Source organism: Oreochromis aureus, linkage group 3, assembly GCF_013358895.1.
Source record: "Oreochromis aureus strain Israel breed Guangdong linkage group 3, ZZ_aureus, whole genome shotgun sequence".
Taxonomy (NCBI): Eukaryota; Metazoa; Chordata; class Actinopteri; order Cichliformes; family Cichlidae; genus Oreochromis; species Oreochromis aureus.
The window spans coordinates 105,569,927-105,632,762 of record NC_052944.1 but is presented as its reverse complement, the minus strand read 5'-3'; the positions used below and the strand labels follow the sequence as shown (position 1 = coordinate 105,632,762).

The 62,836-nt window shown below is 41.8% G+C and overlaps 2 protein-coding genes across 4 annotated transcripts; one reads left to right on the top strand and one right to left on the bottom strand.

Moving 5' to 3' along the window:
* The first annotated feature begins 21,969 nt into the window (after positions 1-21,969).
* Positions 21,970-34,542, top strand: LOC120438622 (scavenger receptor cysteine-rich type 1 protein M130-like). Of its 3 annotated transcripts, none has more exons than XM_039609040.1 (9): positions 21,970-22,210; positions 22,540-22,575; positions 22,662-22,946; positions 23,972-23,992; positions 24,072-24,368; positions 24,480-24,785; positions 25,594-25,920; positions 32,182-32,236; positions 34,350-34,542. In XM_039609040.1, the coding sequence occupies exons 1-9, from the start codon at positions 22,132-22,134 to the stop codon at positions 34,393-34,395; spliced, it is 1,452 nt and encodes a 483-aa protein (XP_039464974.1). In that variant the 5' UTR covers positions 21,970-22,131; the 3' UTR covers positions 34,396-34,542. The 3 variants fall into 3 exon arrangements, with proteins under 3 accessions (XP_039464974.1, XP_039464975.1, XP_039464976.1); XM_039609041.1 differs by lacking the exon at positions 32,182-32,236 and adding an exon at positions 31,104-31,183; XM_039609042.1 differs by lacking the exon at positions 32,182-32,236.
* A 6,121-nt stretch (positions 34,543-40,663) lies between these two features.
* Positions 40,664-60,041, bottom strand: LOC116313536 (protein NLRC3-like). Its single transcript, XM_039608989.1, is given in 15 exon segments — positions 40,664-42,494; positions 42,823-42,869; positions 43,012-43,185; positions 43,895-44,068; positions 44,156-45,959; positions 46,192-46,393; positions 46,545-46,605; positions 48,236-48,343; positions 48,788-48,895; positions 49,052-49,171; positions 49,706-49,777; positions 58,192-58,275; positions 59,109-59,233; positions 59,435-59,576; positions 59,916-60,041. Coding segments are annotated over 11 exon segments (3,387 nt in total). The 5' UTR covers positions 49,753-49,777; positions 58,192-58,275; positions 59,109-59,233; positions 59,435-59,576; positions 59,916-60,041; the 3' UTR covers positions 40,664-41,952.
* Positions 60,042-62,836: the final 2,795 nt, after the last annotated feature.

The following is a 62,836-nucleotide window of genomic DNA, read 5'->3' as shown; positions in this document are numbered from 1 at the left end:
CCACATCTGGAGACACAAACACACAGAGAAAAACATGAAGCTCCACATCTGGAAACACAAACACACAGAGAGAAACATGAACCTCCACATCTGGAGACACAAACAGAGAGAAACATGAACCTCCACATCTGGAGACACAAACACAGAGAGAAACATGAAGCTCCACATCTGGAGACACAAACACACAGACAGAAACATGAAGCTCCAAATCTGGAGACACAAACACACAGACAGAAACATGAACCTCCACATCTGGAGACACAAACACACAGAGAGAAACATGAAGCTCCACATCTGGAGACACAAACACACAGAGAGAAACATGAAGCTCCACATCTGGAGACACAAACAGAGAGAAACATGAACCTCCACATCTGGAGACACAAACACAGAGAGAAACATGAAGCTCCACATCTGGAGACACAAACACACAGACAGAAACATGAAGCTCCAAATCTGGAGACACAAACACACAGACAGAAACATGAACCTCCACATCTGGAGACACAAACACACAGAGAGAAACATGAAGCTCCACATCTGGAGACACAAACACACAGAGAGAAACATGAAGCTCCACATCTGGAGACACAAACACAGAGAGAAACATGAACCTCCACATCTGGAGACACAAACACACAGACAGAAACATGAACCTCCACATCTGGAACACAAACACACAGACAGAAACATGAACCTCCACATCTGGAGACACAAACACACAGAGAGAAACATGAAGCTCCACATCTGGAGACACAAACACACAGAGAGAAACATGAAGCTCCACATCTGGAGACACAAACACACAGAGAAAAAAACATGAAGCTCCACATCTGGAAACACAAACACACAGAGAAACATGAACCTCCACATCTGGAGACACAAACAGAGAGAAACATGAACCTCCACATCTGGAGACACAAACACAGAGAGAAACATGAAGCTCCACATCTGGAGACACAAACACACAGAGAAAAACATGAAGCTCCAAATCTGGAGACACAAACACACAGACAGAAACATGAACCTCCACATCTGGAGACACAAACACACAGAGAGAAACATGAAGCTCCACATCTGGAGACACAAACACACAGAGAGAAACATGAAGCTCCACATCTGGAGACACAAACACACAGAGAGAAACATGAAGCTCCACATCTGGAGACACAAACACAGACGGAAACATGAACCTCCACATCTGGAGACACAAACACAGAGAGAAACATGAACCTCCACATCTGGAGACACAAACACACAGAGAGAAACATGGACCTCCACATCTGGAGACACAAACACACAGAGAGAAACATGAACCTCCACATCTGGAGACACAAACACAGAGAGAAACATGAACCTCCACATCTGGAGACACAAACACACAGAGAGGAACATGGACCTCCACATCTGGAGACACAAACACACAGAGAGAAACATGAACCTCCACCTCTGGAGACACAAACACACAGAGAGAAATATGAACCTCCACATCTGGAGACACAAACACAGAGAGAAACATGAAGCTCCACATCTGGAGACACAAACACACAGACAAAAACATGAACCTCCACCTCTGGAGGCAAACAGGACACACAGGATGACATGTATGCCTATGTAACTATATACACTCTACATCTATCTGCACTGAACATGTGTGCTGTAACTTTCACGTAGACTCTTAAACATGTTTTTAATCATCCTGGGTTATTAAGTGACACCAAGAAAAGAAGCCAAATCTGGAACCATTTTGATGTTGTTGACAACACAAAGGCAGAGTGTAGAGGATATCATATAGAGCCGGCTCCACTAACAACCTGCACAGGCTCCTGAGAACTGTGTGGTGGATTTTTGTGTGATATGTATAACTATGTAACTATATACACTATATATCTATCTGCACTGAACATATATACTCTAATTTTCACTGTAACTTTCATGTAGAGTCTTAAGCACAAGACATTTTGCTTCACCAAGGTTTATTAAGGTTTTACAGTAACAGGGCAGTTAATGCTGTTGAGAGTTCACCTGAATAACTCACTCTCCAGCTCCGGTAACTAACCTTCCCTAATACACACTTAACGTCTTTCATGCAGCACAACCAAAACAGTAACATTGTAACAGAGATCCTGAACACATCACGATAAAATACCACACACACACACTTTGAACCTACACTGAAGTGTTTTAAGAACCTATGTAGTTATAAGATTATATATTAATAATTAGGATTAATGTGTGACCTTTGACCATGTTGTGACCTATTGTCAGAAGGCAAAGCAAAGGGTTAACCGAAGGGTGTCCCTTTGGGCAGGGCCCTCAGCCAGAGCCCTGCCCGTACCCTCGCCTGTACCTGACCCCTGCAGCTGTGTTTGGGCGCGTGGGAAAGTTACCCAGCAGCAGGGGGCGGGGATACTGGTCCCTATATATTAGGGGACCAGAGGACGCCCCCAGCACTTTTTCCCCTCTGCTGTTGCTCTCTGTCCGGCTCTGTGTTGCTCTGCTGTTTGTGCTTAAGGCTGTACACCCCGGGGTTTTGCTTTGCTTGCTTTCTGCTATGTAATTCTCTTGCTAAATGTCTGTATGTATTTTTCCTGCTGTTCATACGATTCAGTGTATTAAACTCTGTTCTAAGAATTCTACTCTTTCGCAGAGCATCTTTTTGAGTGTCTTGGTTTCAGTTGGATCTAAAAGGGTTGGATCTCCACATTGTTGGTGGGAGAAGGTTATCAGGATGGCTTCAAAATTTGCGACCACAACTGTCCATCCATCAGTGCAATGGGAAGATCAAACAGTCAGTTGAGTGTGATATTAATGAAGGTGCCAGTGTGTCTGCAACTGTTGCTGCTGCTGCATCTACAGCAGGATGCAGTACACCACCACATCCACCTGAACCAACCCAGAGCCCAAAGCAAAAAATATTTTAAATAGTTAAAATTTGAATTGTAAATAGACTATAAAATACAAAAAACAAGTAATTTTTTTTACATTTTATGTGGAGTGAATAAATAAAAGCATATTTACATAATAAACATATAAAGAAAAAACCCAATTTTTACATTAGTCATTCATTTTATGCATAATTTCATATGGGTGTTGATAATAAATTAGTTAAAGCTACAAGAAAACAGAAGAGCCCCAAGAATGAGGTAACTAAGATGACTATGATGATGATGAGCACTATGACATGACATGGGGGGAAAATACACAGACGACCTGACAAAGAGTGAATGAAACACACACTAAATACACACAGGAGGTGATCAGGGCAAGTGGAAACAACACATCTCCAAATATAATATAAGAAATTAAAATAGAGTCAAAAAGCTGGATCACAGCTCTTCCCAAACAAGTAGGAATGAAGGCAAAGTAGCTACACTTGAGCATTTTAGAGGGAAAAGAAACATTTAAATTCAAAGAACAAAAATATCTGTCTGGGAAAAGAAAACAGAAATAACAGCTGTGTGATGCAGAACTGATCAAGTTATCGAATCACTAGAACAGCTGATTAACATCCACATATGTGGACATCACATTTTGGGTTGTCTGGACCATTATAGACATTATACTGTCACTGTTCGATCAACATTTAAAACAAATGTCCTCATATGTGGATCTCATTTTTACTGCACAACAAAAGAAGCAAATTGCACTTTATATGTTTAAGGAATAAACTGAGAACGAGAAAGTAAGAGATGTAGGAAGTCACACACACACTGGAGAGAGTGATTAGACAGTTTGTGAAAGAGGAAACATGTAAGTGAGAGGAAAAGGAAGTTAAAAAGGAGAATTCAGAAACAAGAGAAAGAAAAGGGAGAGTAAGAAGAGGTCGAGCTCACAGGAGGAGAAAAAGTGGAGCAAATGAAAACAGTTACTTACTAACTGATGTTTGCACACACTCGCAATAACGACTCTCCTGACATGAAGGAAAACAGATAACTGCTCACAGATGAAGGAGCTCACCAACTGAAGGGTACAACACAGATCAGCAGGCTAAGAGCCTGTGGAGGAGAGCAACACCGGCAGTACGCAGGCCTGGGTCAGCGATGGGGCCTGCACAAAGGTGGAGTGGAGGAGTCAGGCGGAGGACGACGTCTAAGGGTCGGCAGGCGTAGGAGGGGAACAACTATCACCTAACTATCCATCATATCTGCAGTGGACCACATGAAGCAGCTGCATCAGTGATCCTCCCAACAAACTCCTAAGATTAAAGCCCAGAGCTCCAGCCCTGCTGTTACTGTATTTCATTACTCTGTATTTATATGTTTATGACAACAATGACAATAAAGTTCACTCCTAATCCTAAAAGAAGACAAATAACAGGAATTAGGCCACATGTAAGCATTAACAGGAGATCATTAAAGACATATTCATTATTAACACTCTTACATTAGAATATTATTGAAGGTTTAGTCAAAGTTTAATAGATAAAGGGTGCAGACACGACTCTTATTGACACTAACAAAATACACAGACTGGATCAGAACCCCAGTTACACCTGGGACAGATTGGTTTATATGGCTGTACTAACTTTATTTAAAGAAGCTAAGAAAATGGCCCCAATGAGCATCACATTATTGAAGGGATGAGACCTACACAGAGGGATTTACATAAACGTTACATCATTTAGGGATTATGTGTTGTGGTGCCGAATGGCTTGATGGTAAAAACAGTCTTTGAGTCTTGTAGTCCGAGCAGACCGACTCCTGTAACGTCTGCCAGATGGTAACAAGGAGAACAGCTGATGTGCTGAGTGGCTGTAAATGGTAAATGGCCTGTATTTATATAGCGCTTTACTAGTCCCTAAGGACCCCAAAGCGCTTTACATATCTAGTCATCCACCCATTCACACACACATTCACACACTGGTGATGGTTGTGGTCCTTGATGATGCTGTGTGCTTTGCAGAGACACTGCTGGAGATAAACATCCTGAGTGGCAGGAAGCCTCATGCCAGTGATGCTCTGTGATTTCCTGCTGCTGCAGAGCAGCTTCTGTTCCAAACTGTATGCAGCTCGTCAGCAAGCTCTCGGTCTTAGATTGTAGAAATTTGATGTTGGCGTTCATGTCAAACTTTGCAGCTATGTAACATGGAGGGAGGAGCAGATGTGACCTTTGACCAGCCACTCAAGGCACTTCATGATGACGGATGTCAGTGTAGCTGAGATATAATATACTGAGTGTGAACATTTTCAAAACTGTATAGTATATAGTTTTTTTTATTGTGTAAATTTGATTTTTGTAAAACTAAGGTTCCACATGTCACTGTTGAAGTGGGGCATTAATCAGTGTGACACCACTTTAAACATGCTGCATGTGTGGGGGTTCCAGCCAGAGCTGCATGGACTGGTGAGGCACACTTTCTGTAGCTCCTGTGCCTGTACTAAATTATACGTTTAAATTTGGTGTATTTTTCTTTAATAAGTATTAGTTGTTTTGGCTAAAAGCTCCCAAAATGTTTTTGATTACTTTGAACGAGGAAAATAGTAATTGGAACTGCCTTTAATCTATTACACCATCCATTTATGTGTTCCTTACTTGTGCTAAACAGAGATGAGGAGAGGCCTGCTGTTGCTGTGTGACACTGATTTTGCTGCTGCACTTTGTCTTTTAGAAATAAATCCAGTTTCCAGCCAGTCTGTGTCTGTCGTCACAACGCAGTCAACCGTTTGAAATCTGCTACATCAGCACAACAGGGCGGTAGTATTTCAGACAGGAGACCACTGATTTCTTAGGAACGGGAATGATGGTGGATGTTTTGAGGGATGTGGGGACCACTGACTGCTTCAGGGAGAGGTTGAAGATGTTGGTGAACACCCCTGCCAGCTGGTCGGCGCATGCTCTGAGAACCCGGCCTGGGATGCCGTCTGGTCCCGGAGCTTTGTGAGGATCGACCTTTTTGAAAGACCATCTCACAGCTTCTGTTTTAAGAGTTAAAGTTACAGCCTCGCTGTGCTCCTGAGGATAGAGGAGCGGCTCCTCGTTGTCTGCGACAAAATGAGCACAGAAGTTGTTGAGCTCGTCTGCGAGAGACGCTGTGGGCTGAACACTGCCTGTGTTTTCCATCTTGTAGTCAGTGATGCAGCGTGGTTCATTCCACAGTCGCCTGGCGTCAAAGCTGTGGTAGCTGGACTCCACTTTGTCCCTGTAGTCCTTTGTGGCCCCTTTTCAGAGGTCATACCTGGCTGCTGTATATGCATCAGAATGCCCTGAGTTAAAGGCAGAGGTCTGCACTTTGAGCTTAGCAGGAATGTCCTTATCTACCAGGGTTTCTGATTTGGATATTTGCAGACGGTGGTTTTAGTGATGATATCGTCCATGCATTTTCCAATATATCCAATGACAGAGTTCATTGATGTTGCCATCAGCTGCATCCTCAAATATCTGTCGGACCTCCTCACTCTCACTGTCTCATTTAAAGTTTTGCTGACTCAGAGCTCCTGTCTGTGCTGATATATTACGGTGAAAACCAGAAGGATTTCAATTACATGTATTTTTTCAAATTACGGAAAATGGGGTGTAAGGCAAATTGTCTGCCTCAGAGTCAACCACCCAAATATGTAACAAGGTCCAATTAGTGAACTTCGTATGATTGTCTGTAAACTGAAATTCATGCATGTCTGTAAAAATGTGTATGATTAGTCTAAAACAGCTACTTTAGCTTTTCAATGGCTCCTTTACTGTAAGAACAAAGGCTGTCATGCTGTAGTGTATTCAGCTCAAGGTTAAACAGCACGAAATCATGACACCAGTCATCTCAAGGCATTTATATTGTAATGATAAATTATAATAATAAAACATTAACAAAGCATAGTTTATCTGACCCTCTTTTAGCAAGAACTTTGGAGTGAGGGAGAGGAGGAACTCCCTTTGAACAGGAGGAAACATCCAGCAGAACGAGGCACAGGGGAGAGTGGTCGTCTGTGACCAGTTGGGGTGAGGAGAAGGAGACAGGACAAAACACATAATAACTTATACGTTATTGAGCTCCATGGGGAGAAATTACTCTCTCTGCATTTAACTCAGTGTAACAGTGGGCAGCAGAAAAATCAGGCGCCCGGGGAGCAGTGTGCAGGGACGGTACCTCAGGAGTACCTCAGGGTGGCCGTTCAGTGGGAGCGTCCACACTACCTACTGACCTATCCCTGCCCCCGACCATGCTGTGGAAGAGAGAGATTGATCATAACTAATAACTAAAAATTACTCCTGGAAACTGGAGGCCAGGCTTCCCATTCTAATTTAAATATTCTGGTTAGTCTGAGGTTTGAGAGCAAAGTGTTGTAATGGAGAGAGATTTAATAAAGAGCTCATGACAGAGATATACTCTGTCATCTAGTCCCTGTCAGTATTCATGCTTGATGGCTTTTCAGGGAGTTTTTAGGACATCCTGATAATAATGAATTACAGTAGTCCAGCCTGGAAGTAATAAATGCATGAACTCATTTTTCACTCACTGTGAGACAGGATATTTCTAATTTTAGAGATAAAAACATGGGTGCAAAAATGGGAGAAAGCAGTTTTCAATATGTGCATTGAAGGACAGATCCTGGTTAAAAATCCAGACTAAGTATCTGGTTAGATACCATATATGTCTAAGGTTTTTTAGCACAGAGTACAATAAACTCAGTCTTATCTAAATTTAGGAGCAAAAGGTTAGAGGTCATCCAGGTCTTTGTTTTCTGGAGGCATTCCTGCAGGTTGACTGACTGGTGTGTTTTGTCTGGTTTCATGGGTGGATACATGGAGGAGGGTGTCATCTGCATGGCGGAGGTATGTTGTGCCTATTGTGGTGTTACCTAAAGGACGCATGTGTAATGTAAACAGAACTGGTCAACAGCAGGTGTATTGGCTGCATTTTTAGATAAATAGTTGTATATGTTTACAAAATGTACAATTTATATTTGCATTTCAAGTTATAAAAATTGACTCAACATGTCTGTGGGGTTTTTTTTACAGTAAAAAAAATACTACTAGGATTTTAAGTACTTTGTGTCATTTCAGATCAGTAATAGTACTATTAATAGTAATAGTAGTACTAGTGCAGTATGTCAGTGAAAAAAACAACTAAATTCAGTTGAGCTGAAAAGAATGATACCAAACAAGGCAAGGGGAAAAAATAAAATGAAACATATCCTTTGGTTTGTGTGAGTCACTTGGTGCCAGTACTCTCCAGAACACTGGTTCTAGTACCCATGCTGTACTCCACCATCACCTCATGCACTGGCTACAGCTGCTTTGATGTAACAGAGGTGATGTTTTACATTTCTACCACATGAAGAACTGATTATTTAAGACCTTGTATGTGAGGAGCAGGATTTTGAATTCAATTCTGGATTTAACAGGAAGCCAGTGAAGGGAAGCCAAAACAGGAGAAACATGCTCTCTCTTTCTAGTCCCTGTCAGGACTCTTGCTGCAGCATTTTGGATTAAATGAAGGCTTTTCAGGGAGTTTTAGGGTTTTTAGGGAGCTGGTTCTCTAAAAAGAGCCGCAATTCCCATCATTGCACAGCTGTAAAAGAAAAGGTATTAGTAACCAGGGAACTAATAGCAGATTTCTATGCAAGAAGTTTACCATCCGATTCTGTGAGAAACAAAGAACAAGGAACAACAAAGGGTTTGTTAAAACAATGAAGCATTTCAGTTTTGTCTGACACAGGAGTGGAGTCTATAATTAGGAGATATCTCTGAGCTGGCAGAGGGAGACTTCTGCCAAAGTTTGCCAAAAACTCCTAGATTCATTTAGACTGTCAGTGGTTAAAGTAAAAAAAAAAAAATAGTCACATTTGGCTTTCCTGATGGAGGCAGTAAACCAATTACAGCTGATGAAAACATAGCCAATCAGCATCAGAGCTAGACTTTCTTGCAGCTGCCCAGGCCTGGTTTCTCTCATGTAGAAGACCGGCCAGTTCAGAACTGAACCAGTGGTTTTCCCGACCTTTCACTCTGACCTGGCAAAAATGGCCATGTTTGTTCACAAGGTAGATAAAACTCCCCCGGAAATATTCCCATGGTAAATTGACATTGTCAATCACTTGAAATTAAAACTGAATAAATTATAAACAAAAGCTTGCTCATTGAAAAGCTTTACATTTTTTTTGTGGCGATGTGGGGCTTGGAGCATGAGATTTTAGTGTTTTTCAAAGCAACTATGCAGTGATCACTCAGGTCGTTGGCAAAAACTGCCAGTGTGGAAAACTTATGTGGCATATTGGTTTGGAAAAAAGGTCAAGGAGAGACGATTTATATGGGGAAATGGGATTAAGACTTGTAGGTCTTGAATAATTTGAGTTAGATTTTTAAAAAAGCAAAAAAAAAAAAAAAAAAGCAGCGTGCCTTAAGATCACCAGACACAGAAGAAAGCCAGTCCCAGTTAAAATCACCTACCAGAGTGATTTCATTAAAATGTAGTTCAGATAAAAGTTGACCCAGAGACGAAAATGCACTGTGGGAAGCAGACGGAGGCTGATAGCAGCCAACAACAGTCAAAGACTGATTTCCAAACAGATTATTAATTAAGGCCAATATTTCAAATTGCTAAGATTCAGATCTAGAGAATAAGACTTGAGCAGCAAGACGCCACCACCACCTTTTCTGGGATGGTCTCAGCTGTAAATGTTAAATCCATCAATTGCCATGTCTTTATCCAGTATAAATTTGGATAGCCAAGTCTCAGAAACAACAGTTATATCAGCACCGGTGGAACAGCCCAGGTTTCAATCATATACATGTTAGGAAGCACACTCATATGAGGGACATGTAACCTATGAAATATCAGTTATGTGTTAATAACTTAATAAATTAAGCATTTGCATTTTAACAGTGCAGAAATTCAATTAAAGAAACTAATCGTTTGTTTCCTCATAACAGCACAGATATGCGATTGGTTCAATCTATTTTGCATCAACAAACCAATTATCGAGGTGCTGAAAACAGAAACATTCAAATCTGCATGACTCACAGACTTCTCATGCTCACCTTCCATTCATGACATACTTGCAAAGGTCAAATCTTTATTAGTGTTACATGAGCTTTGGTCACATAAAATGGAAACTTTTTACAGTGTAAACAGCAAGACTGACTCTGACACTGAGTGTGAACAGTCTCACTGATTCATACGGTGAGATGGTGAAGTGGTCTGAAGTATACCAAAGAGTTTGTTTCAGCTGAAACATGACGTCATGAAGTCGTATAAATGGACAGGAAGTATTACTGTTTCCATGGCATGACATAATGGAAAAGGCCAATCAAATATACAAATCCTGAGAAGGCTCTGGCAGTGGCCATTCTCAGAAACTGACGTATATAAACACAGTTTAAAAGCTGTCACAGTATTTTACAGAGGGAACAGTGGGGTGATGAGTAGAGTGCATTCACAGTTTGTCTTCTTTTCTTTAGTGCACCTAAGGTGGGGCCAGGTTTCACAGTGGGTTCACCCGAAACTTTGCTGATTGTGATCCACACCCGCTTTCACACCTTGGCTGTGATTAGCTAGAGGATCAATAGGGGGTCAACACCTTCTTGGCTTGAAATCTGGGACTCTCCATCATTTGGTCTTCGAACTGAAGACATTTTTTAAAGATGAAACATCTTCAAGAACCTTAAAGAAGTTCAGGAGGTTTTCTTTTCTTGTTTCTTTTACTGTAGAAACAGATTCCAATCACTGCAGTCTGAGTGGTTTTCTTCAAACTGATTCTTCTTCTGCTGAGCGCTGCAGGTCAGTCAATGTTTCTACACCTACCTGTCCTCATGATGACCTCTGACCTTTAATGACCTCCTGTTACATGTGTGTCTGAGCTGCTGCTATCTGCACTAACTGTTCCCTGCAGGTAAGCTTCACACACAGTATTATGTGTCTTCTGAAAGTCACTGGTGCAGGTAATACTTACACCTGCACTGTATTCGCTATTTGGTCTTGAATGGCGCTCCATGTAGGGTTTCATGCCTCAATCCTGAATTTTAGAATTTGATTGTCTGCTAACCAAACAGTCCAGGTAAAGAGTAAAGACACCTGAGAAACCCTTCAGACCTCAAACCACCAGAAGTTATTTGATGAGTTAAGTACAGAGCTTTACCCTGAGTGTAAAGAATGGTTCATATCAGCTCAGTCAACATCTAACAGCTTGTAGGAACAAATCACTAAGTAAGGCATAGGTGTAAGTGGGTGTGACTGGGTTTGGTTACAGTGTTTGCACTGAAATCAAGTGCAAGTGGAAATCAATAACAGAGACAGAAGAGCAGAAAACATTTAAAAGGTGAAAAAGAATAAATCTCAGAGAGAAGACCAGCTCAAATTTAAATGAGGAATGGTTATGAGCCAGTTAATGAAGTTTATGATGGTACCTGATGATGGTAGTTCACACTGAGTCTCCAGACAACCCATAATGCACCACTGTCTGTAGGAGGTTGTGTTTCTCTGCTGCTTTCTCCAGTCAAACATGGCATCTCATGTGGCTTATAACTGTTTCATCCTTAAGTCTGTCTCTTGTTTCAGATCAGTGGTGCTCTTATATCAGGGCTGATGTAATTCACCATCAACAACCTGTTCTGATATCATCACTGTCTTCCTTCTCTCACCCCAACCAGTCGCAGCAGATGGCCCCGCCCCTCAGGCTTTAGTCAGCATCTTTCCTCTATACCTCAGGTTAGACAGCTCTCCCAGTGTAACCTGAGCTTCTGCTGTTGCAGGTATCATCAGTGGCTCTAAGAGTTTGAGTACAGCTACAGAGCAGTAAAGCTGCAGCTCTGGGCACATACAGAGGTCAGTGCATACAGCAGGGATCACCTGTACCTGTACCTCCTGCTTTGAACTCAGGTGGGAGTCTGAGAAAGATTGATTTGATTCTTATGGGATGGTTTCCTTGGATAAGTGAGCCACCTGCTGGCACATCCACATGACTGAAGCATGAGAAGTTCAAACTAAAGGATCAAACAGAAACCGAGTGTTTGCTTTAACAGATTGAACACACTGAGGTCAGAGGTCAAAGGTGGAGAGCTGAAGGAGCTTTCGCTTCATTCTCTCACTCTCACTAAGACTCTGTAACGGTGCTCCATGTCACATGACCAGCACTATTCTCACTCTGTAATATTCTTTACTTCACGTTCTGCTTCCTGTCAGAGCTTGATGGTGTCAGGCTGAAGGGAGGAGCCAGTTTACCTCAGCGTGTCTGTATCAGCAGTGTGGAATTACAGGGATTATTTTACATAACCATCATCTTATCATTGCATTAATTATCATTTCATCAAAGCGTTTATTGAAGCTGCTGGCATTATGTTATAATTTATATTATAGGGGTTATCATAATCAAATATTAACATGTTTATTACAGGTGCAGTTATAACTACTTTAAAATGATTGAGTTAAATATATATGTATCATAACTCATATGCTGAGTATATTGTTACAGTAAAATAGTAGCTGAGCAAAGGCCTGAATGTATTCAGCTTCTTGTGGTATTTGAGTTTGCTTAGTTACAGGTGACGGAAGGATGTCCAGTCCATGGTGACCTCAAAGGCCTTAGGTCATCACCATATTCGGAAGAGTATGCCACAAGGAGGAACCTCTATGTTGCATTTAATTCTTAAAATACATGAATGTTCTGTACATGCAAATTATGTGCTTGTAAACGCAAGAAGGGGCGTTACAATACCCTGATGTTATAAAAGCAATCTAGAGTGTATTTTGGGTAGAGATGTACAACTGTTTTGCAGTTTACACCTCTCACGCGCTGCGTGCATTAAAATCAATTGTTTGAACGACCTCTTCTGGACTATCATTGTTTTACTCTCATCCTCAATTTCAAACCCGTAACATTTGGTGCATTGGCCGAGGTTGAGGGAGAAAAGTTGGAGAATGAGACTGAGAGGGTCCAAGGTGCTCAAACAGGCAGACACGAGTCAGTGGTCGAAGTGAGTGGACATAAGCCGGCTTATTCAAAGGTAAGGCACTACCTGTTGAATTATTTCCAAACAGTGCTGAATTGGTTCTGACAAAATTGAAAGTCTACTCACTGAAAATTACTGGTAAAGGTCTGTTTTGATTTTGGTGAAAATCTCATGAGAATTGAAGTTGAAGTAATGATAATGTAAGGTTAAGTGACAGTACTGATTAAAGGAAATGCAGTTGGACTGCTAAGGAAAGAGAATTTAAAGTAGTTGGACTACTGAATAGGAATAGGTAAAAGTAACGGAAATAGGAAAAGGACAAGTTAAAGTAGTTGGACTACTGAATTTAGGATATAGGTCATTTGAAATCTGTATATGGTCATACAGTTATAATTGAATATAAAGCTGGGCTTGGACATCAATACAGTCGGTTTTGTGGTTTTATAGGATGTCTTTAAAATACAAGTAAATTTCTGTAGAACGGAACTGTGGGAAGTTCTAAGAAAGTGCATTGTTCGGAGGTGACGCTCCCAATTTCCTGGGGACGCTCAGGATTTTCCGTTGGACGGGATAGTCCGATTGGCAATCGTGGACAACTGAGGACGGTCCAAAATAGCTACTGATTGGATCAGTTGACCGTTTGGAACGGTGTTTGCACTTTTTTTGGGCAGTAAAGCTTGGAGCTTGGGCGTTGGACGCTTTTAAATTTACTTAGGATATTTAGGGATTAGAGCAGATACAGTTTGGAACTGAGACTGTCATTGATGATCAAAAACTTGGAGTTTGTCCCTTGGAGGGTTAATTCAAATTTTGTCTAAATTATGTAGGTTGTGCAATTTAAGGCCTTGTAAATATTATTTAATTTATCAGACGTCTCTGTGTTATAATTTCTATGTTTGTATATAGGCTCTGTCTGCCACGGGCACTGCAGCAGGCTGGTTATTTTGAGAGTGTGTCTGTGTCTATGTAAATGAGATGCCTGTGACTTATTTAGAGTGACATTTCCTGTTTACTAATGAGTGGCTAATGACTGACTGCAGAGCCTGGGTGAAGGACGACTTATATTGGTGTTTTAAGGAAGAATTGCTTTTATTTCTACTTTGTTGGCATTACGGTTGTTAAATACGATGACTACTTTATGATACATGTCTGTCTCATTTTGCATGTGTGCGATTGGCTTTCAAATGTAGTTTTGTAATGTAACCTGTACACTCCATGGAGGAAACAGACCATGGAGTTTTGGAAGAAGATAGCAGAGATATGACTGGCTTTACGTTTAGTCTTGTGTTGACTCCAATAACGGATGGTCAGACAGGGCTGGTTGAAACGGAGGTGCGTGTTTGCTGTGAAATAGGGGCCACTGACCATGACTCAAAACACAAAGGCTGTGAGATTAAAAATTACTGTGAGTAACGGTTTGACTTTTGACTAGGGAAATAATATGCTTACTTTTGGGTCTATGAAGATATTTGACCTTGAGTGATGTTATGAGAGGTTGAGTTTATTTTTCTGTTTAAAAACACATAAGTATATGCACTTAGTACACCTACTCAAGAAATGATTGTGTGACTGATGCTACAAAACTGACCTAAAGAATGGTGATGTGTGTGGAGAAGTGTTAGTTGTCCTGATGTGTGAAAGAGCGCTATTAAAATGTGTGTGAGTGAAATGAAGGCATATTGCTTTTAGATAAAGATTTAGTAGAATTACTGATTATTTGTAGACTGTGAAATTAAAAGGAAGTCTCTGCAGAAGCTGTAGAAACAGGAAACCGTGTGTGTGTGTCTGGGACAGGAAATGCATGCCCATAAAAGGGAAGCTCACGGTGACAAGTGTGCACCCAGAGTAGAGAGAGAGATTTAACTCTGGGCAGATGAAGCAAAAGGGAGGTTTTAAGATAAAATGAATATGATACTAATTATATGCTTTAGTGTGCCAATACAGGTGGACTCTCTCAACTTTGCAACCTTGACTTCAGCAGCAGAAAAGTAGATTAAAAGAATTGGGAGAAAATAAGCCAGTCTTTGGCTCGAAATTGTGCAGCTTGAGCTCTCACTTTGTCCTTGACCCCGAGAAGAAACGCAAAGGACAGTCAATTTCCTGATGAAGACCGATAGAACATCGTGGACGTGAAGAAGTAACGGAAGCTAAAAGACAGTGCAGGCGAAAGCAGTAACACTGACAACGACTGATGAGTCCAGCAGCATAAAAGAAAGCACGAGATGCAATATGCATGCTGGTGAAGAACAGCGTGATATGTCTGCTTGAAGGCACTGACTGTCATATTTGCCAAGCTTGGAGCAATCTTGGAAGAAAAGACTGAAAAGATGAATGGAGAAGAAAACAGAGCAAATGAAAATAAGACTGAAGGAAGAGGAAATACTGAAAGATCAAAACAGAGAAGAAACACACTGTGTTTGCTGGGGCTCTGAAGCCCGAACAGGACACTGTGAATGGAAAAGGACCAGTGAGAGATGAAGTTGGACGAGTTTGACTGCGAGAAGATAGGAGATGATTGGATTGAAATTGAACCTTGAACTCGTGATAGTTTAGGGATGTCCACCACATCACAACAAAGAGGTAAACAATACAAAAGGTAAAGATAATCAAAATAACTGACAATTATATTAATGAATAGAAAACACACATATACAAATTGTTACATGTGAGATTATTTTTGAAACGAATCAGAAGTGAGATAGTTTGAATGTAGAGCTCAGTGAAAAGATGCATTAATTAAATATGAATACATGAAAATGCAATGAATACATAAGGATGCAATGAAGAAGCAGCTTACACTCATGCAATGAAGAAACTGCTTACACTTAATTAAGATGATCACCTGGCATGCAATGAAGAAAACAGCTTACACTGCATTTACATGACCACATAACGCAAGGAAAAACACGCTTACATACATGGCATAATTGGTATTTTTGAATAGAAAAGAGAAATGGGTCGTTTAGGCGTCCGTGATAATAATGAAAATGTTTTAGTTTGTTATTTTCAGGAGTAAAGCAGACCCGGACCAATTCTCCAGATGCAGGAGTCGGACGAAAGTACAGGTTAACATGAATGGATATGTTAAGGCAAGTTTCTGGTTGAATTGTTTACAGTGTCCAGGAACCTGACAGCAAGCCCTAACTGGTGGTGGAAGACCAGCAGGGCTGTGATTTAAGGTGGGGAAGTAAAGTTTGGGTTAGTGATTGGGGGACGGAGATAACTGACTCTTTAACTGGAGAATGGGAAAGTGTCTGTGAGACTGTGAAGCCATATATGCAAAATAGCACACACAAACATACGCAATGAAGATCGGCTTGCTACTTGTATGAGTGATAGAATGGTGTGAATGTTGAATAAACTGATTAAACTAGTTTAAAAAGGTGACTTAGGAGTGCTCTTGCACTGATTGATCAAAACAAGGGATTAGTATAGGAAGAAATTGACAATAATTAAATAATGTGATGAAGTGTAATCATGTATTTCGTTCGCCAAGTTAAATTGTTGAGATATGGCTGAGTATGCAAAAAGTTTGAGAGCTCGTGTGAATGTGGACAGAGGAGCTTGCTGTGTGTGTGTGATTGAGGCCTTAAAGGAGGGGTAGATTGTTCAGAGGTGCAAATTTGGTTAGGAGGTTTTAAATTAGTGTTGACATATTGTGAGAACGTGCTTATATGTTAAGGTTGAATGTGAGTTTGGTAAAGTGCTTAAAGGGGGATATTGTGTACGAAACGGTGTAGCTTTTCACGTTTTGGGTGTGTTCTATGGGTGAAATTTAAGATTGTTGAAGATTTTTGAGGTTGTTGTTTTATTTTAAAGAGGGAGTTTTAATAAACATGGACATGTTTAAGGGGTTTTGTAACAGTGCACTTATAAAGAAAAAACCTGTCAGGTGATTTTGTTTTGTACTTTGATGAGCTAATACTCAGCTCTCTTTTTTCTCATTTTTGTTGTAAGCAGGCCTGCAAAAGAAAACAACGAATAACGGCGCTGACAATAGTCTCAGGAGAACAAAAAGTAAGGTGACCTTTTCCGAATTACAATGGGTCAGATTGTGGGTCCCTGTCTAAAAGGATTGCAGCGAGCCAATCCAGTCCAAAAGTATAAAGAAATATTTTCCTAGAAACAACTAAAAAGAAAATAAATGATTATATAAATAAACTGAGTTTGCAGAAAGTGGAAAATCTGATTATTTGTGCGGACGTCTACCACTACCAGATGTTAATGCGTGTGAGTGAATGTGTGGGAATGGACAGGTGAATGGACGGACCAGGCAGACCATAGGTTGGACCGACTGGACACTGACAAAAGACTGGACTAAGGTTGGACACATGACTGATAATTGTTCTGTTTTAACTTTTCTTTTTAAAACACAGGTTGGATCATAAGTGGAGAAACTGAGTATAAAAGGTGATGTTCTGGTTAACACACAGGCTTTTGTTTCTAGGACGTTTCAAGGATGTAGGCTGGGGATGGAGCCAAGAAAGGATTTGACATGATGATTAATTTGATTTCATTCCTTAAATACAGGTTTGAAGCTCCGGAGCATTTATACATAATATGATAGGACTAAACTTTTCTTTTAATTCCCTAACCTGAGTGAAGGATTTTGAGTTTGTAACACATGAGATGTGTCACAAAAAGGGGGGTGTTAATATATGCGATTAGCTACATGAAATGTGTTCTTTTAGGGTTACTAAGCAAATTTCTACGTGACCTTTACCTAATAACCTTTGTGATGATAAACTTGTTTACCGACTTGCTCTCTTGTAGAACATACAGACTTAGAAAAGGGGAACTTCAGCTCTGAGTTCTGAGAATAACTCTGTTAAGTTGACAGGAAACACGTCGAGACAGCCATATAGGGCAAATGTGTTGGAGCTTGTAATTAAATGTGGGCTTGAAAAGAGGAAGCAAATTTGGTACAGGACGTACTTGAGATGATCAGACGAGAGAAGGAGAAGGTCAGGAATAGTTTAAACTAAGATTGAGAAAGTAAATGGGGTAAAAGGGGGTGTAGCTTCAGGGCAGTTCACAGCCTGGCGTAAACGCAAGGTGCTGTCACACAGCTTAAGTTATTTGGGTGATTTATTTTATGACAAAATAATAAGGAAATATTAAAAATATACAACACGTTGAGAAGATCTCTTTTGTTATATTTTAGTGTTTAACATGGAAGATGCCTCTCTGGAGCTTCTCTCCTGATGCTACTCCACCAAAAGAAGTTTATTTATAGAGACTATGTCAGCTCCCAAACAGACAACAACAAACCAAGACTAGCAAAAACAATCTGAATATAAATAATAATAAATAAAGAACAATACAGAATCCAAATCTGAACCAAAGAACAAAATAGTGAAATGTGGATTATTGGGTTTTTCTCTGTATATACGAAGCATTTGTAATGTGTATCTGCTCATTATCTTGTTTTATGTACTTTAATAATGAAGGCTTGTAGAGGCCAGTTTTTACTCACAAACAAGTGCTCAGCCAGACTGAAAAACAGGAAGCTGTAGTGCACAAGGCATATTAATAAATATAGACACAAAAAGAGGAACCCCCCATATAAACAACGTTGAAAATGTGTGAAGTATAAAGTACCGAAATAACACTATATAAGTCACAGCTGATGATTCTAATGTTAGAGAGCTCTTGCAACTGGCGTCTGAGCTGTGCAGAGGTCTCTCTTAAGACAGGTACTTATGTAGGTTAGCATGAGGTTGAGTCCAACAGAAGCAAGGCACCCTAAATGTGCACAGCATGCAGCAGGGGTGGCCAAAATAATATAGGAAACAGCACATGTAGGGAGAGAACACTCACTAAAAGTTCTGACTACACATAGTGTGGTGGCTTATGTGAACTTGCAGGCGTTCACTATGACATCGTTAGCACAACAGAGTAAAGTTTTAGATGCTCGAAATCTGACATTTACACATGAAGGAATCAATATGGCAGATGTAATGGGATTAGGAGGACCTAATTATTGTACTAAGACAGCAGAACTTGAAGGGAAAGTCAGGGAAGATTTAAAAGCAGGACCTGTTGGGATTGGGGATTTAGAGATTTTTTTATAGCTATCATATAATCTGCCTTAGGATGACTGTATTAATAACGTGTTGTACAGTATTATTTTATGTTTGTCATAACAGTGATGTCTCTATTTACAGGTTAAGTTAATTTTATACACAATGCGTAACTGTGCTTGTTTAGAGTTGATGTTCCGTCCAAACAGGTTTTAAGCTTCACTGGTGAGAGTGTCCAGGTGATACATGTTGAGGGAAGATGAGAACATAGCAGGTTAATTGCATGCACGCTTACAAACACACATGAATTAAGTATAGGCCAGGCCAAAGGCCTGGACTTGATGTAGCTTTTAACTTTACAGCTCCTAACTTGCAGGAATGGCGGGGAGTGTAATGAATGAATGCAAAACATGCTTACAGACACAAACATGACAGGGGTTTATTTTACAGGGTAAAGGTGGACCACAGGTTGCTTTGTTTCTGCTTAGCAACTACTGAGGTAAATGGTGTTAAAGATAAATATGCAATAAGTGAACAGGAAATGTGTAAGGGTGAGCCGGGTGAAACAAAATGTTGTAGATAATGGAAACTTGTCTAACGGGCATTAACAGTAACCTTTGCATGTTATGTATATGCTTGAGGCCAAAAGAGGCGTAAATCCAGATAGAAAACTTTGAAGTGTGCTTTTTAGCGGAGATTTAGGCTGACATGGGGATGGTGTGCATTTTACTTGGGTTGTGTTTAATAAGACTAAAAGCGTTGCTCACACACATAAAGAGTATTGAGATTAAATAAAGTTAATATAATGGATAGAGCCCAGAACAGGATAATACATAAGTAAAATCAAATGTAATGTTTGATTTCACTTTTATTGGGAAACAATCAGGCTAGAAATGTGAGTAACCTATGTTTAAACTGTGAAAACACTCTCCACATACTTTGAAACTGCGCAACTCTGAGTGGGCCATGCAATCAAGCAACTGTTACATATCTGTATTAAACTAGCCAACATAGACTCACCACCACATGATGTTGCCCTGCAGCGGGGGCAGAAAATCATTTGCAAACCAGGGATCTTATGTTGATTATCATATTCTTACTTATGTACACACACACACACAGAAGGAAAAATTTCAAAACAAAACAAAAACAACTTCGCTTAACCTGTCAAGCACAGGAGCAAAATAAAAATCTCTTTGGGCTTTGTTAAAATTTCTTTAGTAAAAGTGTAAAAGGCCAAACCTAAGAGGTTGGGCAACCCGGAAAGTCCCTCCAGTATCAGGAGTTAATAGTCAGGAAACATTCTTCACTTTAACGCCTTTTTTCTGAAAAACCACTGACTCATAGATGTTATGTTACGGCTGTGTGCAGACAGGAAAAGGACCCAAAGTGCAGACTCCGGAGACAAAAAGGTGAACTCAAAACAGCTTTAATGCTGAACTCAAAAAAGGGTAACAAAACATACCTGGGAAAATCAAAATAAACTTAAACCAGAGAACTGACAGAACACACAGCTAGGTAAACGGTAGAACGCGACAGAGAGCACAGGAAAACACAGGGCTTAAATACGCAGAGGGGGTAATCAGGGAATGGGCAACAGGAGGGAAACACAGCTGGGGCAAATCAGGACTAACGAGACAAAGAAGCGTAAACTGAACACACTGAGAAAAGACAGAGACCTTCAAAGTAAAACAGGAAACACAACACAGACTGAACTTACAGACACAGACTGACTGGACACAGGGATATAGCAACTAAGGATACACAGAGACACGAACTAGACAAGGGGATACAGCTGACAGGGGAGACAGAGCAACTAGAGACGACAGAGACATAAACCATAAGACAGAACTCAAAGAAACCAAAGACTAGAAATTATAAATAATATAACAAACTCAAAAACCCTGGGTCAACGACCCAGGCCTCCTAACAATAGATGCAGATAGACATACAAGTGCACATACATCCAGATGTGCATTTAGACATTAAAAGTGTAGAGACATGTACACACAGATTGGCAAACCGGTACAGAGTCTAGCTGAAGAGCTTAACAAAGCAGACGTGGCAGTAGGGTTTGTGATTTTGCCTGATATGATATTGGGAACCAACTTTGAATAATGACAGGAACCTTAGATGAACACCGTAGGTTAGTAAGGTGTAGCAGAGAGAGGGTCAGAGCGAAGGTAGTGGACCTGGGAATGGTGTAGTGACGTCTTTGGAAGACGTCAAAAGAGGGAATTGTGGAATTACAGGGATTATTTTACATAACCATCATCTTATCATTGCATTAATTATCATTTCATCAAAGCGTTTATTGAAGCTGCTGGCATTATGTTATAATTTATATTATAGGGGTTATCATAATCAAATATTAACATGTTTATTACAGGTGCAGTTATAACTACTTTAAAATGATTGAGTTAAATATATATGTATCATAACTCATATGCTGAGTATATTGTTACAGTAAAATAGTAGCTGAGCAAAGGCCTGAATGTATTCAGCTTCTTGTGGTATTTGAGTTTGCTTAGTTACAGGTGACGGAAGGATGTCCAGTCCATGGTGACCTCAAAGGCCTTAGGTCATCACCATATTCGGAAGAGTATGCCACAAGGAGGAACCTCTATGTTGCATTTAATTCTTAAAATACATGAATGTTCTGTACATGCAAATTATGTGCTTGTAAACGCAAGAAGGGGCGTTACAATACCCTGATGTTATAAAAGCAATCTAGAGTGTATTTTGGGTAGAGATGTACAACTGTTTTGCAGTTTACACCTCTCCACGCTGCGTGCATTAAAATCAATTGTTTGAACGACCTCTTCTGGACTATCATTGTTTTACTCTCATCCTCAATTTCGAACCCGTAACAGCAGGCAGAGTCAGTATTTGGCAGATATTTATGGATTAATATTTCAATGTAGGGCAAAGTACAGTTAGGCGTGATGGGATAACCACGGTCAAAGGTCACTGAGCACACAGAAAGAAAACATGGACACCACAGAGAGCAAAGTCCAGGTAAATATTAATGACTGGAAAACAAACTCTCTTTGAAGGTCAGTGGGGCTCTGAGAGGATTTACGAGAAGCCTGTCATTAACCAGGAGACGGGAATTCACGTGTGATGGTGGGAGAGAGGTGGAGCATGCTTCACCATCCAATCAGAGAGAGAGGAGTCAAGCCTCACCCTCACCTCATCCTGCAGATAAACGCTGAGTTCAAGTCAGAAGATGATCAGCACTCAGAGAGACGTCTGCTTAGACATGGATCGCCATCTTCTTCTGCTGCTGCTGCTGCTGTGGAGCTCAGGTAGGACTCGTCATTTGAAAGGATCAGAAGATGAACAGTAACACATTTACCTAGGGTGTATACAAATTCTCATCCACCCTGTTTAAGCCAGCCTCCAACACTACAACCAGGCTGCATATATCACAAAGCAGAATAACAAGATGGGCTGTTTGTCTTACTCTAAAGGCATCATAGGACTCGTACTCTGTGTTCAACCTAAACTTGTACAATGTTTCTGAGCTGACAAGAAGTTTAGTCCAAAGCAGTGGGAGGGGTTTGTTCCCTCCTTACCTGGTCTCTAGACCAAATCCTTCCTCATACTCATGATCTTTCTCTCATGTCCTTCTCAGGAGTGCAGGCTGATGAAGATCATCCAGATTCAGCAGGTAAACTGGGAAATCAAAGGGAAATAAAGAAACATATGTCTTTAAATGTAATTGTTTTTTCAGAGATAATTTCCCTCTGTGTTCAGTGATCGCCAGGTTGGTGGGAGGAGCCAGTCGCTGTGCAGGAGCGCTAGAGATCCTGTACGAGGGACAGTGGAAACCAGCGTGGGTCTTTCCATCAAACCCGAAGACATCAGATATCATCTGCGAGCATCTGGACTGTGGCTCTGATGTTTCTACAAGACACAGAGGCATAAACTCATCAACGTTGTTCATCGGTGGCGCCTGTGTTCAGGGTCTAAATCGTTTGAATTCTTTCTGTGCCGTTCCTTATGTTCGCTCTACCACCACCCTGGACATAACCTGCTCAGGTAAAACAGTTTATGAGATCATCTATGATGTAATATGTGATAATAATGTAACCTGCTAAAAGTGGGCAGCAGACTATCCAGCAGTCATGACAGAGCAGAGTTTCAGGAGTCCTCCTGACCCTGGTGCCTACAAGCACCACAGCTCTCTAGCTTGCTGGTTTCCAGCAGCAGTTTCTTTCTTTCAGAGCTCACCTTCAAGTAGTGCATGACCTGCTCTGCCTCCTGAGCCTCAGCTACCACAGTTTTGTTCTGTTCTCAGAAAACCATCAGGCCTCACTGTCACACATGTGTAACAAGCGCACATGAAGAATTCATGCACAAATGTACGATTCCTCAATATTTTATATTCTGTGGGCAAATTTAGAAGTGCCATGAATGCAAACAAATGATGAAGACCTGGCTGTGCCCGAAAATACACATCGTCAAACTAAATACTACCAGTACAACACCAACAATTATAATAATACTAATACTACTACTAATAATAATAAAGAAGAAGTGTCAGACAGAAATATGCATTTGGATCAGAGGAATACTATCTGCAGATACTATCTGTCAGTGCGCCCCAGGGTGGCTGTGGCTACAATGTAGCTTGCCATCACCAGTGTGTGAATGTGTGGATGACTGGATATGTAAAGCGCTATACAAATACAGGCCATTTTTGCTATTCCTCTTTGGTGCAGCTTACAACACCAAAATGAAGTTTGTTTGTTCTACACAAATATCCAGAGTTCTATGCATAAGTATTTCTTTCACTGTTTTCACTTCCTGTTGTTGCTCCGTTAATGTTAACACTTTACTGCCTGTGATTCTGTTCCTGTGTGAAACATGCCGACATTCCTTAAGTGATGTCACACTGTCTACTCTAAAGTCTCGGAGGACTCGTACTCTGTGTTTATCTCAAACTCCTACAATGTTTCTGAGCTGACAGGAAGTTTAGCCCAAAGAGGTTTGTTCCCTCCTCACCTGATCTCCAGTCCTAATCCTTCTTCATACTAATGATCTTTCTCTCATGTCCACCTCAGGAGCTCCCCATCGTTCAACAGGTAAAATGACAAATACCAGAGAAACACAGACTAAAGTCTGACTTGAACCTTGTCGTGAGTAAATTCCTTCTGTGGTTAGAATTTGTCAGGTTGGTGGGAGGAGCTAGTCGCTGTGAGGGGACTTTGGAGCTTAATTATCTTTCTGAGTGGAGACCAGTGAGGGACTATCGATGGGACCGGGAGGCAGCAGCTGCTGTCTGTAAACATCTGGACTGTGGCTCTGCTGTTTCTGTAGGAAGTAGAAAACGCTCTGTAACATCTATAACATCTCTACCATCTGTGTGGAGGATCAGTGGTGACTGCTTCTCTGGATCTGCTCTGAGGCATTGCATAAGAAAATGGATTTCCACCTCAGTACTGCATGTAACCTGCTCAGGTAAAACCATGTGTGATATCAGCTATTACACCATATGTAGTGTAATGTAACAGGCCACGACTCATGCATGTGTCTCTGATCTCTCTGTTTGATCCTATCTGATCTCTCCAGACTCTGTCAGGCTGCTGAACGGTTCCAGTCTATGTTCAGGCAGACTGCAGGTGAAGTCTAACCAGAGCTGGTCCTCAGTGTGTGAAGCTGACTTTGACCGGCAGGATGCAGAGGTGGTCTGTAGGGAGCTTGGCTGTGGACCCCCTTCAGTCCTCCAGGGGGCGCTCTACGGAGAAGTGGAGGCTCCAGTGTGGAACAAAGAGTTCCAGTGTGGAGGCCATGAGTCTGCTCTCCTGAACTGTAGAAGCTCAGGCTCAGCTAGAAGCAGCTGCTCACCTGGCAAAGCTGTTGGACTCACCTGTTTAGGTAGAAGAAGAGCTTCAGCTTTGATTTGGTTTGTTTGATTATTCTTTTAATGATGACTCTCTGCTGTCTGTTACAGCCTGATGATGTCAGGCTGTTGGTAGGAGACAGTTACTATGCAGGTACCCTGGAGCTGCAACATGTGGGAGATGTTTCCAGAAAACATCAGCTTTCTTCTCTTTCCAAGATGTTGCAGCTCCAGTGTATCTGACAGTGATTTCTGACATCACCAGACTAACAGAGAGTGGAGAGTCAAAAGTGCTCAAATGACTGTGAGACTAGGAGTTTAAAATCAAAACTTTGTAAACATGCTTAGCTTCCTGCTGCGGTCCTTCCCAGGACAGACTACACATCAGACAGAGGAGACACTATTAGGACAATAACTATATGAACACAGTAAAGATGTTAGATGAAGTTTAAACCCGTGATTGTTGTAGTCTAGTTGATTTTCAAAGATGACTGTGTGGAACTGAATCAAACAGCCCAGTGCTGAGGAATGAGAGATTTTAGGGTTTTAATGGCACCTGCTGACCTCACGATACTGAGTGAGAGCTTCTGATCACACGAAGAGTCTTTATCAGGGGTGTCAAACTCCAGTCCTTGAGGGCTGATGTCCTGAAACCTTTACATGTGTCCCTGCTGCAACACACCTGAGCTTCTGATCACACAAAGGGTCTTTACCTTACAATATAAAGTGAGGCAACTGTTGTTGTGATTTGGTGCTATATAAAAAACTGAATTTTGTTCAGCCATCCCAACACTATGGATGCTGTAACAGCACAGTCCTTTCATCATCTCTGTGTGTTTACAGATCCACTGGCTCAACCAATCATTATTTTGACCTCCATGGACGGGGTCTCCGAGGCCCAGCAGCAGGGCTTTCAGGTGTCCAGGGGCTCCAGCTTCACTGTCAGCTGCTCCATCCAGCCACAGTACCCAGGAGGCTCCTTCCACCTCACCTTCACCTCCTCTGACACCAAGAACAACTACACGCAGCCAGCTGTCAATCACTCTGCCAACTTCCCATTTCCTGCTGCAGAGCCCGCCCAGCAAGGAAACTACAGCTGTGTTTATCAAGTCCATGTTTCATCTCACAAGTTGTCCTCTGAGAGCCACCTGCTGTCTGTCACAGTCTCAGGTAAGCAGAAGCAGTAGATGATGAGATCCACCATTACTCCGATTATATGCAAAATCTCACTTTGCTAATGAAAAAGACGAGGGTGGAATCAATATCAGATGACCCACATGGTGAGTGGCTTTGCTCTTTAGTCTCAAGCTCTGTTAGAGGAAGAAATGTTTCTCTGGAGGGCTGGGAGGCTGCACACTTGGGGGTAGGGCTAAATAAGTATATACTTCTGCCTACTCTCTTTCAAACAATTGCATGGAATAATATTATGAAATGTTGGTGAATGTATATGTTTGAAATAAAAATGAACTGAACTGAATATCTGCTGATACAAGCAGGAAACTCATGTTCCCATCAAACTGTCCAGTTTACAGGTGAATCCTTGATTTTCTCAGTAAGAGTTCATTTGTTTAATGAGTCCTGATCAAACTAAAGGATTTTAGGTGGAAACAATCAGGAGCCCTGGTAAAATGATCACTCACCCATCAGAAGAAGCAGAAACAGACTCCACTGCATCGTCGCTCTGTCACATGAAAATGACTTTTCTTTCATTTGAAGCAAACAGTGTTGTTTGGACCAATCACCCAAAAGGAGGTCCTGACCACTTTCCACCACTGTTTTCTAACAGTGGTCACTGTTGGTCTTACCAACAGAGGCTGGAACTCTCTCCATGTCTTGTCTGCTGCCACCTGTGGCTCTTGCCAGTCTCACATAAAACCCAAACTTTCTGCCATCCTACACAAAGGCATGTGGCACAGGCCCCAGATGTTCAGCACCCAGGAAAGGAGCATCTTCAGGGAGCTCCAGCTTCTGTTCCTGTAGGATTTTTCCAAAAGCAGAAGCAGCAATAGTCCGTCTATCACTGTTTCGCCCAAAGGCTCCAAAGCCAGGGCATGTCCACATTAGCCAGAAGCACTATGGAGTATGTTCTGTCTCTGTACAGCATTTTTATTTCACTTTTATTTCATGTCTGACTTTCTGTTGGCGAGTGTTAAACGTGTTGCTGTACAACAGTGTTTGTCACATTACGTTCCTGTAAGCTACTCTTCTCTGGAACCTGATATCACAGATAAGAGTGAAATAGACACTCATGCAGAAGTTTCATTACCAGCAGGGGGACATAATATATTTGAAGCCAAGAAGTTGCGAGTGAGTGAGAGGAATAGAAATATTTTACTGCTATTATTATAATCATCATTACCATTTCATGTTAATAGTGATGTTGCTTTCACAGATGCATTCAGATGTTCAAATATATTGGTATCATATTAGTCTTTATTACAGGTCCAGTAAGAACCACTTTAAAATGTTGAGTTGAATCTATAACCCGAAGTGCTTTGGAATGTATAATTTTAATGTTTATGCAGACTGCAGGGTGAAAGAGTAACTCTGTGCTAAAAGAAGACAGGAAGTTATATGTCTTTGAAGTTGCAGGTTTTGCAGAAGTGAAACCGAAAGCAGAGTGAGTGCAAGTTAAGAGCAGGGTGTTTATTATGCATTTATTGCGGATTAAGCCTTAAGTAGTTGTGGTAGACTGAAACAGTTGTTTATATATTTTACATATAAGTCAAGATCATTACACACAGGATGGCCTTAGCCTGGTTGGTTGCTTAAGTTGAGGTCAACTAAGGTTCAGAAAGCAGATGCAAACTCTGCACGCACAGACAGACAAATAGTGAGAGGTCATGACACGTACGCAGTACACAGCATGCACGCGCCCTCGCACGTGCACACACACACAGATGGACTCATTTAGGTAAGAGTTTATAACTGCAAAGTCGAGGCGTACGTGGTAGTCTGTTACAGGAAGTCCACCTGATCGGGGAGATAAGGAGGCGCTCATGGAGCGACAGCGAGGATGGAGACAGGAAGCATCAGCCGTCGACACGAAGATGATGTTCTATGTTAAAAGTCATTGTGGTTTTGGAGTGACGTATGCTTTGTTTAAATCTGCCTAGTAACAGGAAAGGGGGCTGTACTATCTTAACCCCATAAAACAGTTGTCTGAATATGATAAAGACAGTTCAACACTGATTGGGTTGTTGAACTCACACATGTGTAATTCATTAAAATGCCGTCTAATTCCACACTGGACCGGATCTGTGGTTATTTATGGATTCTTCTCTCAACATTGAACCCTTAACATTTGGGGGCTCGGTCCGGTGAGAGAGGGAATTTTGGTGTAGATGGAGAGATCCAGGGTCTGTGGTGATTAGATGGGCAGATAGGAGTCAGTGGTCTGAAGTGAGAGACAAGCCGGCTTAAACAAAGGTAAGGCACATACCTGTTGAATTTTCCAAAATGTGCTAGATTGGACATGTCAAATTAAAGTCTACTCACTGAAAATTACTGGTGAAAGTCTGTTTTGATTTTGGTGATAATGAAAGTAATAAAGTACAGTACTGAGAAAGTTAAAAGCGGTTGGAGCCGCTGAGAGAATTAAGAACGGTTGGAGCCGTTGAGAGAATTAAAGCAGTTGGAGCTGCTAATTTAGTGTGGTAGGGAATTTGGTTGTTTTGTGGGTTGGAGCCCTGTTGGTCATGGACTCTATTTTGTGATGGTCATTTTGTGGGTTGGAGCCCCTATGTCCACAAGGATAGGTCTGCCTGATTCTTACTCCTGTGTGGGAGTGTAGATTGTTGGTTCAAATTATTCTAAATCTTTGTAGAACGACAGCGGCGTCTGTTAAGAAGCGCATTTTCTCCTTGGTAACGCTTGCGCTAAGGCAGGACGCTGACCTTAGACCTACTGGACAGTAGGGATAGTACCGTCGACAGCGGGGGAGAACTTGGGAACCTCCGAAATTGCTAGGAGTTAGAGTCTCCTATTTGCGCTTTTTTGGCTACGATAAATTTGGTTAGGGCATTAGCAATCGGGCCACCGTCAGGGACGGAATACTGGCTAAAATTGGTCGCAAAAAGTCAGGGACTTTTATCGGTTGGACCGTTATGGGTAAATTTGTCGAAATTTATAGGATTTAAGAGGCCTAAAATCTGTGCAGTTGTAATTAATAAGACGTCTGTAATATAAAATATGAGATCTATGAGTAGGATCAGTCTCTGTGTCAGTAATGCACAGCCGGATGTGCACTGATGGTGTGTGTAAATGCAAATGAGCAGCGGGGACGCGCAGAGAGGGTGGTTTCAGTTTCGACAGAATTGAGCTTTTTGCTAAATGCCTGTATATAAGAGGTTGGTTTTGCTTATCACGAGAGTGTAAATACAGTTTGAATATATTGGTGTGGATGTATAGTAAATGACTGAATTTTGATAGAGGTATATATCTTGAGCCATAAATGTTGGTGTGTTTTATTTTTTCAGTTATGTGTGTGTGGGGAGAAGTGGGGTGCGAGACGATGAGAGGTTTCAGTTTTCTTTTTCTTTTTTCTTTTGACTTGCTCTTTCTGATCATGGAAGGCATGTCCAAAATACTCGTATGAAAGCGTATTTTGTGTGATTTTAACCGTGTGAATGCTGTCAGTATTTGATTTGAGTGACTCTGCATGATTTGTCTGAGTGAGTGGAAAATGGAAGTTTGAGAGAGAAAAGGCAGTGTGTGTGAGACGAGTCATGGCGTCTGAAAGAGGTTAGAACCTTTAAAAGTGTGTATGAAAGAAAGGGGTATGAAATATATTTCTTTTGTGGTGAAAAGTAGGATGTTCTAAAGTTTGAAAGAGCTTTTAATTCAAGAAACGCATGAGTGAGGTTATGAGAAATTGAGTTTATTTTTTCCGATTGAAAACACATAAGTATATATACTTGGGAAACCCAGTTAAGAGATTATTGGGTGACTGATGCTATAAAACTGACCTAAAGAATGGTCCTGTGTGTGAAGGAGTGTTAATTGTCCTGATGTTTGAAAGAGCTCTATTTAAATGTGTGTGAGTGAAATGAAGGTGTATTGTTTTTTAGATCAAGATTTAGTAGAATTAAAGAGGGTTTTTAGACTATAAATATAAAGAGAGACAGACTCTGCAGAGAACAGGAAATAGTGAACAGGAACTCTGCATGCCCATAAAAGGAACTGAGTATGTACAGAAAGAACACAGAGAGACAGATGAGGCCCATGAAGCAAATGAAGCCTTGAAGAAAAAATGAATATAATACTAATTGTATGCTTTAGTGTGTCAATACAGGTGGGCGTCTTTCAACTTTGCAACCTTGAGTTCAGCAGCAGAAGAGCAGATTAACAGAATCGGGAGAATAAGCCAGGCTTTGGCTCGAAATTGTGCAGCTTGATCTCTCACTTTGTCCCTGAAACTGAGAAGAAACTCAAAGGACAGTCAAGGACAGTCAATCGCCTGATGATGACCGACAGAACATCGTGGACTTGAAGAATTAACTGAAGCTAAGAGCAGTGCAAGCGAAGGCAGTAACACTGACGACCACTGATGAGTCCAGCAGTGTGAAAGATGCAACATGCATGCTGGTGAAGAACAGGGTGATGTGTCTGCTTGAAGGCACTGACTCTCATATTTGCCATGAATGGAGAAGAAAACAGAGCGACTGAAAATAAGACTGAAGGCACTGAAGGTGATATTTTGCCATGCTGGGACTTAATCTAAAAGAAAGACTGTAAAGAAACAGAGAAGAAGACAACAGCTGAGTTGAGACTGTGTTTGCTGGAGCTTTGAAGCACGAACAGGACACTGTGAATGAAAAAGAGACCGGTGAGAGATGAAGCTGGACGAGTTTGACTGCGAGAATATAGGATATAATTGGATTGAAAATTGAAACCTGAACTCATGAATTGTTTAGGGATGTCCACTACAGCATAACAAAGAGGTAAACATTAGAAAAGGTAAGAATAATGAAAGAAATAATTGTCATTACCTTAATGAATAGAAAACACACATACAAATTGTTACATGTGAGATTATTTTTGAAATGAATCAGAAGGGAGATAGTTTGAATCTAAAGCTCAGTGGGGAAATGCATAAATTAAATATGAATATATAGGATGCAATGAAGAAACAGCTTACACGTAGTGTACATTAACATGAATACATCGCAAGGCAACGAAGAACTCAAGGAATTAATTTAATGAAGAAGCAGTTTACACTCAATTAACATAAAATGCAAGGAAGAACACGCTTACATGCATGGCATAATTGGTGTTTCTGACCAGAGATAGAGAAATGGGTTATTTAAGCACTTGTGATAATAATGAAAATGTCTTAGTTTTGTTATTTTCAGGAGTAAAGCAGACTTGGACCAGTTCTCCAGACGCACCAGTCGGAAGAGAATTATAGGTTAACATCACTGGATAAGTTAAGGCAAGTTTCTGGTTGAATTGTTCACAGAATCATGTGTCCATGAACCTGGAAAACAGGCCCTAGCTCCTGGCTGAAGACTAGGAGTGCTTTATTTAAGGTGGGAAATCAAAACAGAGGGTTAGTAATTCGGGGAAGGAGAAAACTGACTGTTTAACTGGAGGGTTGGAAAGGTGTCTGACGGACTGCGAAGCCATAGATGCAAAATACCACACACAAACAGAAAATGTATTAACCGTACAAAGACAAGCTCATGAAGCTTGTCTAATCAAAGCTTGATGCATAGAGACATTGATTTAAAACCTGGCTAAGAACATAAGCATATGCAATGAAGAGCTGCTTGCTGCTTGTATGAGTGAGAGAATGGTGTGAATGGTTAATAAAATAGATGGAAAGATTTAAAATAGAGGGAAAAAACAAAAGAAAAGTGTTTATAAGAGTGACTCAGGAGTGCTCTTGCACTGATTGATCAAAATCGGTGATTAGTATAGAAAGAAAATGAGAATAATTCAATAATGTGATAAGGTCTAAACATGTATTTTTCTTGTCAAGGTGGCTGTTGAAGAGTATTTGGAGAAATATATACTGGTAAAGTATCAGGATATTTGATTACGGTGGTCAGGTCTGTTCAGAGGGGCAGATTTGGACAGGAAATTTATAATTTAAGGATGATACGTTGTTGAAATTGGTTTAGATCTTATGCAGAATGAAAACATATGGCAAAGTGAGGAAGGGAGACATTGTGCAAACAGTCTTTGATCTTTGACGAGGTTTTCGTGTGTTGAACGGGTGAAATTTAAGATTGTTTCAGATTTTTGAGGCTGTTGTTTTATTTCGAGAGAGGGAGTTTGAGTAGACCTGGATAGGTCTGAGAGGGGCCCAGAGAAAAGAAATTTTTTGTAGTAGTAAGTGCACTCAGGAAAAAACCTGTCAGGTGATTTTGTTTGGTACTTTGATGAGCTAATAATCAGCTCTTTTTTTTTCATTTTTGTTCTAAGCAGGCCTGGAAGACAGTGAACGGACGGCGTTGACAAAATTACCAAGTACGAGAATCAGGTGGGCTTTACAGAATTATAATTGATTACAATCAGAGACTGAGTGTCGGCGAGTCCCTGTCTAAAAATGATTGCAGCGTGTCAATCCAGTCAAAAGTATAGTGAACTATTTTCCTAAAAAGGAAAGCGAAATAAAACAAATGATTGAGCTCATTTTGCTGATGTGGAGCATCTGATGACGTGCGCAGAAGGCTGCAGTATCAGCAAAAAATATCATGTGTGAATGCATGGGAGTGAATGTGAGTGATGGGACCAAGAGGGGAAATAAATAAAAGGTTGACAAACAGGAGGAGTGGGAGACTTAAATCTGGGGATGTGGATGTTTGTTTTGAGAAAATTATTTACTGGGGTTGGATTATGTTATTACATTATAGAATGCTAAATGCTAAAAGGGAAACATTGATGTAACTCAAGTTACCATGAACTGAGGTGACACATGATTAATAACTGTTCTGTGTAAGTTTATTTTGTGTTATAACACAGGTTGGATCATAAGTGGGGAAATTGAGTATGAAATGTGAAGTTCTGGTTAACACACAGGTTTTGTTTCCAGGAAGTTCCAAGGATCCAGACTTTCCATGGAGCAACGATTTGGAGAAGATTTGACATGATGATAAAATTGATTTTGTTCCTTTAACACAGGTTTTCAGGGCTGGAGCAAAATACCAGAGAGGAGGATGGCTGAAGTGTTCTGAGAAATGAAATGACTAACCTTTTTTCCTTTTAATTGGTTAAGCTTGGGTGGAGCATTTTGAGTTTTTTGCCACATGAGATGTGTCAAAAAAGAGAGGGATTTAAGATTTAATTTGAAATGGGTTTTAGTATGATTTTATAATGATTGGGGTTGTTTGATAATTTAGATATGGTAAAACTGAGGCAGAGATTGTTAATTCTAAAGAAAGGAGTAAAATGAACTGAATTCTGTTTAGAAGATAAATTGCTGGGGTTAATAAGAAGTTGTACACCAAATTTAGAGGGAAATTGTGGGAATAAAGGATATGCTTTGGGGAAAATAGTGAACATTTGATGAGTAGAAAATGTGGGATTTCTTTTTGATTTTTAGGATAAGTTGTCACAGTGACATAATGTTAGAATGTTGTTAGAATGCTTAAGTAGTTGTGGTAGACTGAAACAGTTGTTTATATATTTTACATATAAGTCAAGATCATTACACACAGGATGGCCTTAGCCTGGTTGGTTGCTTAAGTTGAGGTCAACTAAGGTTCAGAAAGCAGATGCAAACTCTGCACGTACAGACAGACAAATAGTGAGAGGTCATGACACGTACGCAGTACACAGCATGCACGCGCCCTCGCACGTGCACACACACACAGATGGACTCATTTAGGTAAGAGTTTATAACTGCAAAGTCGAGGCGTACGTGGTAGTCTGTTACAGGAAGTCCACCTGATCGGGGAGATAAGGAGGCGCTCATGGAGCGACAGCGAGGATGGAGACAGGAAGCATCAGCCGTCGACACGAAGATGATGTTCTATGTTAAAAGTCATTGTGGTTTTGGAGTGACGTATGCTTTGTTTAAATCTGCCTAGTAACAGGAAAGGGGGCTGTACTATCTTAACCCCATAAAACAGTTGTCTGAATATGATAAAGACAGTTCAACACTGATTGGGTTGTTGAACTCACACATGTGTAATTCATTAAAATGCCGTCTAATTCCACACTGGACCGGATCTGTGGTTATTTATGGATTCTTCTCTCAACATTGAACCCTTAACATGAGCAAGGAAGGTATGAAGCACATTCCAGTGTCCTTCAATGCCAGAAATGATTAAGCTTGGTGGCTAATGTGTATTTACATGTAAATGTGTTAATGTCTTTTTAAATTTTTTCCTATTGGCTTGAAATATAATATCTCCCTCTACTGATGCTGAATATACTGCAGCTTCTGCATCCAGTATCATGCTTTACTGTGATATTGGGTTGTAGGCCAGCACTACACAAATTTTGGACCCTTTGGCTTCCACTTGCAGAGCTGCTTCTAGTGTGAAAATCACTGGACACCAGACACGTTTGTAGCTGACGTTCAGCCTGTTTGGACCTTCAGAGATAAGTGATGCAGTCAGTCTGATCTGTGTGCTGCTATGTCTCTGCAGCCTCACCGCAGACTGGAGGACGCTGGGCTGGTGGAGTGTGACCTAAGCGTTGGTGCAGTGAAGAGGGCGGAGCTCACAAAGCGCATTACTCATTATTTAGAGTATTTGTCATGTCCACCCTCCAGTGTGCCAGGCATGAATTCCTGCCTGGTCCAGACTTCTGCTGCTGTGCTCATTAAAGTCTGTAACACTAAACCCACCTCTGCCTATGAGTCTTCCTATAAACCAACAGACAGAGCAACAGGTCTGAGGTGAAGCTCACACTGAGTTTAGTTCAAGCTAAAGACATATTTCTCTTATTGAAGTTCTGGTTTGGTCTTTATTGTCCAAACACCTGCACTAAGAACAAAGATAATTCTTCTCTGAGTCTCTGGATGTGTTCCAACACTCAGGGGCAGTCCTGGCCTGTTTGGTGCCCTGGGTGAACACTCCCTCTGGCACCCCCCCGGTACCCCCCCACACTCACACATAAAACATATTAAGGATTATACGCAAACATATTTTATTGTAAAAACTGTTGTCGGAACCACACTGAATTTAAGCAGATAAACACACACACACACACACACACACACATATATATATATATACATATATATGTATATTATATATACAGTGGATTGCAAAATTTTTCGGCCCCCTTGAACTTTTCCACATTTTGTCACATTACAGCCACAAACATGAATCAATTTTATTGGAATTCCAGGTGAAAGACCAACACAAAGTGGTGTACACGTGAGAAGTGGAACGAAAATCATACATGATTCCAAACATTTTTCACAAATAAATAACTGCAAAGTGGGGTGTGTGTAATTATTCAGCCCCCTGAGTCAATACTTTGTAGAACCACTTTTTGCTGCAATTACAGCTGCCAGTCTTTTAGGGTATGTCTCTACCAGCTTTGCACATATGGGCTGTATCCCAATTCAGGGTCTGCAGCCTTAAAGGCTGCATTTTAAGGCCGATTACGTCACAACGACGCGACGAAGGTTGTCCCAATTCAAAGGCTGCTTGAAATGCGGCCCTCAAATGCGTCCTTCATTTCCCTGAATTTTAAGGATGTGGTGGTGTAGACTTCGTGGCCCAACATATCCCACAATTGCGCGGCAGTCACTGTGGATAATTTTGCCGAAAAAAACGGTGGCGGCCAAGGAGTAAACTTGGAAAAGTAAGTACTGAATATTATGTCACTTATTTATGTGCGAATGTTTAAGAACATCAAAACATTACTGTTGGCCACATGTCGGCAAAGTTATGTGACATTAGTGATGTTTGAACTTTCAGCATCAGCTTGGTTTTGAAGCCTTTACTTTAAAATATACACCATCCAATAGTTGACCTTAATCCTACAGAGAATGTGATGATTTTATGGATAATTAAAGTCAGTCATATATCCACAAACACAACAAGCTGAAAGTCAGTGATGCTGCTCGGTTTGCAGTCCTGAACATCACGGCACACATCCAATTCACCAATGGTTGGGTACAAGATTTGGCTATTTTTAAGCCTCCATGTTGTGAGTTCATCATCATTCAAACAAAAGTAAGCCAGCTTGAGTACTGCGAGTAAAATGCGTTTGATTTCCCGCCTCCAACCAAACATTCAGCTTGATTAGTGGAAGCATAAATTCATTCATGAGGGAGAAATTACAGTGAGAACATGTGGAGGCTCTGTTAGGTGGATAACAGTGAGTTCAGTGCACTGATGTGACATTGTCCTGAAGGATTTAGTTATTCTCTATAGTTAAATAAATTGCAATGATTTATTCATATTTATTATAAATAATCCTAATTATATATCTTGCTTCCTGGTTTGTGTCCTGTGTAACTAAAATCCATTCTATTTTAGTTTTATACATTGATTAATGACCTGCAGAATCTCCTTATCATATTAGGTGTCCCTAATTGACACTTAAAGTTGAACTTTATGCTTATTTCATCTTGAAAGTGATTACATCCTTGCATTACATACTTTAGGCTCATTTTTTGCAGGCAGGTTTCTGAAAGAGAACAGACAGATTTAGAATATAACATGCAGCGTTCTATAGATGGATACATAAAAACATAAAGAATTACATGTATGTGCTAACTTTCTAAACATGTTCATGGCTACATTTATGATAAATGGATTTGAAAGGAGATTAAACACATTTATGTCGGCCTTGGCTCATTAGTTCTTGTGTTTAAAATAACTTTGTCTGTGTGCGTTTCAGGTGCTGCACTCTCAAAGACTGAATGAACCAGCATTGCAGCCATGGGTCACTGTGAGCATCACAGGGACGGTTGAAGCCGCCCACTGCACCTGTATGGATGGAGTCGCAGAGACCTGCACCCATGTCACTATTCTTCTGTTTAAGGTAGAAGCAACAGTGCGGATCCGTGGCACAAGGACTGTTACAGATGAACCTGCATACTGGGTTTTGCTGGGTAATATGACCAAGATACAGCCAGAGGTTGGCCATAACATAGACTTCTTCTCTTCAGCTGCCCAAAAAAAGGCTCTCGATCAAACCATAAACAGACCATCTGTAGTGACAGGTAAAAGAAGCCGTCCTCAAAAAAGAAAAATTCCACCTGTTACTGTGGAAGAGTTGTCATCGCTATTGGATACTTTGCTGGAACACAGTAAAGCTGTGGGTTGTGGGAATGACCCATAACTTTTTATTCTAGGGGGTCTAGATTTATGCCTGAAGTGCACTGCCATGTAAATAATTTGCATTTACTGAATATGTACTTACAAAGTGACACTGTTCAAAAGTTGAATAAAGAAACAAACCAATGTTTGCTTTTTAAAAAAAAATTAAAACCACTTTATAGAACATCACATCAGTTACAATGTAGAATCAATGTCATTTATAGTTTACAAATGACAAAATGTTCACATAAAATCATGAGAGCATTTAAATAATATCACCCACTAGCATTCTGTAATTTACTGTCTCTTTTGAAAACTTATCACTACATATACAGCACAAGACTTTAAGAGTATTTAAGAAGAGCATTATATCATGGCCTATTTAAAGGCTTTTCAGCTCGTCTCACAGCTGCTATCCAGGCTAGACGCCTTCTTTGGTAACATCCGATATAAGAGCTCCCTCACGTTGCTTTCAGGTGTGGAAATAATGAAAAGAGAGCCCATTTTCAAGCTTAGTCCCTTGCTGGTTGTGCGATCTAACATTACAACCAACCACACAGCAAGTATGAACCATAGCTGATGTTATTTGTGTTCTTTCGCTCCTCTTAATTGTTAGCGCTTTGTTTGGCCTACACTAGTCCCTAAGGACCCCAAACGCTTTACACTACATTCAGTCATTCACTCATCCAAACACACATTGACACACTGGTGATGGCAAGCTACATTGTAGCCACAGCTGCCCTGGGGCGCACTGATAGAGGCGAGTTATGTGGTGTGATATATGGAGATTATTATGCATGTTTTATTTTGCTTGTTTATTGGTGTGATTTAAGTCCACAAAGTCATGTAAGTTCTCTGTTGCCAAGACAGTGCACAACACCTTGGACAGTAGGGGGAAGCAGAGTGCTTTGGGAACTGACCCACATAGCAGACAGGTCTGGCCAAGATCTGGTTTCAAGCCGGCACTGCTGGCTGACTTCTGGCATGGTAAGTGGTATGTCATCCAGATATTGGCCAAGTCTGACAATGATAGCACTGTTTATGTGATGGCACGCCACATCTGGCTTGATTGTGGTTTGGTTTATGTGGCCCAGGCTCATAGAAAACAGGTCTGGCACGGATCCGGCATCAAGCTGGCACTTCTGACTGACTGGTATCATGGCAGGGTGCATGTCAACCAGATGTGGGCCAGGTCTGGCAATGATGGCATTGTTTATGTTCCTATTTCCCTATTTTAGTTAGAAGACCCAAATGCAATGTTGCAATACTACGTTGCTATGGTAGCCAATGTTTCAAATGCAGGTTTGACAGGTTTGTGAGTTTACACTTTATCCAAAACCTAGTGAGGGTTTACTCATGTTTACTACTGCATGGCTGTAGCTCAGGAGGTAGCGCAAGTCACCTACTGTTTGGAAGGTTAGTGGTTCAATCCCTGGCTCCTCCAGTCTGCATGTCAAGAGTGTGAATGTGTATGAATGTAGATAGGAAGCACTCAGCTTAGAGGAAGTGTGTGAATGTGGCATGTTATATAGAGCCAGATTTTCATCATGTTACTTTTGCACTATTATGATCCAGCACATATTGTTATTACATGGCTTGATTAAGTTACACGTTAGGCTGAGGTCTGGGGCCAGAGCTGAAACTGTTCTGGGCCAGCAGAGTGTAGGCCAGATCCGGGCCATACCAATTTTGCTATGTGGGGAGTCGGGTGCATAGCTGCCGTAAGCTTGCCATTCTGGCAAGACTGACCAGGCGAACGGCAGCGTGTCTCCTGTGTTTACTTTCTCTCTTGTTTTACAGGTCAGTAATGTGGTCAAAGACATAAATAAATGCACAGCTGGGCACTGTGATTCTTAGTCTTTCATGACATAAGACAGGTCTGTGATATGTGATGTATTACACTGTCGCCATGTGAGCTACTTTAGCTCTGTGGAATATAATAGCTAGGCTGTATGCCTGGGTAATGCTAGCAAGCTGTTGCAACTGCGCCTGTCTCCATATAATAATAAGAAGCGCCAATCTGGTTGGGTTTACTGTTCCTGATAAACTTGACAAATATTTTGTATAATATTTTTGTATAATATTTTGTATTTTGTATAAAGTGTTCTGAGCCGGCCTGAAGTCATGTGTAAACTTGCGGTTTCAATGTTAGAATCTAACTGGTCTAAAAAAGACATATAAAGTGAGAGAGCTAATAAGAGTACCGTATTTTTCGGCCCATAAGGCGCACCGGATTATAAGGCACATTAAACGCCTTACAATTTTTGCTTTGTAACTTTGCACTGTCCACTTTCTGCTGTAACAAAACAAATTTCCCACTTGTGGGACCAATAAAGGTTATCTTATATTATATTAATGACTAACCTCGTATTTATGCCTTTATGTCATGCTAACATAGCTGTGTCACTAGCAATCACATAGCACAGCATTATATACCAGCTAGCCCAACTTCAATAACCCTACAAATGTCACTGCTGTGCAGTTTTATGTTTTCATTTATGTTGGTAGTGATAGCAAGTACATTTTATCTTTTCCAGAAATGGCTCAGTCAGAACATGGTATATCATGTTTAGGTAACTAGCAAAACCAGCGAGATAACTTCCTGCTAACTTCCTGCTGAAGTCTACCTCTGTTAAATTTAATAAATTTTGTTTTCATGGATGCCTGGATGTTAAACTTAATTGTTACACCTAGTAAAGCAGCGACACTGATCATTTTATTAAAGAAGAAAGAATTTAGACAGTTTTTAATTTTCAGTGTTCCTCGGTGTTCGTTTGACTTTAGGACCTGAACAAAACAGAGTTTTGGACCCAGATTACTATGAGTCTGCGAAGGTCCTGACTACCGTCGTAATGCTCCGACAATCCATCAAGTGGAGCGGCTTCGTAGCTTACCAAAGTCGTACTAAAACATTTTTTGACAGATTTTTGAGCGCTGTGTACCACATGAAATCGGTTGGAGGGAGGTCAGTAAACACAACCAGAATTCATACATAAGGCGCACTGGATTATAAGACGCACTGATGATTTTTGAGAAAATTAAAGGATTTTAAGTGCGCCTTATAGTGCGGAAAATACAGTACGGCCAACAAAAATGCTGGCAAGGACAAGAAGTGCAGTAATGTTGAAGGTAGAGTTTCCTTTCTATGATAAGACACTACCATGATGGTGTGGATTATTTTCTTTATCTGTTTTATGGGAAAAGAGGTGTATTTGTCATTTGTTTCATTCAGTTCAACCTTTTGTTGTTTTATGCCTGTAGTGTGGGTTAATATTGAAATGTACTGGTGGAAAATTAGCCATTTCAGGGAACGAGCGGTTATGGTGAAATTGAGTTACAAAAAGAGTGGAGCAGATATGCTTGTGTTGTATGAATAAATTCTGGCAAGACTGACCAGGAGAACGGCAGCGTTTCTCCTGTGTTCACTTTCTCAACTGTTTTACAGTATTGTAATCTGGCTGTGCGCCTAACATAGCATTTACAAATATTAACATTGTTGTTATCAACATGATACATATGAGTACAGATTATTTATAAAGAAACACAATTTATTATATGTTAGCCTGTTGATTTATTCAATCCATGTGGGTAACTTTTTTGGAAATTTTACATTTTAAATAATGAATATATTTATTTGCAACCAGGTTAAAAATGTAATTTATTCAAATGGGTTTAAACTTCAAAAACGTTGAAATCTATGTTAAAATGTAAAGTAATAATTGTTAAAGTATTTTCCTTTTGCTTTTTTAAACTTATGAAAAAATGTGTTTCATAAGTTTAAAACAGCATTTACATTTTGTATGGATCATTTTTACAAGTATCCTGTTTTATTGTGAAGAGCTTTTGCATGAGGATGAATGTGGTTGTGATTGGTAGCTGAACTTAGATAACAAAGAGAGATAAAAGCATTTTTTTTTTAATTGAAATGAGGATGTATGGACTTCTTTTTGCAGACACGACCCATTGCATTGTGGGAGCTCCTGATTCTCCCCCTCCAGCATTTTTATTACAGACCCCTCCTCCATCTTCACATCTGTGTAAATCGCAGGAAACAGCAAACATTAAAACTACAACCTTCCATCTCCTGAGGATTGCATTGCAGAAGTATAAAGAAGAGTTATTCTTTTGCTGCAAAATCAATCATCCTTATCAGATACAACAGCACAGTTTGTTTGAAATCATTGAGTTTTTCTACAGGAACCACTGAGCTCTCATCACCCTGCTCACCCAGGGGATTTGGATGGAATGGGCACACCTAACCCTATCCCTAGCCCCATAGTTCTTGTGATGAAGAAAGATGGGTCTATACAGTTCTGTGTGGACTACTGTGTGGTAAATGAGCTTCTAGCTTTCCTTGACAATGTGTAGAGCAAACCTAATCATATGAACCTCTAGAAAGCTTAAAAATCAACCAAACATATCCAAAGTTTCAGGGCTGTGAACAAAATAATGCTGTAAACCTATGTAGATATTATATTAAACACATGTTTTACTTTACACATTGATTTGTTGTGAACAACAGAAATGTTACTAGAGGGAGAAATTTGTTGAAGCACACTTATTACTGATCACAGCTTGCTGTCTTTAACAGTCTCAATATTTTTCTTTCCTGTCTGTGGATTTCTCAAAAACATCTGTTCATCACCATTATTAACAGTCTGGTATGATAAGTAGTTTTGTTTGGAATTGCACATGGCTCGTATGCATCGTTTCACAGAACAGCATCATCAAGTGATAGTAAATTAGCCAGCAAAATGGTCTTTGATGAAAAATGCCCTTAAATTTTTAAATTTCAATAAAAGTAAGACTGAAGGCGAGGTCATTGTGTTCAGGCCCAGTGGTTATATCTGCTGTCCCTCTCTTGACCCTGGGCCCCCTGGAGTCATATTTTGAAACTAACACTGATTAATCTTGGTGTCAAACTGGGATGTTTATTGGTGAGCCTGATTTTAAAAACTTTGATTTTCAGTCAGCAGTCTGATTCTGTCACTGAACAAAGAGTGACTGAACCATCCCAGACTATAAACCCAGGATAGAGAAGTTGGGTAAATGTGATGGAGAAGGTGTGGAGGTGGATCAGAGTGTCGGAAGAGACTCTGTAGAAGGACAGAGTCCCAGCAGGACAGTCCACATACACAGCTACTCTGTTAGAGATAGAGGAGGAGGAGATGGATGTTTCTTTATCATTGTGCCAGACAGAGTAACCGTCATCAGAGCAGGTCAAACTCCAGGACTGATCATTCCCTCCAAACCTGGAAGCCCTGCTGTAGCCTTTCCTTGGGATCCCTCTGTGAATCACTGCTATGTTAACATTTCCTTCCCACTCAACTTCCCAGTAACAACGACCAGCCAGGCCATTTTTACACAGCACTTGGCAAAACATATCAAATCTCTCTGGGTGATCAGGATAAGGCTGCTGCTGCTGCTTCAGTACTTTCATCCTCCTGTTGTTGTTAAACAGTTTCAGGTTTTTGTGTGTGGTGTTCAGGTCCAATGTTAGCTCACAAGCAACTGGTGGAGGAAAGAGGAGAAAATGAAGAAACTGTTTATTGTTTTGTGTAACTGGTGACTTTAGCATACATTGATCTATGAGCAGAGTAGCTAATTAAAGGTTTCCAGAAAACATATGAAGATGTTAATTGATACCTTAGTTATAGATCAGATCCACTGTCAAACCTATTAATTAAACCTTAATCTATTAAACTTCTGTTTTCTTGACAGTAAATAAAATCAGTTGCACAAGTCAAAAATTCTGACTATCATTTATTTTCCAGAATACCCAGAAGATCTAATCCAAAAACTTTGAGAAAATACTGGAGATATAGCATGTGCCACTTACATTTCCTTAGACCAAGAGTTACCTTCCACTCTCCACCACTGTCCACCCTACAGGATGAAACACAAATGTTTATTTATCATGAATGAAACAGATTTATCTGGCCTTGTTGTTTTTATGCAATTGTAATTTTATGTCCATGATTATAATTTCAAGGGATTTTCTGGTTAAAGGTAAAATAGAGGGGGGTACCTGAGAATATCAAGCCTCCAATATGGATCCTCCAATCCTGCAAGCAGCAAATTCACTCCTGAGTCCTGCAGGCTGTTATTACGCAGATCCAGCTCTCTCACATAGGAGGGGTTTGAGCTCAGTGCTGAAGCTAGAGAAGCACAACCTTCCTCTGTGATTAGACAACCTGATAGCCTGCGCACACACACACACACACACACACACACACACACACACACACAGTTGTTCGATACAGTAAAGGGTTTTAGCTGTTGTTCAGACAAGCATAGTTTGACAGACAACTGAGCACAGAGAGGTCACAACAGCCTGGCTAGTAACCAGTCATTTAAGCTGGCAACAACAACAGACATTCAAATAACCATTAATTACAACATGAAAAGACAGCAATTTTTAATACAGGCCTTTAAATAGGCCCTGATTTCAGAAACTATTCCACTCAAACAAAAAAAAGTATCAGCAAAAAGAGACTTCAAACTGAGGCTACAACGGGCATGCAATTGGCCTTCTATAGCAATTTATGGCTACTGTCCATCTTCTAACTGGTATTTATAGTAGAATAACAACACCCTATGTAACAAAGCACAGCATCTAATCTTATTTTGCAATAACAATGAAAAATGACTTCAGTGGGCTCCAGTCAGAAGACTCCAGTCGAGAGTAGAAAACCTTTGAAATTCTGGAAATTCATACAGCATTAATATGTACACTACAAATCTGCAGCAAACATAATGCAGCGTCTTGGTGAAGAAAAGATTGTCACGTCAAACTTGCGCTAGTGACCTCAAAAGAGGCTCTGGTGTCAAAAAACTCAAAGTTAAGCTGAATTAATAGTTCCTTCTTTTTTTTTTTTCTTTTTTTCTTTTTCTTTTTTTTTTAATCTGACCTGAGAGATTCCAGCCTGCAGTGTGGACTCTTTACTCCAGCAGCCAACAGCTTCACCCCAGAATCCTTTAGGTTGTTGTTACTCAGGTCCAGTTCTCTCAGCCTACATGACTGAGAGCTGAGAACTGAGGACAGAGCTTCACAACTGTTCTCTGTCAAATTACAGTCACACAGCCTGCAAGACAATCCATTACTTTCAATATCCATTTACTAGTAAATTAAGGAATTTTTTTCCTAAAAATAACATTATTAATTGACTCACAGAGCTTTGTTGGAGGCTTTGACCATTGGCAGCAGCCTCAGAAGAGCCTCCTCTGATGCAGAGTATTTCTTCAGGTCAAACACATCCAGATCTTTTTCTGATGACAGTAAGATGAAGACCAGAGCTGACCACTGAGCAGAAGACAGTTTATCTGTGGACAGACGTCCTAAAACCAGAGAGTTTTGGATGTCCTTCATTAAAGAACGATCATTCAGTTCAATCAGACAGTGGAACAGATTGATGCTTTTCTCTGTAGACAGATTTCCTCCGATCTTCTTGGTGATAAATTCAACAGTTTTATGTCTGGTTGATGGGTTACTTCCTGTCTGTGTCAGAAGGCCTTGTAGGAGAGTCTGATTGGTCTGCAGTGAAAGACCCAGGAGAAAGCGGAGAAACAAGTCCAGGTGTCCATTTGGACTCTCCAAGGCCTTATCCACAGCACTCTGGTAAAGATGTTTCAGCTTAGGTATGTCTTTAAATACATTGATATTGTTGAAATTTGCTTGTTGATCTTCCAGCAGGTTGACTCCAGAGTTGATGAAGGTCAGATGGACATGAAGAGCAGCCAGAAACTCCTGAACACTCAGATGGATGAAGCAGAACACCTTGTCCTGGTACAGTCCTCTCTCCTCTCTAAAAATCTGTGTGAACACTCCTGAGTACACTGAGGCTGCTCTGATATCGATACCACACTCTGTCAGGTCTGATTCATAGAAGATCAGGTTTCCTTTCTGCAACTGATCAAAAGCCAATTTTCCCAGAGACTCAATCATCATCCTGCTCTTCTTAATCCAAATTGGATCTGTTTCACGTTTTCCATCATATTTGACAATTGCCATTTTAGTTTAAACCACCAGGAAGTGGATGTACATCTCAGTCAGGGTCTTGGGCAGCGCTCCCCCCTCTCTGGTTTTCAGCACATCCTCCAGAACTGTAGCAGTGATCCAGCAGAAGACTGGGATGTGGCACATGATGTGGAGGCTTCGTGATGTCTTGATGTGGGAGATGATCCTGCTGGCCTGCTCCTCATCTCTGAATCTCTTCCTGAAGTACTCCTCCTTTTGTGGGTCAGTGAACCCTCTGGCCTCTGTCACCATGCCAACACAGTCAGGAGGGATCTGATTGGTTGCTGCAGGTCGTGTGGTTATCCAGAGGCGAGCAGAGGGAAGCAGTTTCCCCCTGATGAGGTTTATCAGCAGCACATCCACTGAGGTGGACTTTCTAGGGTCAGTTAGGATTGTAGTTTTGTGGAAGTCCAGAGGAAGTCGACACTCATCCAGACCATCAAAGATGAACACAACCTGGAAGTCTTCAAAGCTGCAGATTCCTACTTCTTTGGTTTCGGTAAAGAAGTGATGAACAAGTTCCACCAAGCTGAACTTTTCCTCTTTCAGCACATTCAGCTCTCTGAAAGTGAATGGAAATATGAACTGGATGTCCCGGTTGGCTTTGTCTTCAGCCCAGTCCAGGGTGTATTTCTGTGTTAAGACTGTTTTCCCAATGCCAGCCACTCCCTTTGTCAGCACTGTTCTGATTGGTTCATCTCTTCCAGGTGAGGCTTTAAAGATGTCTTCTTGTCTGATTGGTGTTTCTGGTCTGTCTGGTTTCCTGGATGCTGTTTCAATCTGTCTGACCTCATGTTCATCATTGACCTCTGCAGTCCCTCCCTCTGTGATGTAGAGCTCTGTGTAGATCTGATTCAGAAGGGTTGGGTTTCCTGCTTTAGCGATCCCCTCAAACACACACTGGAACTTCTTCTTCAACTTGGATTTTAGTTTACGTTTGCCAACTTCAGCATGAGTTCCTGCATGAAGAGCAATGATGTATGCATATATTTATATGTGTATATTTACAATGTAAATATTTAATTTAATAAACCCAAACAGACACCTGTCTGCTTCATTCCCATGTGATAGCAATCTTGATATCCAAATATTTGTGAGTGAAAGAATTTGAGTTTTTTTTTCTTTCATTTATAAAATCCTATTGTAAATATAGACAAACTTTAAGTTACACAATAAAACAAAAAGTCTTACTGCTTTGAAGACGGTGAGCCAGCTCCTCCTCATTCATTCTCCTCAGAAAGTGTAGTGTGATCTTCAGAAATGCCTCCCTGCTGCTTCTCTTCTCTTTATCCTCATACATCACTGTCTCATCATCATCCAGCCTCTGACTCAGAAACCTCTGGAACTCCTTTAGCTCATTTTTCATAAATGTGACAATTTTTTTCTCAAGGAGCTGGAATAGAGAGATATAAACTTTATGTTGAACATGAGCTACCACTACCACTGAACTATGAATCTACCACTGTGCCACACTTTTAGTGCTATGACTGTTTACTATATGATTCTTGATTTAGTGTAGCAGTTGTGTGTTTCTTTTTACACACCATAAACACGGAGTCCAGGTGATTTTTGTGCTCAGATTGATCTGATGTGTCCTGGTTAATTCTGCAAATGAAAGATGTACAGAGAAGCAATTCTGTTGTCATGAATTCTCATAATGATCATTTCTTTATAAATCATTAGTTCAATAGTAAGGTTTTTTTTGTTAGTTTTTTAAAACTATTTTTAAACATTTAAAGAAATAGACATTTCAACAAAAAACAAAACTCAGTGAGGCATTAAAAAAATCATCAATCGTCCAGTTAACTAAATCCCAAAAGGTTGATTCTGTTCATCTGGACGTAGCGTTTTCAGTGGGAGAAACATTTTGTCACTCATCCAGGTGACTTCTTCAGTCTCAGCTGAAGTTTCAGTAGAGTGAGCTCTACGAAAGCCAGATTGGAATTTATCTTGAACAGCTTAAGCTGCTTAGCCACAACCTTTTCTAAAATCTTAGCATTGAATGGTAATTTTGAGAGAGGAGGAGTTTAAGAGCTGACACATAGATATAGACAAACAGGCACACACACAGACACAAACATGTACATTTCTATGTGTTTCCATGTTTGATGATGCATGATTATTTGAATATGTGTGCATGAGGGTGGGAGTACACATGCTCACACTCCCCAATGAACTCTATACTCCCGGTGTTCTGGGAATCCATCTTACCTAAAAAAAGATCCTACCCAATGTTTCGGCGCAGACGCAGCGCATGCACACAACACCAAACCCAAATTAACTTCTTTTTCTCTCACCCAGGTTATGGTACTTACAGTTATGGTTAGGGTTATAGTTAGAGGGTAGGGTTAGGTTTAGTCACAAGTCACCGGCAAATTATAATACGGAATATTGTGAGAGTAGGATGGTTTCTCACAACACTGGGTCCAGGCACCAGCACTCTTGAAGGGGCAATCTTCCCCCAGACCCAGGAGATGGTTCACTTTACTCTTGGGTGGAGATGAGCAGACTGCCCCCGGACAGTCCCAGACGGCCAGCTCCTCCTCCCAGCCCACGCCCCAGACAGTGAACAGAGAACATGGTTGTGAAGACCCCAAACCTTACTCCACCCACTGATATGTGGTGTTGATGCATGCTGTTTAAGGTCCATTTAAAACAGGGGAGGGGCATAGTGCCAACAACCCTCTGCCAGGGGTAGTTGGCGCCATGATATTGTTTACGTGATTATCAATCCAGGTCCAAAGTTGCTCTACTTTTTTAAATAGTTTGCCGTTATCTTTAGCCAAGTCGAAGATACGACTTTCAGCCTCTGTCAGACTCGTTTGGATTGCAGCTTCAGAGTTCTGGAGTTCTGTTGTGTTGGATTTAATCAGCGTGACATCAGCTGCAACACTGTACAGTGTCACCCTGATCTTCGCAATCTCAGCAAACAGGCCATTTTTTTATCTATTTTCCAACCTTCTTGGCTATCAAGGGTTAGCTTCTCCGAAAGCAACAGTTGACAGGAGCAACTGCACACTTCGTTCTTTTTGACTGGGTGCCATTTTTTGTCCCAGATTTATTTTAAATCTTTCCAGTTTGGTTAGAATCCTCACCAGGGTTGAGTGGTATAGTAGTAGGAGTTGTTTCAAAGCTTAATTGTCATTATATTATCGACGAGGGTTCAGAGCCATTTCCGGCATCTTGCCATATGATTTCTCAATAGTACAATATTATAACCCCTTTAAATGTTTACCTGTGATAAGCTGGGTCGTGTCCACAATAAGTAGGTTGATGCACAGAGTGGTCACTCTTCAAAGTTGTAAAGCTGGCTTCGGGAGAGTTCTCTGCCTGTGGATAAATCCTTGTAGAAATAAAATAGTGTTTCATTTGAAACTTATCTCCGTAACATTTTCTATGACAAGATAAAACCAAAATTATGAGTTAAACAAAGCTCAAAATCTTAGTAGAATTTTACTTTCCAGTATTAAAATTATTCATTTTGATGTAGCCAAACTTTGATATTAGGATTTTAGACCAAAGAGTAGATACAAAAAAAGGTGCTACAGTCTGCCTTAGCAAAATGGTCTGATGTAAATAAGTGAGAATAATTAACAGACCTAGAAGAAAACATCACCATTGGACTCACAATATTCATTCTCTTGAAGTTACACTTTAAATTAAAAACATGAAGCTGTAATCCTAGGGATTGTTGTGAGGTGTATTGTCAGTGAGACTGTTGTAATGCAATTGTATTGGTGTATTCATTTGGTAAATGAATGCATTTGCCTGAGTCTTATAATCTTACCAATCTGCTTTTAAATGGTGTCCAGCGTAAGTAGGTTCATACATTGACTCATCACTCTCCATGGGAACAGAGCTCAGTCCAGCAGAGTCTGGTCTCTGCTGCTGGATCCTAACAGCATGGAACATGATCATTGCTAACAGCATCATCTCACCTCATTTAAACTCAACTTTGCTCATTTTATCAGTTTTTTAGTAAGGGTAACATCCACATGCACAACAGTGCCATTTTCAAGAAATGGATTTCATTGAGTACTTTTTATCTTACCTTTGATCTGCCTTTAAATGTTCAACATCAAAATAAATGGGTTCATTTATGGATCGGTCACTCTTGATGGAAAAACAGTTTGTGTCAGACGATCCTGTTCTCTGATGATTCCTGATAGAACTGCCCAATAATTGAATAATTAACACTGTTGAATTCAAAGTTTTTGACATATGAAAAGGACAAAAACCATATAGTGAGACTTCTTTAGGATATTTTAGTATAATCAATGGATACTCTCTACAAGACTAAACTAAATAGAGTCATAATAAATGTATTAAAGTTCCGGATCAAAACTATTTCTAATATAAATGTTGGAAGGCAAAAAATAACTTTCTGAGCTTTATTTTGTTTTATCAAAAATCTTTTCTTTTATATTGAAATAAATATTTTGCCTATGTCGTGAATCTGTCCTTCTGTTGGCTAGAATTTCAAATTCTTGTTTATTTTTTTAGTCGTAATTTTTGCTTTTTGTTGGGTAATTAAATTATTCACTTCAATGTAATAATTAAAATGTTCTTAATGTTAATAAAAACAACAGACATACCTACTATATTGACACTGAGGTTAATAAACCTCAAGAATGTTTTTCCCAGCATTGTGTTCTCTAAATAAAGTCATAATGACACTAAAGCTGTAACTATTTGAAAACCTTACCTCTTCACAGACTTTGACTGCTCTGCATACTTTTGTTCAGACATCATTTGTAGTTTCTTAACGGACACAGAGCTGTTAAAATAATAAAGAAAATAACATCATTCACGAAATAATGTACGTTTTTTTTAATAATGGATTGCATTTATATAGCACTTTTCGAGACCTTCAAAGCGCTTTACAATTCCACTATTCATTCACTCTCACATTCACACACTGGTGGAGGCAAGCTACAGTTGTAGCCACAGCTGCCCTGAGGCAGACTGACAGAAGCGAGGCTGCCATATCGCGCCATCAGCCCCTCTGGCCAACACCAGTAGGCTGTAGGTGAAGTGTCTTGCCCAAGGACACAACGACCGAGACTGTGTCATCCAGGGAAGGATCGACTTTATTTTGAAGTTGTTTTGCTTGCATGTTTGCTGTGTTTTACTCTGTTCCAATGTGGAGTGTTTTTATTTTTTTGTATTGCATGTTTTGGTTATATTTTTGTGAAGTGTCTGTGAAGGTTCTCAGTCATCCAGGTCATCGTAGTCAAAGGAGTTTGCAAAGAAAAGCGTCTGGACTTCTTTAAGTTGCTTGAAGACGTTTCAACTCTCATCCGAGAAGCTTCTTCAGTTCTAAGGTCAAATGGCCGAGAGTCCCAGATTTAAACCCAGTGGGAGTATCCCCCCAAAGAGGGACAAAGGACCCCCTGGTGATCCTCTAATCACATGAGCCAAGGTGTGAAAACAGGTGTGGGACCTAATCAGCCAGGGTTTCGGGTGAGCTCATTGTGAAACCTGGCCCCACCTTGTCATGTGAATTCCTGAGGTCAGATGGCCCAGGATGTGAGTGGGCGTTAAGGCGTCTGGGGAGGGAACTCAAAACTGGATTATAGATGGCAGACAGTTGGTGTCGTAAACCACCGCCTCTGTTGGTGTTGGTGTAGGTTGGCGGGCCGTGATATACAGAGTGCTCAGTGACACATAAGAGGCTCGGGGAGGCTTGAGAGACCGAGGCAGGAAGATACAGCGCCAGCGACCAGGGATGCGGAGCGAGCGGTCCGACTGCTGCAGCAACAAGAGGCCAGATTACGTGTCTGCGGGGAATTAGAGGCGGCAAGGCGGGCTGGTGCCGATTGGCTGTTACAAAGAAGCGGCGGGCAGAGTTAAGAGCTCTGCCCACCCGGGGTAAGTCTTTTGACTTGTCCCCTTTAATGAATGATTGCTGCCTAAAAGAGTAGTGACTGCCGCCGCCTTTCTTTCTTTAGCGCACCGGGACGCAGAACGTGGAGAGGAAGGCGAGGACGCCGCCGGGTTTCCCTTCTGCACCGCTTCACTGGATTTTTTAATTCTTAGTGACCTCTATACCGTGGCGGACGCCACTGGACTTTTACTGTTGTGTTTTATTGATTTTTATTGTGTTGCCCCCTGGCCAGGGCTGTTTCAATTCATTTTATATTTTTAACTGTTAAATTATATGTTAGCCTTACAGTTTTTAATTCGTGTGCTTCCCCTTGGCTGCTCCACTGCTCCGTCCGTTTTGAGGAGGGTTTCCCTCTCTTTAATAACATTTGTGCTAAAAATCACCTTCGCTCTGTTACAACTGTCCGAGCCGGGGCTCGAACCAGCGACTTTCTGATTACAAGACGAACTACCAACTCTTGAGCCACGATCACCCCGGTCTAAGAAGGTTGGAAAGAAAAAAGCGTTTGGACTGTTTTAAGTTGCTTGAAGACGTTTCACCTCTCATCCGAGAAGCTTCTCCAGTTCTAGGCTCAAACGGTGTCCGAGTCCCAGATTTAAGCCCTTAAAGAAGTCTGGACACTTTTTTTCTTTCCAAGCTACTTAGACTACGATTACCTGGATGACTGAAAGCCTTCAAAGAGACATTTTTTTTTTTTTTTAGTTTTGGAAATGCTGCATTAATGTAGCTTAAATATAAACTGCACTGTGGAGGTAAGCATCAACGACACAGAGCTCTCAGTTCTCACTCCTTCTTTATTCGTCTCTCTATTAACTGCTCATATCCGCCACAAAACAGAGGAACACACTTCCTCAACACTGGGTGTGAGTGGAGCCCTCTAGTGGTCCACCACACATGCCCCCCCCGAACACCAAGCAGAACTAGTCCAGGACCCGGGGCTTAAGCAAACGGCCAGAACGGCTGAACCGGGGGGGTGGGGAACTGACAGAGGGCAACCCAGCCCGGAAGTGAGGCTGGCACTGGCGGTCAGAAAAAGCTGCAGGCGACTCGGACTCCGTTGATTGTGGGTCGCTCCTGGGGGAAAAAACAGAATCCATCAGCCCGGTGGCAGGTGGGCGGCCGCGGCGAGGGGCCTGGGCCGGAACCACCTGATCCTCATGCATAACATGTGCAGGCTTAAGTCTGTCAACCGAGACAACCTCCTGCCGACCGCCAAAGTCCAAAATGAAATGTTTGTTGCCTGGTTTAAGAACCCTGTATGGCCCGTCATATGGGGGACGCAGCGGAGTCCTATGGGCATCGTGCCTGACGAAAACAAAACGAGCAGAGTCCAACGAACTCGGAACAAAAGTGTCAGGCAGGCAGTGGTGCACAGGACCAGGAACAGGAAATGAGTCTCGTGGGGGGCGAAAAGGCAACAAAGAGGCATCAAAACATGGGGGAGGGCTCTCAGGCAAGAATTCCCCGGGGACCCGGAAGGGCTGGCCGAGAACCAGTTCAGCCGGGGAAACCCCGAGGTCTTCTTTAACCGCGCTACGCAATCCCAGCAAAACCCACGGAAGACGGTCGACCCAGTCGCCACCTGTCAAGGAAGCCCGGAGCGCAGCCTTAAGAGACCGGTGAAACCGTTCGCACATCCCGTTAGCTTGCAGGTGGTATGCTGTGGTGCGGTGGACCTTGACCCCCAGGCCGTCAGCCATGGCAGACCAAAGCTCAGAAACAAACTGGGGGCCCCTGTCCGAGGTAATGTCAGCAGGGGGACCGAAACGTGAAACCCACGTCGACAAAAATGCTCTGGCCACCGTCGCCGCTGTCGTGGACGCCAGGGTACCGCCCCGCCACCTGGTCGCGTGCGGTCCACCACAGTCAAAAGGTGCGTGAAACCCTGTGACTGCGGCAAGGGACCAACCAGGTCCACATGAACGTGATCGAAACGCCTACCGGGGATACGGAAAGGTTCGAGGGGTGCCTGTGTGTGCCGGTGGATTTTCGAGCGTTGGCATGGGATACAAACCGCCGCCCATTCTTTCACCGTCTTGCGAAGGCCCGGCCAAACGAACCTGGCGCTGACCAGCTTGACCGAGGCCTGGACGCCGGGATGAGAGAGGGCATGCACCGAGTCAAAAACACGACCGGTGGAAACGTCGCAAAGAAGGTGCGGACCGCCGTCCCACACCGGGGTGTCCTCCAGCACGAGGCCTGTTTTCGTTGACTGAAGGGCCAGGATGTCCGGGTCAGCACGTTGCTCGGCGGCCATGGCAGCATAGTCGATGCCGACATACACCGGAGAAACCAACACACGTGACAGACAGTCAGCGACGTGATTGGACTTACCAGCCACGTGCTGAATGTCTGTGCTAAACTCTGAAATGGCCGCCAACTGGCGCTGCTGGCGTGTGCTCCATGGGTCAGAGACCTTGGACATCGCAAACGTCAAAGGTTTGTGGTCAACGTATGCAGTAAAGTTGCGACCCTCGAGGAAAAAACGAAAATGTCGTGTGGCGAGGTGCAGGGCCAGCAACTCCCTGTCAAAAACACTGTACTTGCGTTCGGCATCCCGGAGCGTACGACTGAAAAAGGCGAGCGGTTGCCAGAGACCTGAAACCCGCTGTTCCAACACCCCACCCACTGCCACGTTGGACGCGTCGGTGGTCAACGCGATCTCCGCCGACGGAAGCGGGTGTGCCAGCAGGGCGGCGTCAGCCAGCGCAGACTTGGCTGCGGAAAACGCATGGATGCATTCCGGCAGCCAGTCAACCGGATCTTTGGCTGTTTTACCTTTTAAGGCAGCATAGAGTGGCTGTAGCAGGTGGGCAGCTCTGGGGAGAAAGCGGTTGTAAAAATTTATCATCCCCAAGAACTCCTGCAATGCTTTAACCGACGTGGGGCGCGGAAAAGCTGAAACGGCCTGGACTCTGTCGGGCAACGGAACCACACCTCCAGCGGAAATGCGGTGCCCGAGGAAATCCAGAACAGGCAACCCAAACTGGCACTTGGAAGGGTTGATGATCAGGCCGTGCGCTGCCAAACGCTGGAAAAGCTAGCGCAGATGGGACTCGTGCTGGCTCGCTGAGCAGCTGGCCACCAATATATCGTCCAGATAAACAAAAACGAACGGCAGCCCACGCAAAACTGAGTCCATCAGCCGCTGAAAGGTCTGGGCGGCACCTTTCAGGCCAAACGGCATGCGCAAAAACTCGAACAAGCCGAAGGGGGTAATGACAGCGGTCTTAGGAATGTCTTCGGTGCGCACGGGAACTTGGTGATACCCCCGCACCAAGTCAATTTTAGAAAAATCGACGCCCGGCGAGATTGGCAGAAAAATCCTGAATGTGGGGGATGGGGTAACGGTCATTCTCCGTGGCATTATTTAAACGGCGGAAATCTCCGCATGGCCGCCACCGACCGTCCGATTTGGGCACCATGTGAAGCGGAGGCCCATGCACTGTTCGAACGCTGTACAATGCCAAGGCGCCCATGGCTGCAAACTCTTCCCGAGCGACGGACAGTTTCGCGGGGTCGAGGCGGTGCGCGCAACACCGGGGCCCGACCGTGGAATATAATGCTCAACCCCATGCTTCGTTACCGTGCCAGAGAAATCAGGGACAGACAGTGATGGAAACTCTGAAAGCAAACGCTGAAAAGCATCCCCGGAGGTCACTACATTAGCCCGAATCAGGGGCTCGGCAACCCGAGTAAAACAGGGTAGCGAAGAAAACGAGAGAGCATCAATTAAACATCTGTTAGCAACATCGACAAGCAGTCCATGAGCGCACAGAAAATCAGCACCTAAAATAGGTACAGAGCTAGCGGCAACAACAAAGTTCCACTGGAAATCCCGCCATGAAAACAAACAGTCACCAACCTTTCCCCAAACGTTTTGATGGGAGAGCCATTAGCTGCCAGGAGCTGCGGCCCACAGTTCGCTGCTAGTCCGTCGGCAGCGGTAGGGGGAAGGAGGCTCTTCTGGGAGCCGGAGTCCACGAGAAAACGTCTCCCGGAGCGCGAGTCCTCTATGAAGAGCAGCCTTTCTGTATTGCCAGCGGTCGCGGCTGCTACGGCGTGCTGGCGGGTCCGCTTCCCTGGGCCGTGAAAGCGCAAGCGGCAGGCAGCGCGACGCTCTGTCGCCAAAACGCTGATGGTAGAAACAGATGCTCTTTCCGCGGTGCCGGCGTGTAGCAATCCCTGCCGTCAGCAAGGGGGCGGATGCCCCGGGGGAGGCAGGTGGAGGCGTGGAAGGCGCCGCCGGCGAGTCCGTAGACAGGGCGTGAACGTTGAAAGTGCGGCTAGCCAGGAGAATGCGATCCGCTTCTTCAGCCAGGGAGCGATAATCCTTCGCAGGCAGAAGCGGGGAGTTTGCGAGGACAGCTCTCACAGCGGCCGGTAGCTGGCGGAGGAAGAGGTGGGCGAAGAGGAATCCCCCGTCATCCGGCCCGAGCAACGATAGCATGTCCTCCATGAGCTCGAGCGCGGTACCGCCACCCAAGCCTGACAGGTTGAGGAGCTTTTCGGCTCGTTCAGCGTCGGAGAGGGCATAGCGCCGAAGAAGCAGCTCTTTAAGGGTGGCGTATTTCCCTTGGGCGGGTGGGTCCCGGAGGAGCGTCATCGCGCAACGGGTGGCCAGCGGGTCGAGCGAGGCCACTACATGGTGATACTTCATGTCGTCAGCCGAGATGCCGCGAAGGGCGAACTGAGCCTCCACGTGTACGAACCATGACGGGGGGTCATGGAGCCAAAAGTCCGGCAGTTTCAGCGCCACAGCGAACGTAGCTGAAACAGGAGGCGGAAGACCGGCGTCCGCTGATGCCTCCATAGCGGAGTCTGCGTTATCTGCGGCCCGTTGCATGCTCGAGTCAGGGGTCACCAATGTGGAGGTAAGCATCAACGACACAGAGCTCTCAGTTCTCACTCCTTCTTTATTCGTCTCTCTATTAACTGCTCATATCCGCCACAAAACAGAGGAACACACTTCCTCAACACTGGGTGTGAGTGGAGCCCTCTAGTGGTCCACCACAGCACTCTTTTTTTATTTTTTTTTATTTTTTTATTTTTTATTTTGTGTGACATGGTAGCTTACTAATATGGAACTGTCAGCTGACCTGCAATTCCCCTCTCCCCCTTTAAAACAAGAAATATAGGCCTTTGAAGTGTTTAACCTCCTAGGACCTGGCACCCACATATGTGGACATCACATTTTGGGTTATTTAGACCAAAATACTCAATTTTGCTCTACAAGGGCCTGATATCCATTTACGGGGACATTATACTGCTACAGTTCTATCAAAATTTTAAATGAATATCCTCATATGTGGCTCCGATTTCTCATAAAAACAAAAATAAGGTAAAAAAAAAAAAAAATCTGGTAATTCTTTGTTTTTACATTCATTGGGCCCCAATATGCCCAAATATCAAAGAGAAATTAAAAATGCATGCTGTGGAAGAGTTCGGGTTAATACAAAGATTACCAAAGATGTCACCATAACAACTTGAACTGTTAAATACGTGAAGGAAGAAGCCAGAGCCTGCTTAAAGAATCTTCTCGGTGTTTCTTTTCTATGTGTTTAATAGTTTACATACAGCATTTGGGAACAGATAAGAAGCTGATTATTAGTTTTCTGAAGAATTCGTGTCCGTATATAGAAAATGGAAAGATCGGAAGTCTATGTACGAAATATAATTTGGTAGTATTGCAGCTGAATCACAACAGAACTAAAACATAACCTTTGCAGCCAATGTGAATTAAGATTATAAAAGTTATCAGAAACACAACATCAGTCAAAAGACACTCCACAAAAAAGAAGGAAAATATTTCTGCAACATTTTATTTTTAATCTGGCCTGAAGTTAACACGGCATTCCACTGTGAAGACCACCTGTCAAATATGGTGCTGCTGTAATTAGGCTGCTTAGTGAGTGCTGAGCTGTGACATGGAGAAGAGTCATGGACAGTTAGAGATGGTCATCTCACCTCTGAGCTTTGGTCTGGCTCTCATGTTCCCCACACAGAGTGCTTTTAGAGGGAGGGACTCCCTCCTCTCTGTCGTCACACTGATCCATAGCCAGTGTTGGGAAGGTTACTTTTAAAATGTATTCCATTACAGAATACTGAATACATGCCCCAAAATGTATTCTGTAACGTATTCCGTTACGTTACTCAATGAGAGTAACGTATTCTGAATACTTTGGATTACTTAATATATTATCATGCTGTTTACAACTACGTGAATGTACTATTGCTGTGATTTATTACTGTTACTGAAGGTCCGCGGCTCCGAACCTTAGTAAAGGGACCTCTGGCTAATACAGTGGGCCCCGTGTCGGGCTGGTAGCCGAAAAATAGCTTTACTTTGTTGTCTGGGTCAACTTTGCTTGCCAGAGACAGAGAGAGGCGTTGAAAGGCTTCTCCAACGGAACTTATTTTTTCCGGAGGAAAACACGAACACAGTGTACAGTCGAGTCTTAATAGCTTACTTACAAATGGGCTCGTCAGGCACTCTTCTTGGCTGCAGTGGTTATTATTATATTTACATGCTTCCAGCTCCCGTTTCTGCTCGATGACAGCTCGGACTTTTCCTTTCTCTCCCTCCCTCGCTCACAGACACATAACGTGTATGGTAGTCCATTCTCCCTGCAGCACGGACTACACTGCCCATCAGGCTACATGCTTTAGAGCTATACCTGTAGCATTCTGCCTTTTAGCTTAGCACAACAACAACAACAAAAAAGCGCTCTCTCACCCAGGAAACACGCAGAGAGAGAGCACGTCACCCTGTAACCATGGCAACCGTAACGCTGCCGCCTGGAACAACAGAACACAGCTGTCAAACAAACCCAAACAGTCCTGACCCGCGACAATATGAAACAGGAAAGTACCGCCGTGTAATCCATTTATTTCAACAAAGTAACTGTATTCTGAATACCACCTTTTTAAACGGTAACTGTAACGGAATACAGTTACTCATATTTTGTATTCTGAATACGTAACGGCGGTACATGTATTCCGTTACTCCCCAACACTGATCCATAGCAGAGCCCACACCTTCACACAGACACAGCAACACACTCAGTCAACACAACATTTATGGACAGATTATTTTAAACTCCAAGAGTGTTACTAATGCCATCTTTATTAGAATAGATAAAGAAAATTCTCTTTGTACGAGAAAGACAATTTTAATCTCATCGCACCCTTAATGTTTTTTTGCATTTCCCTCAATAAACAAATGTTTTCTTGAATCTCATCAAATGAAATAACACCAAATATGTTTTTAACAGTTTAGAGACTGATGAAGAGAAATGACTCACCAGGTGAATTCAGCTCCACATTCAGTCGCACCGCCGTTTTACCTTCACCTGCACGATACGCTGCTCATTCCCCTTCTGAGGAATCTTCACAGTGAAACATGAGAAACAAAGTTGAACTACCCCACCCACAGGACACAAAGGTGACGTTGTCATGTCATGTAAAGTTAATCGATTATAAATACCTGAATTAATGAATTTTCTTTTATGGCTAAATAATAGAAAATGTAACCACATTAAACTAACACAAAGACAAGCAGGTTAAACTACAGGACATTACTGTAAACCAAAACACAGCATAATGGGGCTTGTTTCCTTCCTCGTAATGAATAATGAAAATCAGCTGACCTCCTGCAGCACAAAGGTCATGATCATGGTGCTCTTATTGTGTTATGTTTAATGTAATTGCTCTCTGTGCTTTTTGATTATGTTATTAGCACAAAGTTGAATTATTTTATGGTTTAGTAAAAAGATTATTGATCTCTGAACATTGAACGCTGAGACTGAAGGACTGAAAGAATGAGAAACGTGATTGGAGACTCTAAGTATAATTTTGAAGTTTCTTTGCAGATTAAATATTTCAATTAATATTAGACTTTCTTCAGCAAACATCCTTATTCAGTATCACATGAATGATGATGTCTAACACACTGAAAGACTGTGCAAAGACCTCTTACTGTAACATGTTTATGATCTTTTATAAGCTGTAAATTCCAAAATAATGAATCTGTTCCTGGATGCTCCTCAGGAAACTGATTCAAAACATGCTTCACTAAAAACAAAAAGTTCACTGCCAGTGAAGATGTGTTGAAATTGAATCAGGTGGATTTTTTTTGTTGTTTTTAAACAACCACTTAAAGCAGGAACAAGAAAGAATCCATTGTCACAAGAGTCATGTGATGAAATCACACTGAATTTACCTGTTGAAGATGGACTGAAAACCTGGGCTGTTTCAGTTAACAGTTTGGCTGTTAAATGATGCTGATATTGATATTTTGGTGGCTATTTAATTCTGTTTTTGCTGTTAGTTATTCATCCTCATGTTCTGGGGAAACAAAACAGTTTTCATTTTATGAGGCGTTTTAAATAGTTAATCTTGAAAGCACAAATGCAATCATGCAAATTCACACAGACACAAAACCGAGCTAAACACAGGCCAGTATCGCTATTTGTCATCTTTTTACAAAGCCAGTACCAGCCCATACTTATGTTTTGATGAAAATATTGACACCCTAAACTTACGCACGTGTAAAACAGTTGTAGGGTCACCACCTCCACGTCAAAGTACTCAGCAGGCTGGATCATAAAAGGTCTCAGGTACCTCCACAGGTACAGAGGTTTACATCTTGTAAAAACGTTACTAAAATGTGACATAAACAGGAGTCTAACTGCAGTGGAAGCAAAGTAGAATTTTTAAATCCAAGAAATCTGAACCCCAAAAAAACATCTGAGGAAGTGCTGCAGAATTAGATGAGCAATAAGACAAAAAAGAATTAATTCACAAACTAAACCACTAAAGAGACCAAAAAGAGAACATCTGTAATGGTTTAATTATTTGACTCCTCGCTTGGTTTTTGTAATGTTCAAAAACAATTTTAGAGGTTCCACCTGAACATAACAATAAGACTCAACAAAATAACACAATATATTTCTACTAGCTCAACTATTATGAGAGCTGTTTAATAGCAACACCCATTCACACCAAAATGACTTAAGATTAGGTTTACCTTTGGATGGTGGAAATAAGAGAAAGTGAACTTATTCATCCAACTATGAGACTGACCAGAGAGGATAAGCATGTAGCTCACACACTTCAAAGTTTTTAAGTGTGTTAGCTCTTATACTCTACAATTCCAGGCGCTGTCTCAAGGAAGTGTGATAACTGAGCTGCACTAACAGTCACATGATGACCCTTGAACTCATTAAAGTCATTAAACATCAACTCTAAAAGTCTTTATGTGTCAGATTATAACTCTGACCAGAGCTTGTGCTCTGAGAGTCAGCACACATTTCCTTTCCAGTAAAAGAGACTCACTGTACCAGCTGTTCTCCTTTATCCCACTGGTCATCCTGCTGAAGGCACGTGGTTAACTTAACTGAAGTTTTAAAAAAGTTATAGGGAAAAAAAATTTCCATCAGACTTGCCAACAGGGTGGTTTATGATAATGATGCATCAAACCTGTTTCCTCAGCTAAACTCCTACTGTGTTCACTGGAGCATTTGTATTTTAATATTTTGTCTTTTTTTTTATTTACAGAAGGAAGTCACTAAAAATATTAAGTGGTCTTTTGTTTGCACTAGTAATGTGCAGCACATGTTTAGCTCTGTTTATAACAACTCATACTCCCCATCAGCTCCAACATAATAACCACACAAATAATATTATGAATATTACAATTAAATAAATTCAATTCAATTTTATTTATAGGGTGCTTATAAGGTGCTTAAGGTGCTTTATATTGTACGGTAGACCCTACAATAATACATACAGAGAAAAACCCAACAATCATATGACCCCCTATGAGCAAGCACTTTGGCGACAGTGGGAAGGAAAAACTCCCTTTTAACAGGAAGAAACCTCCGGCAGAACCAGGCTCAGGGAGGGGCGGGGCCATCTGCTGCGACCGGTTGGGGTGAAAGAAGAAAAAGAGGATAAAGACATGCTGTGGAAGAGAGACAGAGGTTAATAAGAGATATGATTCAATGCAGAGAGGTCTATTAACACATAGTGAGTGAGAAAGGCGACTGAAGAAGAAACACCCAGTGCCAGAGGTCCCTTTACTACGGTTCGGAGCCGCGGACCTGTTTTATATACGCGTGGAATAGTTTTCTATACGAGATCGCTGCAAAAAGTGCAGCCTTACCTAATGTCCACCTACTGTTACTCATTTATGTTAAGATTTAAATATCTAGTTGGGATTGGTATGACGAGTAGCATTGTTTTATTGAAAGAATCAGCATCACAGTCTGATCTTTATCTCTAAGCTCTTTATTGTAAAACATTTACAGACCTGAGCTCCATCAGTGCACCTGTCGATCCAACCTGCAGGTGTGTTGAGCTGCTGAGTAAACAAGTCCTGGTCCTGAGCTCAAACCCACTCTGAGGTCTGAGAGACTCTTTGTTCTCTGAAGTGTTCACATGTGTCTGTGTGGAGTTTTTAAATGAATCTCAAACCCAGAAACAGCTGTGAGACAGCATCACTCACAAATCTCAGCTGCTGCAGCGTGACATCTTTATGAGTGATGTTAAAAACAGATCAACCACAAAATCCAGATGTGATGGTGAAGAGCTGGTCCCTTCATCATAATCATTTGCTTTGTGGGAATACCTCAGATTTAGGACCCGTCATCATAAATAAAATGAGTCATGCACAGAAAATTCAGAGTTGTGTTTGCAACACAAAACAACACAGCGGACATTTCAGCTGCACTAACTGCAGGAGGGAAACAGTGCATGCGTCAGCCCAGAGGTCATCAATCAGGCTCACTGACCAATCACAGCTGACTAAAGATTCATCAGTGACGAAACTGAGAATGTATGAGAATAATAAGTGGATCAGATTATATGTCCAGTTTATGATTTGAGCACCGATAACATATAAAACCCAAAATCATCCCTTCATGAAATCGATGCTTGACATACACACATAAAAATATGAAAGCATTGAGCTGAAAGAAGAAAGAAACACGGATCATGTGAATCCATAAAAGCTGCTGCTCATCACAGCACACATCATGTGTTCAGCTCTGACACCATCCTTTAGCACCACTTGTACCTGTGCATGTACCCCGACCACCAGCAGAGAACTAGAAAGGATGGAGGTCTCTCTGATCTTTGCAGATCATCGAGTGATGACCTGCAGTTAACACTGGGGCAACGATTCTTGAGCTCTATCAATAATTAGCACGTCCAAATCTGAGGCCTCGACCACGGCCACGAGCTCTGGGTGCTGACAAAAAGCCCAGAGCTCTGAGCTGCTGTGTTATACACAACTATTATCAAGCTTTTGTCTCAGTAATTATCATTCATGTTTCTCTGTTTCCTGAATACTGTGAGCATCATCACTGCTGTGAAGCTGGTCACACTTCATGGAGATGCATGGGCGATCGTGGCTCAAGAATTGGGAGTTCGCCTTGTAATCGGAAGGTTGCCGGTTCGAGCCCCGGCTCGGACAGTCTCGGTCGTTGTGTCCTTGGGCAAGGCACTTCACCCGTTGCCTACTGGTGGTGGTCAGAGGTCCCGGTGGCGCCAGTGTCCGGCAGCCTCGCCTCTGTCAGTGCGTGGCTGTTAGGGTGGCTGTGGCTACAATGTAGCTTGCCATCACCAGTGTGTGAATGGGTGGATGACTGGATGTGTGAAGTGCTTTGGGGTCCTTAGGGACTCGTAAAGCGCTATACAAATACAGGCCATTTACCATTTCCTTTCCCAACAGGACTCAGGAGCTGCTCACAGGCACACTAAACCAAAAGCTTATTACTGTGTTTAATTGGTCGGCCAGCTCTCCTTACCCTGAACCCCTCAGAAAATCTGTTATTATGAAGATGAGAAACTCTGGATGAGCTGAAGGTCACTCATGGTACTGGAGCCCAAACAAAGTACTGAGAGTGTAAATGAACAGAGTTTCAGAAGGTGGATGTTTCTGAATGT

Excerpts from the sequence above, each read along its gene's own strand:
- LOC120438622 (XM_039609040.1), top strand. The coding sequence starts at position 22,132 with ATGATCAGCACTCAGAGAGACGTCTGCTTAGACATGGATCGCCATCTT. Across the intron at positions 22,947-23,971 it reads CCTGGACATAACCTGCTCAG|GAGCTCCCCATCGTTCAACA; the intron begins GTAAAACAGTTT and ends TGTCCACCTCAG. Across the intron at positions 32,237-34,349 it reads TTACCAAGTACGAGAATCAG|CCTCACCGCAGACTGGAGGA; the intron begins GTGGGCTTTACA and ends ATGTCTCTGCAG.